Source organism: Octopus bimaculoides, chromosome 22 (assembly GCF_046866305.1).
Source record: "Octopus bimaculoides isolate indiv1 chromosome 22, ASM4686630v1, whole genome shotgun sequence".
Lineage (NCBI taxonomy): Eukaryota > Metazoa > Mollusca > Cephalopoda > Octopoda > Octopodidae > Octopus > Octopus bimaculoides.
Genome location: NC_142949.1, coordinates 22,212,787 through 22,284,875, shown reverse-complemented (window position 1 = coordinate 22,284,875; position 72,089 = coordinate 22,212,787). Strand labels below are relative to the sequence as shown.

Below are 72,089 nucleotides of genomic sequence, written 5' to 3'. Positions count from 1 at the left end.
TAAGCCTGAGGTCATCCGCTACCGGTGTCGTGAAACGGGGCATATAGCCAGCGAATGTCTGCAGGGAAACGGTCTAAGGGAGACTACTGCGCCAGCAGTCTCCCTTTCAGATCAATAAAGGCGCCATTTTTTCTACCCGTTGTTGATGTGCTAGTGGATGGGAAGATGTCGCGTGCCCTTGTGGACACAGGCTGTACAACGACCCTGATGACTCCGGGAGTGGTAGAGACGTGGAGTGGAGAAAGCAGTGTGAGGGCAGTCGACGGAAGAGAGGTACGCTGTGAAGGCATTACTGACGTGCAAATTGAGGTGCAGGGAGCAAAGCTAACGCTGCAAGCAATTGTAGTTGGCCACTTGGTGAATGAGATTGACGTAGTGTTGGGGATGGACGCCATCAACCGTCTTGGTGGCGTTAGGATTGCAGGAGATGAGGTCACGTTCGGAAGCGTGGGGGCATCGTGCGCCGTGAGTCGAGACCGCCAGGGAGAGCAGAGCCCCGTCGAGGACAGCGCCGCTTACACCATCGAAGACAAAGATTTTCAGGCGGCGTTTGATGGCCAGAGGTGGACGATAGAGTGGCGATGGAAGGACGAGCCCCCACTACTAAAGAACAGGGTGAGTTGCTACCAGCATACGTTGAAAGGTCACGCCGGCGTCGAGTTCGACGAGGAGGTAGAGAGATGGATCAGGGAAGGAGTCCTTGTCCCATGGAAAGAGGAGGTGGTGAGTGGAGTGCTGCCTCTGATGGCGGTGGTGCAGCCAACGAAAGGAAAAGTCAGACCGGTGCTGGACTTTAGGGAGCTGAACAACCATATATCGTGCCACACGGGAGGCGAGGCAACGGACGTTTGCGGTGAGACGTTCCGTGTGTGGAGACAGTCGACCAAGGCAGCGACGATCGTCGACTTGAAGTCGGCTTATTTGCAGCTCCGTGTGAGTGACAAGCTGTGGCGATACCAGCTGGTGCGGTACAAAGGCCGGACGAACTGTTTAACCAGGCTGGGTTTCGGGCTGAATTCCGCTCCGAAAATTATGGCGATGGTGCTCAAGTCCGTCCTAGGGAAAGAGGAGAGGATAAGGAAGGCCACCAGTTCCTACATCGACGACATTTTGGTTGACGAGACTGTAGTGCCAGCCACCGAGGTAGTGAGACACCTGGAGAGGTTCGGGCTGATTGCGAAGCTGCCTGAGTCGATGGTGGGGGGAGTTGTGCTGGGGCTGAAGCTACAAAAAGACAGATCGGGCGAGCTGGTGTTCCGGAGAGGAAACAAGATCCCTGAACTGGGCACCAGCGGGAACTGTTCTCGGTGTGCGGGAAGCTGGTGGGACATTACCCGGTTGCAGGATGGCTTCGGACAGCATGTAGCTTCAAGAGACGAGCTGAAGGAGCAAAGTGGAATGACAGAGTTGGGGAGAAAACGACCGACATGATGCAGGAAGTCTTGGTCAGAGTGAGAGCAGAGGATCCAGTGAGGGGCAGTTGGTATGTTCCCAAATCAAAGAGTGGGATCGTTTGGTGTGACGCCGGTAGCATCGCAATAGGGGTCATCTTGGAAATGGGAGGCACCGTGGTGGAAGATGCAGCCTGGCTCAGGAAGATGGATGACTGCAACCATATCAACGTGGCGGAGTTGGATGCCGTGCTGAAGGGGGTGAACCTGGCCTTGAAGTGGGGGCTGTGCACCATCGAGATTAGAACCGATTCGGCCACTGTGCTTGGTTGGGTGATGACAGTCCTCACCGATGAGCGGAGGGTGCGAACCAAAGGGGCTGCGGAGATGCTGGTAAAGCGCCGATTGGGAATATTGCGGGAGCTAACCGCTGAGTTTGATCTGGAGCTGAGCGTAATCTTTGTGCCTTCTGAAAAGAACAGGGCAGACGTCCTAACCAGGGTAAAGCGAGCTTGGTTGCAGGTGCCAGAGGATGTGGAGCGGGCTGTGGCTGCAGTATGCTGTCTGAGTGACTCGGAGTTGAGGAGACTGCATACCATGCATCACATGGGAGTGGACAGGACGTTGTTCCTCGCCAGGAAAGTTGACTCAGAGGTAACGAGGCGGAGCGTGCAGAGAGAGTGGTTAGCAGCTGTGACAGGTGCCAGTCTATTGACCCTGCTCCGGGCGTACATGAGGCGGGAAGTATTCCAGTGGCCCACAACTGGAAACAACTGGCAGTGGACGTACCTCTCAATGGTTGACTGCGGACCGGGGCGGATGGCCTTATGGAGGGAGATGAAGACAGAGACTGCAGAGGAAATCGCAGGAGTGTTAAATGGGATATTCCTGGAATGAGGCCCCATGGATGAGCTGCTGCTGGATAATGGCACTGCATTTCGCTCGGAGGTGCTGAAAGAAATGCTTGACGGGTGGCAGGTCAGCCGCTTCTTCAGGGCGGCATACCGGCCAAGTGGAAATGGAGTGGTGGAAAGGCATCATCGTACCATCAAGACCATGGCAGAGAGGGGCCACATTTCGCCAATCGAGGCCGTATTTTGGTACAATATGTCGCCCAGGTCAGGACAGGCTGAGGAGTCGGTGCCACACAGGGCAATATTCAGGTACGAGTGGAGGCACCCGTGTATTGCATCAATGCGACTCCGGAGAGAAGAAGAGCACACCTTCGTGCAGATCGGGGAAGAAGTTTGGGTAAAACCCCCAAATGCACGGTGCACATCACAATGGGGGAAAGGAACTATAACCTCCATCAATTCAAAGAACAACGTCTCAGGCGATGGTATGCCACGCCATGTTTTGGATGTGCGGAAGATTGTCAGTGCTTCAGAGGATGGAACCAGCTGCAGTGGGCAGGATGATGAAGACAGCAGCAGTAGGCAAGATGATGAAGGCAGCGCGCCAGGAACTCAGGCCAGTCCCGGGGTCACACAGCGACCACAGAGGGAGCGGTACCCTCCTCCCTGGTTGGCTGATTATGAAACCAATTAAGGTAGTTCAGGAGCGAGGAGTGAGTGGGAGAGCCGGTTGAATGATCTATAGATCAGGGGGGGGCGTGTGGTGTTATGGGCTGTGACGAGCTATGTGTTGTGGTGGAGAGGGGTGAGGCAAACAGAGGTGAAGCCAGACCAGAAGGGTCAAATCGGAAGTCGGCGACACACGGTCGAAGGCTAGCACGTGGGGCCAGTCAGAAAACAGCGAGGTTACGAGAAAGACGTGTTCTGATCAGGAGCGATCGTGTACTCCGCTGCGGTCGACAAGGTAAGGTCCAACGTTTCATTCTGTCCTTTTGCTTCTTGTTGTCTTCTTCCTCCATCTCACCACACCAAATTTGCATTTTGGCAAATTGACGGTTAACCCAGCAGCCTTCAATCTAGGTAAAATTTCCCTCAAATTTCTACAATGACTTTCCCAATCCATGTCATATAGGCATAAGTCATCAAGATGACATGTGCAATTGCTTATTCCTTCTGTTACTAAGGTCGTGAGTCTATGGAAAGTCGTGGGGGTATTCTGTAACCTGAAGGGCATGACCTTGAACTGAAATAGGTCAAACAGCATAACACAAGCCATGAGAGATTTAGTATGCTTGGTTAAAGAAACTTGATAATAGCCTTTTCTCAAATCTAATTTGGTTAAGTAGATGGAGTTGCTAACTAAATCCACTAAATCCATCAATCCGTGGAATAGGGAACGAATCCAGTTTATTAACAGAATTAACTTTCCGACAGTCAATACAAACACGTTGGCTACCATCTGGTTTTGGAATCACGACCACTGGAGAGCTATAATCACTCTTACCAGATTCTATTAAGCCTAATTCCAACATCTCCTTGACTTCCTGGTCAAGAATTTTCAGTTTGGTTGGGTGCATTCTGTAAGGCTGTTCTTTAATCAGCTTTCTGTCAGTCAACTCAATATCCTGCATCACAACAGTAGTGCACCCTGGGCTGTCATTGTCTGAAAATATTTCATCAAAGTCACTAAACAAATCAGTCAACTCCTCACTCTGCTCTAGAAGTGAACCTGTTACTATCGGTTCAGTAGAAGAAGTGTCTTCTTTGTAATCTGAATTAATGGACGAAGTTCACTGTCTTCCTGATTTTCCACAACTAATTTGTCCTTGACCGGCATAACAACATTAATGGACTTGGATTCAACATCTCTTTCATGGAATGGTTTTAACATGTTGACATGACAAACTTGTTGCCTCTTTCTACGATCCAGAGTTTCAGTCACATAATCCAAATTGTTAAGTTGTTTAACAATTTTGTAGGGTCCAGAAAATCTAGCCTTCAAGGGACTACCTGGTACCTTACTATCATATGTCTGTTTCATTTGTTTCTGAGATGTTGACATGTGCAGTGTTAACTTCAGAACACAATCTCTCCTTTGGGGCTACAATTTGCTCCCTAACTTGCCAACAATCAGATGCTGAGACATCATGTGGCCTCCAGTTCCTCATTAAAACACCATCATGAAGATAAAAACATATTGGCAACTTCTCTGCTTCTTTCTCTGAGAAAGCTCTAGTATAAAGCTTGCTTAAACTGCAATCCTCTTTCTGCTTAAGGATTAAAGTTTTCTTGTCTGCTTTGAATTCAACTTCGCAAGGATAAATAGGCTCCTCACTACCAGAATTCAGATCCACAAGGAAAGTATTAGACAAAGCTATGTTACCATCATTAACTGAACTAATATTAGATTCCTCCTTATTGCTACTAACACTAGCCTCACTATTCATAGCCTTGGTCTGGGACTGAGTCATTGCACATTCAGGAAATATTCCTGGATACAAGCTCTCTAACTTTTCTGTCTCTTGATCAGTCCTAGGTTTAGACTGCACAATAGGAACTGCATAAACTTTATCACCTGTGATGTCATTGCCTAACAAAAGATCCACACCATCAATAGGTAACGTAGTAACTAATCCAACAGTAACTGGACCTACTACATATTTACAATCTAAGTGAACTTGATACAAAGGAATGGAATCATATCCTGCAGTAACACCTTTAATCAATACTTCCTTTCCTAAAGGTGTCAGCATGCTAATAGGTATGGCATCATGCTTCAAGAGACTTTGTTCTGCACCAGTATCTCTAAAAAGTGTAACAGACTTAGGAGTAGCATCAATACTAGAACTATCCACAACTGAAGTCATAAAAACTAAATCTGCATCAGCAGCATCAGAAACACCGACATCTGGGTCCAACTTAATCTTAGACAAAACCCCTGTGTCCGAAAAACACTTAAAACCTGATGACACACCTACCTCTACAGAACCTACAACATTTGACAAATCACAACACTTAAAAGCTGCTTCAGGAACAGCTCGATCCCTGGACTGACCTGCTTGAGGTGCCTTCTTAGCCTTTAACTTTCTACAATCAGCAATTAAGTGTCCGGGAGTCTTACAGTAATGGCAGGATTTAGAAGAAGCACTATACAGAGCCTTCTGCTGCCTCTGACCTACTTTTGTTTTCCGAGTAACACCATCTGACTTGATAAACTGTTTGTTATTTTCATTCTTTGGTTGACGCTTGCTTTTGAATCAATGCATACTCATTGGCAAGTTCTGCTGCTTCAGCTAAAGTATTAACCTACCTTTCAGTTACAAAAACTCTCACGTCATAGGGAGACTTATTCAAGAACTCTTCGATCAACATCAACTCTTCCAACTGACCGAAAGTATCAACTTTTTTTAGACCTAAGCCACTTACCCCACATGACTTTTTTTCCTAGCGAATTCTATGTAAGAATCAGAGGAATTTTTCCAGTTTGCCTAAACTTTTGCCGGTACACTTCAGCTACTTGTTCATGACAATCTAATATCTTCTGTTTCAGTAAGTCATAATATGTGCAATCAGCTACACTCATAGCAGAATAGACCTCTAAACTTTCCCCAGTAAGTTTTAGGCCATTTCAATAACTCAGCTGTTTTCTCAAAAGCTAAGAAATAATTATCCAAATCACTATCGTGGAATCTAGGAACGAAGTTACTAGCACTAACAATGTTAAAGCGTTTAGATGAAGTAGTAACATCAGCCTCCTCAGACTCAATTTGATTCGCTTTTAATTTTATTTCTAACACTTGAAGTTCATGCGCCTGCTTCTCTCTACCGGCGGCACGCTTTTCTTGCAGTCTTAACTTTTCAAGTTCATAAGCCATCATTCTTTCACTAGCTGATAATTGAGGGGCGGCTGAATCAGAGTTTGTCTCATCACCGATGGCAAACATTTTACTCTCAACAGTTAGGGCCTGTTTCACATGCGAAAAAAATTACACTTTTAAGATGACTTACAGATACCTCTAAACCAAGTTTAGCACCCACCTCTAAAAGCGCATCTTTGCTTAATTGATACAGTTCCCTCAAAGTGATGGCATCTTTCTGCAGTAAGGCTTCCGAAATGGTGCATTCCATGACTACCGTAGTTTACAATATGGTAAGACACCAGTTAAAACAGGTTTACAAATAATATCACAATGAAATAAAGACAATATTGGTGTGTACAACTGTTCGTTTCCCGGACAAGCCCCCCAATTTGTTACGACCTGGTGGCCATAACCCGAATTTACAGAATCAACAAGGATAGGGTGAACCCAAAACAACAACACACCATGAAATTTTTTGTAAAATATTAATAATACTTAGCTTAAATACAAAACAAATATATACACGAACAAAAAGCAAATGCCATACGAGACATGCAGTCAAAATATTTACAAAAGTAACATATATACAGTTCAGAAATTCGGACTCCGAATCCCGGTTTTTGGTTTCATCAAAATTGACCTCACAAATTTGGTTTTTCAAAAATATGCATTCCAAAAATTTGGATTTCATAAAATCTAGATTTCTATTTTAGTACAAATTCGGTTTTCGAACCTTGGACCTAAACATAAATAAATCTAATGTCAAAACAACCACTTAAACTAAAAGTTCATGACACAAAACGGCTGCCAGACTACATCAATAATTATAGTTAAACAATTAAATAGTCAAAAAGTTAGTTTGTTTTAAATTCACACAAAACTGCTTCATACAAGCATGCTGAGTAACCATTAGACAAAATTTACAATTAGTTGTCTAATACAAAAAAATTGGTTACATGAAAAAATTAAATTCATACACCCTTTAGCTATTTATACAAATTTTAACATTTATCTTAACAGAAAATAGCTAGCAAAATTACTACACAACCTGCCACAAATGCAGGGTTCAAAATTCACATCAATATTATAACATAACTTAAGAGTTTTTTTTTGTACTTACCCCAGATGTGACACAAATTATTTTAAATCTGACAAAAGTTCTGACGAATTCTTGGAGCATAAAATAAATCCATAAATGCTTAACACAAAGTACAAAGTGCATAAACTAAACAAGCAATCATTGCTCCCAGAATCCAATTGAACAACTTTGTCTCACAGAAAAAACTGGAGTGTACCATTATCTTTGGTTATAAAGATTTGCCAAGGTCTAGCCGATTGGTTATAGTTTCACAGTTTTGGCTAATAACACCTGGCTCCCCCCATTTTGACAATGGACTTCATCCTGACCTTACAGTGCAGCATGAAAAACTATTCACCTGTTTAACATTATAATTTATAATTTCCTAGCATGGTTAATGTAGGTGATGGCTACTGGGCCGAAAGGTGGCGAGCTGGCAGAATCGTTAACAAACCGGGCGAAATGCTTAGTTGTATTTCATCTGGCGTTACGTTCTGAGTTCAAATTCCGCCAAGGTCGACTTTACCTTTTATCCTTTCTGGATCGATTAAATAAGTACCAGTTACGCACTAGGGTCGATGTAATCGACTTAACCTCTTTGTCTGTCCTTGTTTGTCCCCTCTATGTTTGGCCTCCTGTGAGCAATAAAGAAATAGATGGCTAATAGGACGAAGAAACTGGATCCCATGGGGAAACCTGTTGTCTGTTTGTATATGTGATCATGGAAAGAGAAATAGGTGTTGTCCACGATGATGGACATTAGTTGCTGTATATCAGTTGCGGTGAGTCCGAAGCAGTGGATGTTGGACGCTTCTATGCAGTCAGTCAATAGGCTGACCACCGAGTGTGCTGGTACCATTGTGTACATTGAGACAACGTCAAGACGAAAAGCATATCTGTTTTGCCTGAGTTGGTCTGGGGACAGTTGGCGCAGTCTTGACATGTCCAAGAAAGGCAGAGAGTAAGGGTTTCAGGATGTGAGAAAGTAGCCAGGATATTTTATATAGAGGTCCTTCTACGCTGGAGATGATGGGTCTAATCTGGATCGTGTTGCTATCCGTATGTTTTAATGAGGTGATAGAATCTGGGTAATCTACTGTTCTTTGTGATGAAGTTGTTCTTGTATTTGCTATGTAGTTGTCTCCGTCTACAAATGTCAGTCCATGCAGTGTTAATTCGGTCCTCAATCCTGGTCGCGGTTGTATCTGTCATTGCTTAAATGTCCTAGTGCCAGTCTATCAATAAACCTCACAAGAAATCACGCAGATTTCTTTCCCTTTGTCTGATGGTAATTAGATGAGGTTTTCGCTTTTTAGTTTTGTCAATGTTTTATGTTGCGCCTTGGTTAAGTTTGGAAATTATTTTTTTTTTATTCCTTCCTTAAGATGTTGGAGATATCCGACTATTTCAGTCTGGATAGTTTGTGGTTGAGTTCTCGGTTAGTTGGGGGTGGCTGGATTGGGTGGTCTAGTTGGTACATGGGAAATTTGCCGAGTGTGTTGTTGTTGTTCTTTACCGATAGCCATTTGCGTTGGTAGGCTGTTCGACAAAAGTTGGCTTCCAGGTCGAATAAGATTTTCTCGTTCGACTATTGGCTCAAGATAAATTTAGAGCCCAGTCTGAGAAGTTCTAGTTCTTCATGGGAGAGTGACCCACTCAAGTCTGTGACAAGTGATTTCATTGTTGATGGTGTGCTGGCGTCCTCGATGTTAGTGTTATCTTGTTCGGTGGACGTGTCCTGTTCATCTGTGTCGGTGTATTAGGCCGAGTTGTGGCGGTATTTGGTACAGAGCCACAGGAATTTAAGTTTAAGGCGTTGCGTCTCTTGGTCAACGCAGTGGTGGTAACATCGGTCAATAGCTGCAGTTGTTCTTCAGTATGTAGGTTCAGTGGTTGACCTGATGCTGGATATTATTTCAGAGAATTTGCCTATGTGCTCATGCAGTTGGTGGTGTAGATAGTGTATGATTTTCCTAATGACGAACGTATGTATTTCAGTGATTGTTGAAAGGTAAGGTTCCAGAAGCACGTGGGTAGATGTATGTCCCTCTGTGTGTGTGTGTGTGTGTTTGTCCTCTCATCACTACTTGACAACCAGTGCTGGTGTGCTTACATCCTTGTAACTTAGTGGTTCAGCAAAAGAGACTGATAGGATAAGCACTAGGCTTAAGATGTATGTCCTCTTCAGGGCAGTGCTCTCGCATGGTTGCAGTCAAATGACTGAAACAAGTAAAAGAATAAAGGAATATGTATTTTGAGTTTATGCGAATATTTTATTGCTTTACGTGCATTTTTTTGTTTATTAGTTTGATCTGGAGAAACAAGATGAATCTATGGTCTTTGCAGACCCTCTGAGAAGAGTGACATTGATGTAGTTAATGTTTGTTCTTCTTTAAGAGATGCTTCAGGAAAAATGTGCAGAGAAGATTTCTAGAGAACCAGTGTTCTGTGGAGGAAGAACTAGGAATGGTAGATAGTGCAGAGCAAAGTGGAGGAATGGATTCTTATTGTAACAACTGTTTGTACAGCTACCAGCATTTCCCACTGCTAACCATTTAACTGTGGTTAATAGAATCTTTTTTCGTTCGTTCAAGTAAAATGGTGGGTGGAGAGTTATGTGCCCATGATCAAGGGCTATAACTCTCTAGACATGTATGTATATACATACGTGCTAAGCAGGTCCCAAAATAGGACAACCAGAAAATTTCATTAAATATTTCAGTTTTAAACACTTTCCACAGATTAACTTTTTAGGAATCCTTTTACGACTTACTATTTATTTTTCTCATATAATTATAGAATGACAACTCAATTCTATGTACTAATGGGAAAGATAACTCGAGTAGTGCATTTTCTGTGCCACCAGCACGGGAGCCAGTCAGGTGGCACTGGCATCGGCCATGACTATGATTTCACTTAAGTCTGCAGGTATTCTCAAGCACAGCATATTGCCTGACGATTGAAGGGTACTTTTAAATGGGTCAATTATGCAACACTGGCATTGGCCACGGCTACGATCTCACTTGGCTTGCCAGGACTTCTCAAGCACAGCATATCTCCAAAAGTTTCGGCCGCTTGTCATTGCTTCTATGAGGGCCAACATTCGAAGGTCGTGCTTCACCACCTCATCCCATGTCTTCCTCTTCCACAAATTCCTTCTACTGTTAGGGTGGGACCCTCCTTCACACAGCTGTCCTTATCTGTGTGAACAAGTGTCACACCCTAGCATACACACACATATATATATATATATATATACACACACACACATACAGAGCTTCATTCAGTGCAGCATCCGGGTATCTTCCATAGTTTACACGATGGGGAAGGGGGCATGGAATTGGTTCCTGAAATGAGGATTAGTCATTAGAAATTTTAGACTTCAGGCTAGAAGGATTCCAAGAAGCAAACCAGCCTGAAAAAAAAGGATTTGGAAGCTCAAGGATCCTTTAAATGATCAGAGATTTAGGGACACCCTCATTGAGAAATTTTATGAGGAAGAGGGGGAGGGGAGGAGGAAGAGGAACTACAGACTTATAACATAGGGGGCAATTGGCAGTTCCTATGGACAGCCTGCTGAGTGCCACAGACCAAATTTCTGGCTGGTGCAAAGTTCCAACCAGACCTAGAGTGACGTGGTGGTAAAACTATGTTGTAGACAAGGCCATTAGAACGATGAGACAGGCCTGGAAGAATGTAGAAAAAGTGTCGGGAGTAAGTCCATACAGTGTACCCAGTGCAAGCTATGGACACATAGTCTTATCTGCTCTTTAATCTGTCTTTCATTCAGAATGTCTATCTTTAACCCTTTTGATATCAACATGCTGGAGACCATCCCTGTACCACCTCTGATACAAACTTCCTGTGTTAAAGTAGTCAAATATCTTTCCTTCATCTTTGACTTGTCTCAGTCATTAGACTGTCACCATGCTGGGGCACTGCCTTCAAGAAGTTTTAGTCGAATAAATTGACCCCAGTGCTTTTTCTTTTAAGCCTGGTGCTTAATCTATCAGTTCTCTTTTGCCAAACTGTTAAGTTACAGAGATGTAAACACACCAACACCAGTTGTCAAGCAGTGGTGGGAGACAGACAAACACATACATTTAACAGACTTCTTTCAGTTTCTGTGTACCAAATCCACTCACAAAGCTTTGGCCAACCCAAGATTACAATAGAAGACACTTGGCCTAGGCGCCACACAGAGGGACTAAACCTGGAATCATAAGGATGGGAAGAAAGCCTCTTACCACACAGCCACGCCTGTATTCATATTCCAAATACCAGCTCAACGACAAGTTATTTTACTAAATTTGGCTATTAACTTTTCCCTAAACTGACACACAAAATGATGGTAAGCTTGTCACCTAATTATATCATCTAAATCCAGCCTTTTCCATTGTTACAGTCTCTTTCTTTATTACATTATTTGATCACTATCTAATCAAGATGAAACTCTGATTCTCATTAACAAATATGTTTAACATCTAATGTTACTAAGTAGCTGATAAATATTGTCCTCCTAGGTGTGTGTGTGTGTGTTTGTGTCTCACAGAATTAGAGCTCCTCCTCTCATTGTCTCCTGTTTACCCACAAACAATACTTGAAAGACAACCCATTTGTCCACTGCATTGTCTGCAAGATCCTCTGCATCCAGTTTTAGTTCCATGCCATGCAGAATCCTCCTCAACCAAGATGACTGTAAAAAAAAAAGCATTCATACAGATAAAAATACGACATTAGGCATCTGTTCTGATTCCATCTACTTCACACTCTTGCCAACAACTCTAATATTTCTTATCTCCCAAAATGATAATTTACGAGAGGATACTGAAAAGTTCCTGGCTTTAAGGGTATCGCAAAAGGCCTAGTTGGAGGCGTAACCTTCCAAGTTCTTTTACAGGGCTTAGAAAAACTGAAGGACCATTGCAATAAGTGTGCAAATCTGAGAGGGGAATATGTTGAATAAAATTATAATTAACTGATCTGAAAGCCTGAAGCCAGGAGCTTTTCAGCACCCCTCATAGTCTCAATAACAAATATATATACCAAGGAAACATTTTCCTTCCTCAACATTAACACACAGTTAAAACCAATCATTGTTGCTACAAATACTTAGTGATCAATCTCTCATGGTCTTTCACATGCATCCCACATGGTCTGTGTTGGTATTGCAGTCTAGCAAGATACACCACATCTACAATGCCTGTATATCTCATGTCCTGCATCCTCAATACACACATTAAATTCATTTTGATCAAACTATACATCACCTACATTCATCTGGAAGGACCTTGCAAACTTATTATTTATTCCTCTTTTTTAAAAGTAGCTTAAATACCAACTTAAAAGCCACATTCCATGCGGACTTTTAAGCTAGCTCCTGTAGAGGGCTAACTGGACCTGTGGCCCAAAACTAATGAGAGCAATAATAATAAAGCATGTATTGCTACCCTACCAATATGGAATTACTTTAAACTCCGTTTAAATGAAAAATTTGTAAGTTCACAAATTTTGGGAGTTCTTTTAAAATTTTAATGCTGGATGTTCAAGAACCAAATGAAGGGCAAATTTTCAACCCCGGGATCATCCTGATTCCAAAAATATGTCTATGTAGAGGAAATGTAGACTAATATAAAGGGTCTCATATGGATGGACAGAATTTTGCATTTATTATTATATAAATACATGGATGCATATATCACATTTGAAACAGTCCTTAACGAAATTACCATTTATTGTCATAATTATTTATAAAAAGATCAAAGAAAGATCAAGACAGAAAAACACTGAAGACAATCGAGTTTAATAAATCACACTTTATGTACACAACAACATAAAGGAAGCAGTTTGAACTAGTAACCTTCTTCACTGCCCTAACTATTAATAATAATTAGCAATGATTTGGAAGTTCATGTAGAAAGATGACGGTGGTCAGTGTTTTGTATACCTAGTTCTGTCTTCTTTTATTCTTGGCAAGACTTGAGACAATAAGGTTTATATATAATCATTTTCTTACATTATTTGCTTAAAAGGTTGCATGGCTTAGAGTTAAGAGCCTTGCTCAAGGGCCAACAGCACAGTGACTGGAGTCCAACATGTAAAGAGTGAAAGATGTTTGATATATCTCAGCCATAAGCTACTATCACATAAATAACAAACAAAACACTGAGATCTTGGCTCAGTGATTTTCATACAGAAATTAGCCTTGTCAATGTATTTAATATTCAATGGGGGTGGGTCAGAAAGTTTTTCTTTCTTTTTTGTCTTTCTTGCATTAAATAAAACCTTATTGCTCAAAAACAGGCAGTCTTGTGCCAAGGTCTTTTTCCCCCTTGTTTCCTAGACAAAAGAGCAAATCCTGTCTTATTGATAAGAAGATAAATGTAATTTCCTATAGACCTACAATATAGAAAGCTAGCCCCTGAATTTTCAGCTAAATCCTGCCTAGAAGGGGGTGGGGTGGAATACATTATTATATAAGCAAAGGAAACTAGTACATACTGCTAAATTAAGATTATCACTTTAACATTAAGAAAACATTCAGAGAGAAAACATAGTGCAAGCATTAACAAAATGGAGTGATTGACAATTACAAGTTAAAGAAAAAAACCCAAAATTGCAGAATAATTGAAATGTTTACCAAACAATAAATTTACAGCAAGCAAGTTTTACACAAGCAGTTGCAATGTGTCAGTGACCAGGTTATAAAAAAAAAAAAAAGGAGAAAAAAAAAAAAAGAAACAAAAAAACTTTTTTTTGTTAGTTAATAAATTGACTAATTAATGCTATTTAAATTTTTACTGGTCTGCAAACCACAGACAAAGGAATAGATAAAAGGGAGAAGTAGGAAATAGAAAAAAGAATAGGGGGGGAAAAAAACTAAAATTTGGGCCCCAGCTTTATGATACATCTTTAACTAAACAGAATAAAAGATTAATCTGAAAAAGACAAAAAAGACCCATATATCTAAACTGAACAATGAAAGGATAAAGGTATGGTAATAGCTACAGGTGAAAAATTAACTAATTACTCTTGAAATAAAGAAATGGAACATAAATATTAAAAAAAAAAATATAAACTATTCCATAGTGAAGGGTGTCCTCCTCCCCTTATTCCTTATGCAGTGTTTGCAGAAGATATTTAAAAAATACACAAAGGGCAAGAAGCAATTATGCATGATCAATGAACGGTGTAACAGCAGTGAAAGCTGTGCTCAAGAACTGGTCCCCCAATCATATTACCAGCATAGGGGAGTGTGTAGGGATTATAGGGATCATGGGATTAGTCTCTGCAAGAAGAACAATGTCAAGACGGTCCTCATTGAGTGGGGTGGGGTCGGGAAGGGTAGCGGAAGAGTTCAATTTCTTTTTATATATATTTCTGTTTAGTTTGTTTACACTGTTTTAATCTAATACTGGTATTCAGCCCCCGTTTTATTTTGTTAGTTTGTTTTCTTTTTTTCGTTTCGTTTTGTTTACTAGTGAAGAGACGAACAACTAGATTATTGTTCTGAACTCATTGAGAGCAGTGAATTAATCACTGCATTTTTGTTGCCTCGTTGCGCAATGAAAACTGACTGAATGACATTGGTTTCAATTCCTGGGAACATATCCTTCATTTGTTGAACATCAGATTCTGTGTATGCTGGAGCTTGTTGTACAGGGGCTGGAGGCAGCTGGGTCGTTTGATACACTGGAGTGCCACCAACTGCAATAGAGACAGGAAAAGTTAGTAAAACAACCAATTACCTACAAATTAATTTAAAAAACAAAAACGCTATCTCACTGTGTACCAAGAAATAAGGAAGAGGGTGTGTGTGTGTGTGCATGCAAGAATGAACAGGCCTGATTATTAAAATCAAACTTCTAATCAGTACAGATGCAGATAGATACTCAGGCATCATGGCTCATGTGTACTGATGTCACTTTTTATGGTTTTCTTACACTTAATCACATAACATGTGCAATAATATCTATAATTTACAGGATGCACTGAAACAGCTGTAAAGATTCATATCTTGTAATATTATGTTACCTAAGGTAGTGAGCAGGCAGAATTATTAGCACACCAGGTAAAATGCTTAGCAGCATTTTGTCCAAATACTAGTAACAATTGACTTAACCCTGTCCCAAAATTGCTGGCCTGGTACCAAAATTTGAAACCAATTTTCTAACAACTTATGTAAATATATTTGTATACCAATAACTGTCCAAATGTATAGATAACTAGACAGATCAGAATCTTCCCTAACTGTTTTGTTTTCTGCTGAATATCCCTTTCACTTCCACTTTTCCCCAATACACCCTCTCAATAGCAGCTCCCACTATTTCCACCTCAATATACCACTGACCTCCCCCTAGGCACAGTGCATCTCTTGCACACTGTCTACTATCCACATCACCTGTACTGCCTCCTATTGCCTCCACCTGCATTTACCTCTACCTCCATCTCTATCCATCTGCTGTCCTCCATTTACACTCTTGAGAACTTACCTGCCCCTTTACCCTGTCCAATCCCTGGACCACTTATGTTCACCTTCCTGTAACTTGAGAGTATGCCCTGACACCTCTTCACCATCTCTCCTTTTCAAGCTGGGGTAGTCACTACAAGACATCTATTTGTGTCCCTCTATCATATGTTAACATCTCCTCAGCTGAGGGGTCTTGTCTTACAAGTTACTTGCTAACCTCACAAGTGATAGAGTCATGTAAAAAGCACCCACTAAGTGGTTGATGATAGGAAGAGTATCCAGTGATAGAAACCATGCTACAGTAGACAATAGTCCTTGATGTAGCCCTCTGACTTGTCAGATCCTGCCAAATCGTCTAACCCATGCCAGCATGAAAAACAGGTGTTGAACAATAGGAGAGACAGATGACTGTAAATACTAACTTCTCTGATGGAAAATGTACGATCCAATATAGGCTGCAGGTTAGTGCCTTCAGAATAAGAGGAAGACAGAATGAGAGACAAAGAAGGTGAGGAAAATGAAACATTCATATCCTTCTGCTAAATATTTGTTCAGGGCTATTCTAGATGATGTATACAATAAGAAAGAAAAGAACAGAAACCAATAACACTTATCAAATTGGTAGTTTTTACAATAGTACACAGGATCTGTGGCTGGAGCAAGGTGCAAGCCACAAGGTGTTACAGTAGTGAAATAGTACCTTTAGAGAGAACACTAACAGTTAAAAGATAAGCATGGAAGAACTGGAAGGGAACATCAAAGAACACCGTCATGTAGCTGAGAGGGAAGCTAGCTGGTTCACAGAGAGCAGAAATTTTGTTAGTGTTCTGCAATAAGAGGATCAGAAGTTCTGGATTATAAAGCAAGAGTCTTGTGGGTGAATCAAAATGTCAATGGGGTAAAGTGTGCGCAGGAATGACAGTGGTGTACTTACCTTCATTGGCAATAAGAGGAGACAAGACAGAGAAATATGTGCGAGAGGAAGAGGAGTTACACCAAATATACACAATAGAGTAACCAATTATTCAAGTGGACAGTTAAATATGGATATAGTTGAAATGGCCATTAAACATCTAAAGTTGGGGAAAGTGACAGATGAATCAAGTATAGTTGCTATGATGCTGAAAATATCTGAAGTTAAGGGGTTAGGCTAGCCATTCACATAATCAATCAAGTAATGCCCAGACTGGTGGGGCAGTATAATTGTGGACTGCTATAAGGGTGTTAACAAATTTACTCCTACAGTAACAACAATAATTCATTCTATTATATTAAAATATACAAGTTCATTCAATAAAAACTCCACCCTTTTCCCTCAGTCAAAACTAATTTTATCATAAACAAATGCCCAAAACCTAGAAGTTAGGTAACAAGGTTGTCAAAGACAACAGATATAAAGTCAGACTGTTAAAACTGTCAGTTTGTTCCCCATCCCATCCCCTCCACCATTATGTCTGTCATTTTCTTTGTTGTCTATTTCAGTACAAGGTATAATGTCAAAATATTGTGACATGTTCTCCGGCTGCAAAACCGGAGTATTGCCACCTGTAACACAGAGGAGAGGAAGATAAACAAATACAGGAGCCTGACCAGCCGTTATCAATCAGTGTCAAGACCTCAGATGTTCTTGGACACCCGCATTGCTGATTTCCTCTGCAAATTCAGAGTAACTGTGGCCTGTGAAGTGGGGTGGCTGCTGCAGCGAGTGTCACAAACCATTCTTTGCGGCAATGCCTTTGCCATCATGTCTGCGAAGCACAGCTAAACATGTCATTTGTTCTGGGGTGTACAACCCATTACTCCCTCACCCCACCATCTTCTGTTGCTTAATTCCCCTCTTCTTTTTCTTTGTTTCCTTGGTGAGGTACTTATTCTTTAATACTTTTACACATTTCAGTCATCTGACTGCGGTCATGCTGGAGCACCACCTTTAAGGGTTTTTTAGTTGAAGAAATCGACCCCAGGACTTATTCTCTGCAAGCCTAGTACTTATTCTATCATTCTTTTTAGCCAAACCACTAAGTTACAGGAACATAAACACACCACCATTGATTGTCAAGCAAAAGTGGGGGACAAACACATATACATGTGTATATATATATATATATATATATATATATATTTGTATTTATAGATCTATACCAAAATTTGGTAAAAATATTGTATTTGTTATCAACGTAGCAAAATTCTCACATGTAAGTTTTTGTATGTATATCAATTTAAATAAAAGTCTTTACAATGGATCATCTTTTAGCTCTTATTTAAATTGATATATATATATATATATATATATATATATATATATATATATATATATATATATATATATATATATATATATATATGTATATATACGAGTTGTGGAATGGAGTAGGAAAGATCTAAGCTACATATGTTTCATAGCAAGTGGAACCTCAGAAGTAGTAAAATCCAAGTGAGGTGTATACCACTGGCTACTCTTCAGGCCAAGGAAAGTTTGATCAGATTAAAGGTTACATTGTCACGAGGGAAAGAAAATGGAGAAAAAGTGGATGTATGAATAATTTATTTGTATGATATAAAAATGCTGAAAAGTTTTTTAAAAACAAGCAATACGAATAAATTAATTATAAGTTGTAAAGCTAAAAAAAATGCGAAAAAACCTACATACATGTTTCAGTACTATCTCCTAGCTGAAAAGGAATTCTAAGCATGTAACATTGTTTAATGCTTAGAATTCTTTTTCAACTAGGAGATAATCCTGAAACAATATATGTAGATTTTTTCGCATTTTTTTTTAGCTTTGCAACTTATAATTAATTTATTTGCATTGTTATGTTTTTTGAAAAATCTTTTCAACATTTTTATATCATACAAATAAATTATTCATACACCCACTGTTTCTCCATTTCCTTTCCTTCATCATCGTTTAACGTCCGCTTTCCATGCTAGCATGGGTTGGACGATTTGACTGAGGACTGGTGAAACCAGATGGCTACACCAGGCTCCAATCTGATTTGGCAGAGTTTCTACAGCTGGATGCCCTTCCTAACACCAGGTGGTACTGGCATTACTACAATAACATATAACAGTGACTTTTATATTATATGATAGTGATTAACTAGTGGAATCTTTGGGATTATATAATCCCTAATGTGGATCTAACTTCCTCAAATTGACTCTCTCTCTCTCGTTCGTGTATGTATATATATATATATATATATATATATATATATATATATATACACACACACACAACAGTCTTCTTTCGGTTTCCATCTACCAAACCACTCACAAGGCTTTGGTCGGCCCAAGGCTATAGTAGAAGAGACTTGCCCAAGGTGCCACACAGTGGGACTGAACCCAGAACCATGTGATTAAGAAGGAAGCTTCTTACCACACAACCACCAGACCACTTCTGCTGGTTCTACAATACGAAATTTTGTTTTCAGGAGTTGACAAAATACAAAGTTGACCATAATAAAATTTGAACTGGGAATATAAGGATCAGGCCAAATACCACAAGGCATTTTGTCTGATGCCCTAATCATTCTACCAATCAATTATCCTTCACACCAGCTTAATAACTGCTTCAGATTTTGACATAAGATCAGTAATTTTAGAGGAAGGAGTTTAGTTAATTATACCGATACCAGTATTCCAGTGGTTCTTATTTTATCAACCCTGGGAAAATGAAAGGTAAATGTTAACCTTGGCAATATTTGAACTCAGCATAAAGAGTCAGAAGAAATGCCATGAAGTGGTTTGCTCCATAAGCTAATGATTCTGCCAGCACACTGCCTTAATAATCCTTTTTACTATAGGCACAAGGCCTGAAATTTGGGGGAGGGGACTAGTCGACTACATCAACCCCAGTGTTCCACTGGTACTTATTTCATCAACCCCAAAAGGAAGAAAAGCAAAGTTGATCTTGGCAGGATTTGAACTCGGAACATACTGCTAAACATTGTGCCCGGTGTGCTAATGATTCTGCCAGCTCACCATCTTACACTACCTCAATAATAATAATAATGCAATAGCTTTGAAATATTTGTTTTAAATCCTTCAAAATTGTTGGGTTTTTTTCCAAAATTAATTGAAGCATATCATATATTTCATTTGAGATATGACCTGGGAAAGGGTTAAATGTATTTACGCTTTTTCTGCCATCATCACAGGAATTCTCTCCAGAGCATCATCTCAGTCTATACATCACATGTACTACCCATCACCATACATATAAATTTTTTACCTCAAACCATATTCTACTATGGGTAGATCTCACTCTAGAAAGTTCTATATAAGAAGCTTCTAATATCTTTTATCTTTCACTTGTTTCAGTCATTAGACTGTGGTCATGCTGGGGCACCACCTTGAATTTATTTTAGTTGAATGAATCAATCCCAGTACTTATTTCCTTTTAAGCCTGGTACTGGGATTGATTCATTCTCTATTGGTCTTTTTGGTTGAACTGCTAAGTCACAGGGACATAAACACACCAACACTAGTTGTCAAGCAGTGGTGGAAGACAAACACAGATACAAAGACACTCTCTTTGTCTCATATATATATATATATATATATATATATATATATATATATATATATATATATATATATATATATATATATATATGTATATATATCATCATCATTGTTTAACATCTGCCTTCCATACTGGTATGTGTTGGACGGTTTGACAGGAGCTGGCCAGGTAGAAGTCACCAAGTAACTTACAAGACAAGGAACTTTTGAGAGGTGGTGGTGGTGGGGCATTGGCGGAGGTGGTCTTGTGTCAGGTGATGAAAGGTTATAGTGAGACAGAAACAAGTGTCTTGCTAGAGAGGAGGTACGTAGTTGCCTAATGGTTATAATAGAAGACGCTTCCCAAGATGCCATGTAGTGGGACTGAACTCGGAACTATGTAGTTGGGGAGCAAGTTTCTTACCACACAGCCACACCTGCATCTATCTGTTTATTTTTGAGTTACAATTACTACAGATTCTAGTACAAAGCTCTCTAAAAAAACTCAAAAGTTTCTCTGCTATAATATACAGAGTAATATGTGGTTGTTTAATAGCATGTAATACTGTAATTAATTTTCTAGTGAAATAACAGATCATTATTTAATTAGTGCCAAGAGGGAAAAACTGATACCCAAAACAGGACTAACTTCTTAAGCTCCAATATCTAAAGTGCAACTTATGTCCTTAATTGTAGAACATGAATGAATACATCAGCCTATAAAGGGGTATGTCATTATCTCCTAACTAAAACTGATAGGGTAAAACTACATTTGAAATTAGTACCTGGAATATAATTAAATTTCACGTTTTTTTCATTTTTTTTCTGCCAGTGTTATCTCCCTACAAATTCAAAGTAGTGTTGTGATGGTGAGAATTTAGATGTTTAATCAACTGAATTACCTACCATTGTAAGTAAGATCTGGCATGATACAGTACAGGAAAAGGCTGTACCATTTTAATTACAGCTACAATACTCCCAATCGGTTTCTGCACAGTTTCTAACAGTGGATGTATCAACCCAAGGCTATAGAAAATGACAATTTGCCTAAGATATCATGCCTCCCAAACCATCTGCTTCTAGTATGGCTAGATTTACTTATCCATCTGGCTAGTTTATGTCATGATCCAAGGTGGAGCACACAACATATACACTCAAACTGCTAAAAAATAACAGCTAAATCTCTCTCAAATAACATCTCCTGTCTTACAAACAAGGAAGAACACAGTTGTATAATGTAGACCTATACCTGACGGAAAACCAAAATGTTGAGCAGGATAAGGAATTTGATAGTAGGTCTGCTCGATCGGAGACACTGACCTAGGTTTTAAACAACAAAAACTAGTCAATCTTTTCTTGAGAGAGGTGGTGCCATGACTACGACCTTGTATAAATTGTTTCCTGCCTGGAACACGAAATAAAAACAGAAGCAAACTGAGGGTTAGTCCAGAAACATATTTGTTACAACACACTCACACAATCACAGAACTGAAGTGAGTGTACATGGTCAGTGAAGCAGATATGACACTGTATTTAAAATAATAATGAGCTTATTTTACACAGTGCTCAACTGCACTACAACTTACTGCAAAAGGGTGGAAAAGGGGACAGAAAACAGCCATAGGATAAAGAAAGATAGCAGAAAAGGAGTTAGAAGTAATTCCATTCACTGCACCCAGTGTAAGCTACGGACATATAAGAGGCATAATAGAATCACAGGTAGATTAACAGATAAAGTCGTCTTTGTATGTGACAGATGTGCAGGAACAATAAGCACTAAGGACACACATGAGCTAGACTCTTTCAAATACCCAGGAGGCTCTCTTGAGGTCGTGGATAGTTTCTGTTACTTAGGTGACCAAATTAGCTCCCGTGTGTCTAACTTTACCTGCCACTTGGGCTCCCGAGCAAAAAAATAAACAGTTGCATATACAGCTCAAGAGTAATAATCAGAATTGGCTGCATCTTCTTTTTCTATGTGTCTTGTTCATTTCTGCTTAATCAGGAATCCAGCAGAGATGAGACTTCAGTTATTCCTGCTATAGTGGGAACATGGTATTGAAGGGTTAACAGAAAGAAGGGCAGTGGTATGGTAACAAAAGATATGGTACAAATATATGATAACAAAAGGGTTTTATAGTCATGTGCTACACATGTTGGTTTGTTAGTCTTTCATCCTTGCTCATAGTTAGGCAACTACCAACCAATCACATATTTTGAAATTAATATGGGTGAAGACTTATGACATCCTATAAAGATGAACAATATAGGATGGTTAGAGTTGGAATACTTCCTGTCATAAATAGGCCTGCTCAATCAAAGGCAACTGTGGGCTAAATAATAATAATAAAGAGAACATTAAATTGAGAAATTTGGTTTCTCTAATGCCAAAGAGAATCTCTTCTGGTATCTAGAATTGAAGATAAGTAGAAAAAGAGGGACTCTATAAATCTTTGCTCATATCATTAATATCAGTGCAAAGGTGTAAACTCGGTTAATGAAATTTGAATAAGTCACACATAAGACACAGAACAAACATTTTGATCCCCGTAGTACTTATTTACAATATGAAGGATATTTAGTTTGTGAAACAGACAGAAAGTAAAACAGAGTGAGAGTGAAGATACCTTGAAAAATAAGGGAGAGTAGAGTAAGAATGAATATGACAATGGAGAAAGGTAGCAATGGAGAGAAAGTGAGAAAGAAAGAGAGAAAATGGAAGAGTGCAAAGGGGAAAAGCAGGAGTTAGTGATGGAAAGTTAATGTAAGGGAAAGAGGCAAAGGGGAGGATGAGAGGAAAGGAGAAAGAAGCAGAAGCTAGATGGAGAGAGATAAAGGAAGAACTAAACTTGAAAAACTACTGCTAGAGTACTAGGGCTAAAATTGTAGAAGAATTGTGTAGGTTAGTGTGTAGAGAGACAAAAATGTAGAGAGATGGAATGCTAAAATAGAAGAACAGTTCAAGAGTAACAATTGCAGGCAATGAATAGACTCTACTACTACTGCTTCTGTACTTACCTACAGGCTGCATGGGAGCGTAAAACATTCCAGGGCTGACAACTTGTGGGATTACCATAGTTTGTTGGGGACAAATAAAGCTTCCCATTGTAAGGTTTTGGACAGGCTGTGAATGGAAGAAGAAATTAGAAGAGATTTATCAATGGTGTTCACACATAGTCACTGTCTGTGTCAAGGAGGAGGAAGTGTATAATTCTTTATATTCTTTCATAGGAGTTGATGCTACTGCAGGGCAGCAGATACAACAACTCAGTGGAACAACATATCAATTGAATTTATTCTACCATCTTTCATCATTTATATTTCGATCTAAACACACACATATACATACAAACATACATACAAACCTATATATATCTTCAGTGGATCACATATAAGTAACAGAAGCACATTCTAAAGGATAGAGCAGTAATGTATTTACATGCAATTAAATATATATCCAGTCATAGAGTGACCAATCATCTCACATCCCCAAAGCGATTAGTTTTATAGACAATTTGCCAGACTCTAATGCAGTCTCTCTGGAGGCTTTTCCTATACTTTTCCAGGTTTATAATCTTAAGAATATTACTTTCCATGCTTGCATTTCTCCATGTAATCCATGATTTTTCCAGACATTGCTGTTATAAGATAATTAATAATGCATCAATTAATAATTTAGGATTTTACCTTATAAAATACTGGGTAGGGGGATACATTGGCTGCTATTTTTAGCATGTCAAACGACAAGGTAGAGGCTCTTTCATTGGTTTGATTGCGTGATGAGATTTTTTTACACATATATCCATATATATATATATATATATAAAAGGCAAGATGTGTGTGTGTGTACGAGAATGTAATTTATGCACGTCCACAAATTAGCACACATATTGCTCCAATTTTAGGAGGACATTTGTCATGAACCTACTTGCATTTTCATCAACTTTTTCTCTCAGAGGCACCCGCGTATAGCTGTAAAAATCAATTTTCAAACATAACTTTTAACAATTTTCAAGTCGGAGAAATCAACCATTGTTTACAACAGGAGTTATGTCCCCTTCTAGTGATGAGCAAGTTTTAAGACAGTTGTTTTTTTTTTCCATCGAGGAAAAAAGTGTTTTGTAGATATATGGGCAACACACACACACACACACACACATACATACGAACATGTATGCGTACAAAAAGTATGCAATTGGTGTACATACGTGCGTGTGTGTTGCCCATATATATATATATATATATATATATATATATATATATACTTAAGACTTAATTGTGATCTTAATTGTGATCCGCTTCTGACACAGAGAATCGGGAGCCCTTTTGAGCATTCTATTTTCCTTGTTGGAAGGGATCCCAACCCATGAGCAAAGAGGGGTTAGATGATGGCAGTAGTGTTTTCAAAGGGCTGGCATGTGTAACCTGATCACCTCTGCCGATCAAACTCCCAACCTATGCGCTCCTATCACGACACTGATTCTGCTCAAATTTGATGTCGATGTTACTTAGTTTGGTTTGAAATAAAGAACTTGATTAGTTTAATAATCCCAACTTAATCCAGGGCAAAGCCGAGCTATACTGCTAGTGTATAATATGCAAATATATCATCAGCAGAAGCTAGAGAGTAAGTCAAAACATGAGAGTTTCGTGTATTGGCACTTATCAAACATGAATTTGTCCATTGTCACTCTGTAACTTGTGACGAAATAACTTCTAAAATACAAAATTTTGTCAAAAACGTTAAGAGTAAACCCTGTTGTATGTGACACATTGTACCAGTATCGGAAGTTTGAAAGTGTTTAGTTAAAAAAAATTAATTAAATAATCTGTACATCAAATTGAATAGATCCGAAATGGATAAAAAGCAAAGTCAACCTCAGCGGAATTTGAACTCAAAACATAAACACAGGCGAAATACCGCTAAGCATTTCACCCGGCACGCTAACGTTTCTGCCAGCTTGCTGCCTTAGAACATAAACATTCATTTTAGCAATAAATTCTTTATTCTTATTGCTAAGCTTTACTCCCTTACACAAAATTTCATGGTATTTCATCCCATAACTTTTCTTCTACTAATTTTTGTTCAATGCGACTAACGACTCTGAATTCCTCATACATTTTTCTATCATTTAAGCCAAAAGTATACTTTTATTTTAAAATTAAAAAGTTTATGTTAATTGAAGGTGAATAGGTGCCTTACTGTCCCCCTTCTTGAGGTCACGGATATTTTGATGTCACTTTTTTTCTACTGAACTAAATCTCAAACTATTTATGTCAAAGTGTAGCTGAGGAGGTGTCCTCTTTAAAACTGTTAACAGTTTGCAATTTAGTTGAGAACTGAATTAGTGGTGAAGCTTGGAAGCTGTTGCGATTGACGAAATGGTGGACTTAAGAATATATTCAACCATTGCCATAGTCAAATGATTACATAACATAGAGTGAAATTAAATGAGAAACAGAAAATATGTAAACAGTTGCCGAGCTTGGCGGAGGTAAAGATCATGGACTGCACCCCCTTTGAGATTTTTTTCTTTTCTTTTTTACAGGAACACACTGTATCGAGGGTGGAGATTCCGAATCTGCAAAAAAAATCTGCATTTCAAAATTTAAATCACCCACCTAAATTTCTTAAATTTTCACTATTTTTTAAAGATTTTTTTTTGGCGAAATACACAGAAAAATACGGAGATAATGATTCTGATAAAAAAAAAAAAATTCTGTAAAATTTCAATTTTTCAAAAACAAACAAAAAAAAACAACCCCTGTCCCCCTCCGTCTTATGACAAGAAGTGAAATTAAAGTGTTTTCTTTGCTAATGTTTCATGACGAACATGTGGTTAAGGGCCTTTTGGAATTAAGAGAAGTATGTAAAAATTAAATTTTTTGAACACACACACACACAACAAAATGACATAAAAATTTTTTTTTTCTCTTTTGGTAATTCGTATTCAGAAAGTTGATCCCTGGTTTGGCTGTTGTTTCTAGCTTGTTGGGGCGGGTTTAAATTTTGAAATTTTTTTCTTCTTTGGTAACTCGTATTAAAATTTTTGAAAACGCGCTTCTAACATGTCAGGTTTTCAGTGTAGATACTTTTTGCATCTGCTATTCTATAATTCTATGCATGCGTGAAACATTGGTAGAGAAAACATTTTAATTTCACTTCTTGTCATAGGGCGGACGGGAAGGGGTGTTTATTTATTTTATTTTTTTCTGAAAACTTGAAATTTTACAATTTTTTTTTTTCAGAATCATAATCTCCGTATTTTTCTAAGTATTTTGCCTAGAAAGCTTTTTTTCTTTAAAGTGAAAATTTAAGAAATTTAGGTGGGGATTTAAATTTTGAAATGCAGATTTTTTTTTTTTTTTGCAGATTCGGAATCTCCGCCCTCGATACAGTGTGTTCCTGTAAAAATGAAAGCAAAAAAAAAAATTCCCATGATCTTTACCTCCGCCCCGAGTTTTTCGATTTACAAACAGACAACAAAATAATACAAACTAGACGGAAGTTCGTTGACAATGACTAAGAGTCATCGATAAAATGAAACTCGCAATTTTATGTTAATATAGTAGTTCAGTTCGGTGAAAAAGTCTACCGAGGTCAACTCTGCCTTTCATTCTTTCGGTATCAATAAAACAAGTACCAGTTCGACCACACAACCTTCCCTCACAACATGGATAAAGAGGGTGAATTGACATCTCAAACCGACACTCTTCCCAAGGCCGTGTGCCTACTGTAGAAAAGTAGTAAAGTGGGTCGATCAACAAAGATTATCAGCGGGCGCAGGCACACCATTTGACTCATAAATCAACTTTCCTGTCGAAGTACCAATAAAAAAATAAACAATCACAAACTGTTTCCGTTTATGAATTAAAAAATAAATTAAAAGAAATCAAACTCATTTAGCAAAAAAAAAAAAAATCCCATTTAAATTTCCTTTTCTTGCATCAGATACTTTCCACTTTGATTTTATCCTAGATGATATCACTTACACTTCCTTGTTATCCGTCATTCTATGTTTATATATCAAAGGATTAGGTCGTCTTTCGTTTTGATTTGCAGAAGTCATTTGGATCAACTGGTTGTTGTTAGCCGATGATTATTTACTATCATTGTTTTGTTTTTTGGGGCTGTGGAAACGACACCAAGAGGACCTTTCAACAAGTTTCCAAAACGAGTAGGAAATCATAATGTTCATGAGTGAATTCCGCTAAAGGAACCCAGGGACCAGGTGCTGGTGTTAAACAGAGTGCCAGATTAAGTCGACCGCACCCAAAATAGGAAAGGCCCTTTCGACAGGCTTCCACACAGTTTCCGTCTACCAAATTTCACACACGAAGTGATGGTCGACTCAAACATTGCCCAACACTGGGATCGAATTCCAAACCTAGTTGCACAAGTGAACGCGTTAATGCCTGCCACCTTGACTGTAAATGCGTGCGTGAGCGAGAAAGGGAAGGGATAAAGACATTTTTTTAGTTTTTATTTCTTTTTTGGTCAGGGGAAAAAGCAGTGCCCATGACATGTTGCCAGGCCTGGGGCAGGAGGGAGGAAGGCAGGTAAAAGGTTACCTTCAAACCAAAGATCTGATCCAAATGTTTGCTAAAGGTAGCCAAGGTGAGGTGTTAAACAGGGAGGCCACGACGGGAACCAAGAAGGCAAAGAGCCGGAACAAATACCACGAACTTGTCGGATAAGTTCAAAGCCATAAAAAAAAAGAGTCTGTTAAACATGCAAGAAACTCAGCAGTTAACGATGTTATTTGACGATTAAAGAAATCTACCACCACCCACCACCCTCTTCTCTTCTACTTTATCGCCATGTTGACAAACTAATAACAAACGAAAAACAATACCTGATTTGGGACATAGTGGTAGACCCCTGGTGGGGTAATCACCTGGCCGTTACTGGTTTGGACTGTATATACTGAAGTAGTGTTCGGATAGGATATGTAGGTCCTCATGATTAAACTATCCGGAGCTGGTCAATTGGGTCAATAACGACGATGACACGAGAGAAAATGAAGTCAGACTAAGATTAAATAAAAAATAACAAACGCAACAAACCTACAGAAAAGGAGTGTTACTAAGTGGAGAGGGGGGGAGATATATATAAATAGAGAGAGAGAAATAAAGAGGATGAAAGGGAGAGGAGAGAATATATCAAGTGACTGACAAAAATAAACAGGATTTAGTCAGGTGGACATAGGTGGTGGTGGCAGTAGAGAACTGATAGGACACGTACACACAGCCATGCCAGAGACGAGTGACGATATAAACGAGCAAGAAAACTATTGTATAACTTGACAACTGTTTGTCAGCTTAAACTGACGGACTGCCCCCTCACCCATCTCCACAAATCACTCAAGTGTATCCCCTACTCCCTAATTTATTAAATATTTATTTGCTGCTCAGGTACATTTAGTCCTTCCGTAACAGATGTGAAACTTCTCAAAGCAGACAAACAGGAAGTGAGTGTGTGTGTGCGCCATCGGTAAATCATTAATCCGAAAAAGAAGCAGACTCTAAGTTACAGAGCAGTATAGTCTCTCTCTCTCTCTCTCTCTCTCTCTCTCTCTCTCTCTATATATATATATATATATATATATATATATATATATATATATATTAAAAAATAGGGTGAAAATTCATATATTAATTAATATCGATTAATTACCAGGTCTTAATAGACACAAGATGTGATCTATTTCTAGCACATTGAATGTCCACGTTAGTGGTCAACGTTATATATATATATATATATATATATACATACATACACACACACACAGTGAGTGGACAAATGAAACATTTAATATGAGTTACATGTATGATTTAAAAGAATTTGATTCGGTTTCGTGCAACTTCAAGTTTTCTATGCTGGTATGGGTTGGATAGGTTAACAGGAGCTACGTCAGGCTCTTTAGTCTGTTTTGGTATGATTTCTACAGTTGGATGCTCTTCTTTAAAACCAACCACTAAACAGTGTACTGGGTGCTTTTTATGTGGCATCATCACCAGCACTTTTCACATGCCACTAATATTAACAGGGTCACCAAGCACCTTGTAATACACAAACCCCTAAACTTGGAGAGAGAGCAGAAAGTATTAAGTGGGTGTGGTTTTGTGCCAGTTGAGGGATTAAATATATAGAGAGACAGATTCTGGTGTCTTATTGAAGAGTAAATACAAGCATACCCCTGTTGGAAAACAAAGGAGAGTGCATGATGATGGCAAAGATGTATCAGGACATGCCACTAAGGAACATTGGGGGTAGTGAGAATAGGTGAGGTGATATAGAGGCTTGGATTGGGTGAGTGGGCAGAATGAGGTCACTGCAGTAAATGATGCTGAGAAATATAGAAGCTTGGGTGAGGGTCACAGTAGATATGTGAGGGCACTGACGATGACAAATGTTTTAAGATGGAAAACAACACAAGGAGAGGAGAGAAGGTACAAAAAGGAGGTGATTGGTGGAAACAGTAGGTAGGGGAAGACAGTAGGAAATGCAAGTGGTTTGAGGTGGGAGGAAGGTAACTGAAAAAGCCAGGGGAGAGGGATAGTATGTGCCTATTCTGCTCTCAGGTGAAAAAGGAAGTGATGGGTATAGGGGATGAGATGCAGGAGGAGAAGATTGACGAGGCTGAGAGGAAGTGGGGCAGAGCAACTGGTGAACAAGCATTACCAAGGCAGTTTTAGGATATCAATTCTGCTATGGTGGATGGGTCTTCTTGAGTACAGCAAAGTGCTAGATATCTCAGTCTTTTGCCATCTCCTTTGTAAGGTTCAGTATCTTGAGATTGGCCTGCAATACTTCGTCCCATGTCTTCCTGGGTCTCCTTCTTCCACACGTTCCATCCACTTCAAGTTTCTGGTACTTCTTTATGCAACTGTCTAACACATGACCAAACCAGTGCACTCTTTTCCCTTGTATACTGCATCTAATTCCTCACATAACTTTTCACTCTATACACTAACACTCCATTGCACATGTATACTAACGCTGCACATCCAGTAGACCATACTAGCTTCATTCCTCTCTAGTCTTTGCATGTCTTCTGCATTCAAGGCCCACATCTCACTATCATGTAGCATTACTGTTTGTACACATGCATCATACAATCTTCCTTTTAGTCAAAGGGAGACCTTTGGTCACCAACAGAAGTAAAAGTTCTCTCAACTTTCACTATCCTAGTCTTATTCTAGCAATTACACTTTCGGTACATCCTCCTCCACTGCTAATTAGGTTATCTGTATATTTTAAAGCTATTTTAAATGAGCTATTTATATTTCTACAAGATAAACGATCTGCTGACATAGTAAGACAAGTTAAACTACTTGTAGATATTCATATATATATATACATTACAATATCCAATATACTTACATTAATTGACAAATTCCCTTGGAGGTAAAGAGTGCACAGTTTAAAAAACAAATAAAATATATACAATAAAAAATTAAGTAATAGGTAATAGAAATGATTTTAAAATCTTCAGCGGGATTGACAGGTATTCTGTAGTGTAAGCAGCAACACTGATTCCTGGCAAGTGATAGGTTCAAGGTTTGGATCATGTCAATGAGCCAGTCTCATGTTACTCTCCCAAATTCATTATGATGTTTAATACTATAAAATAATGTTACACAGTGTCTATCTGTTAGTTTAATCTTCAATATATACAAAATTATTTCATTTGTTTTTACAGGTTTTTCCATGATAGCTTGAGTAGGACTTATGCAGTATCGGATTTTTTAGTTTGGTGCTTAGCTTTAGTTTATCATTGTTTCACTCAGAAATCCAATCACATTCAAATAACTGAGTATCACTCCACTCATTAAAAACAGTTCTTATGAAGGTTTAGTTAGAGGAAGAACACGAATGCTTGATTTAATAAGCCCTCCACAAGGTGCATTGAAGTCAAAAGTCATCTTGTCACTGCAGCAGTTTAGAAAACTATGTTTCTTTCACTTCCCTAATTAGTTTGTATCTGTATTCTGTCATCAACACTGACAAAGAACAGACATGCCGAAATTGCAACATCTTCAGAAACCATCATCAGAGAAAGAGAGAACATCTATCAAATATTCAAACATGTTTGAAGGAAAATCCTCGGAGGAAAGAAATCAATCAAAATAAATAAATATATATATAAAGCTTCCTAAATTCATGCTACGTTATATTCTAATCACCCAGAATTCATTGATCTTTTAAAAATTACGATTTATGCATTGTTGTCTCTCAAATATTTAAAATCTACAATTAAGAGCCCTATCTACTCGCTGGCGGTAACCCGCCCTCCCACCCCCTCCACCGGAAGTTCATTCCTGTCATCCCACCCCCTCCACCGGAAGTTCATTCCTCTGTCATCCCACCCCCTCCACCGGAAGTTCATTCCTCTGTCATCCCACCCCCTCCACCGGAAGTTCATTCCTCTGTCATCCCACCCCCTCCACCGGAAGTTCATTCCTCTGTCATCCCACCCCCTCCACCGGAAGTTCATTCCTCTGTCATCCCACCCCCTCCACCGGAAGTTCATTTCTCTGTCATCCCACCCCCTCCACCGGAAGTTCATTTCTCTGTCATCCCACCCCATCCACCGGAAGTTCATTCCTCTGTCATCCCGCCCCCTCCACCGGAAGTTCATTCCTCTGTCATCCTGTCAACCTCGGCTGTCTCCCGGAACCCATCTAGTGGCCTTGGCCATCCTCTCCCCTACCTTTGGGTAGCGCATTAAGGTTGAGAAATGTTTGCAGGTTGTAGGTACTGTTTTGCTTATGAATTCTTCCAATTGCAAGTTTTCTTTTCAGGTACACGACACTGCTTTTCCCCTTCCCAGGCTACAGGCCCACACCCCCAACACCCATACTGTTAGGATTGGCACTCTCAACGTCGGCACGCTGAAAGGTAGATCTGGTGAAATTGTTGAGATGCTTGAACGGAGATGCGTAGATATGTGCTGCATCCAGGAAGTAAGATGGAGAGGAGGTTCTGCAAGGTTCCTCACAGGCAAAGAACACAGGTACAAGATTTTCTGGGCAGGGAACACTGACGGGGTCGGGGGCGTAGGAATACTTCTAGCGGAGAAATGGGTGGATAAGGTAATCGAGGTCGTTAGAGTAAGTGACAGAGTACTTAAGATCAGACTAGTGCTTCATCATAGATTAGCTACTGTCATCTCAGCCTATGCACCTCAACCTGGGCTACCAGATGGTCTGAAAGACCAATTCTATGACACCCTCTTGCAAACTACCTCGTCGACGAGTGACAGGGACCTTCTCTTTGTGGCTGGAGACTTCAACGGTCATGTCGGACGTCGTGCTGGGGGCTTCCATGGCATACATGGAGGCTATGGCTTCGGTTCCCGCAACGAGGAGGGAACCAGACTGCTGGAGTTCTGTGATGCAACCAATCTTATGGTCTGCAATACCAACTTCAGGAAACCTGCCAGTCACCTAGTCACCTACCGCTCCGGCAGACACTCTAGCCAAATCGACTACATCCTCGCCAGAAATAGGGAAAGAGGGCGGCTTATAAATGCCAAAACCTACCCTGGCGAAGAATGTACCCCACAACATAGATTAGTAGTTAGCGACTTTGGGATCAAGGCAAAATGGGTGCCCAGAATTAGACAGGCTTGGAGAAGAAGGGTGTGGAAGCTTAAAGACCCTGCAAACGGACAGAGACTTAGAGACAAGTTACTTGAAGCATTTAACGAAATAGAAGGGGATATAGCATCATACAACGTGGAAGACAATTGGAGATTTCTGCGGGACAACCTGTTGAAAGCCACCGACCAGATTTGTGGGTGGTGTAAGGTCCCCTCCCAACCCAGAGTAACGTGGTGGTGGAACAAGGAGGTAGACAGGGCTATTAGACAAAAGAAACAGGCTTGGAAGGACTGGAAGAACGGTGGTAGCAGGGAATTGTACCAATGTGCCAGAAGGGAGGCTAGGCGACAGGTTTATTTAGCCAGAGGGGAAGCAGATAAGGAAAGATTTGCCAATGTTCTGCGCCGTGAGGACCAAAGACTCGAGGTATTTCGTGTTGCAAGACAGTGTAGGAGAGAGAATAGTGATGTTGTAGGAGAGAAATGTGTTCGCATGGATGATGGTACGCTTGCATTAAATGAGGATGCAAAGAAAGAGGTCTGGAGATGCCACTACGATAGATTGCTTAATAAAGAGAATGAATGGGAGAAAGAGAGCCTGCCTTATGTCGACCCAATAGAGGGACCAGCTATCCGAGTTGATAGTACCAGGGTAGATAAAGCAATTAAGAGTATGAAGACCGGGAAAGCCCCCGGCCCATCAGGAATCACTGCAGAGATGCTCAAAATATCTGGCAGTGTTGGCTATAGCCTAGTCACCCGTATTACGAACCAGGTGATACACGAAGGAGTCATACCCTATGACTGGTGTAGCAGCATCATAGTCAACTGCTACAAAGGTAAAGGGGACGCTTTAGATACAAATAATTACAGAGGCATCAAGCTGTTAGATCAGGTTATGAAAGTTACAGAGAGGGTCATAGCCCAACTAATTAGGGAGCGAATCAATTTAGATGAGATGCAGTTTGGGTTCGTGCCAGGTAAAAGCACTACTGATGCCTTATTTCTAGTGAGACAGTTGCAAGAGAAATACCTAGCTAAGGATAAACCTCTGTACCTGGCTTTCGTTGACATGGAGAAAGCCTTTGACAGGGTCCCCCGATCCCTTATCTGGTGGTCAATGAGGAAACTTGGGATAGAAGAATGGTTAGTGAGAGCTGTGCGAGCCATGTACAGAGATGCTGCCAGTAAGGTGAGGGTTGGAAATGAGTACAGCAATGAATTCCGGGTAGAGGTAGGGGTCCACCAAGGTTCCGTCCTCAGCCCCTTATTATTTACCATAGTCCTCCAGGCAATCACAGAGGAGTTCAAGACAGGTTGCCCCTGGGAGCTCCTCTATGCTGATGACCTTGCCCTAATTGCGGAGTCACTATCAGAACTAGAGGAGAAGTTTCAGGTGTGGAAGCAAGGTCTAGAATTGAAGGGCCTTAGAGTCAACCTAGCTAAAACCAAAATCCTAATAAGTAGGAAGGTAGATAAAACACAAACCCCTTCAGGTAGATGGCCCTGCTCAGTATGTAGAAAAGGAGTAGGTAGTAACTCTATAAGATGTACCCGGTGCAAGCTATGGACACATAAGAGGTGCAGCAACATCAAAGGCAGGTTAACTAGCAAGTTAGTTTTTGTTTGTGGCAGATGTTCAGGTGCAATAAAGACTGCAAACAAACAGGAAACAACTTCTATCTCATTCCAGGGTGAAAAACTAGAGGTAGTCGATAGCTTCCGCTATCTGGGCGACCAAGTTAGTAGTGGGGGTGGGTGCGCTGAAAGTGTAGCTGCTAGAATAAGAATAGCCTGGGCAAAGTTTAGAGAGCTCTTACCCCTGCTGGCGACAAAGGGACTCTCACTCAGAGTAAAAGGCAGACTGTATGACGCATGCGTACGAACAACCATGCTACATGGCAGTGAAACATGGGCTGTAACTGCTGAGGACATATGTAAGCTCGCAAGGAATGAAGCCAGTATGCTCCGTTGGATGTGTAATGTCAACGTGAATACCCGTCAGAGTGTAAGTATCTTGAGAGAAAAGCTGAACATTAGAAGCATCAGTTGTGGCGTGCAAGAGAGACGATTGCGCTGGTATGGACATGTGGTGAGAATGGAGGAGGATAGCTGCGTGAAAAAGTGCCACACCCTAACAGTTGAGGGAACCCGTGGAAGAGGTAGGCCCAGGAAGACCTGGGCTGAGGTGGTGAGGCAAGACCTTCGTACATTGGGCCTCACCGAGGCGATGACTACGGACCGAGACCTTTGGAAATGGGCTGTGCGTGAGAAGACCCGGCAAGCCAAGTAAGATCGTTGCCAGTGCCCCTGGACTGGTTCTTGTGCGGGTGGCACATGAGATGCACCATTTTGAGCGTGGCCGTTGCCAGTACCGCCTGACTGGCTCCTGTAGGATTTTCGAGCGAGATCGTTGCCAGTGCCCCTGGACTGGCTTGTGCGGGTGGCACATAAAAGACACCATTTCGAGCGTGGCCGTTTTCGTGCGGGTGACACGTAAAAGCACCCACTACACTCTCTGAGTGGTTGGCGTTAGGAAGGGCATCCAGCTGTAGAAACTCTGCCAAATCAGACTGGAGCCTGGTGTTGCCATCCGGTTTCACCAGTCCTCAGTCAAATCGTCCAACCCATGCTAGCATGGAAAGCGGACGTTAAACGATGATGATGATGATGATGATATATATATATACAAACACACACATATAGAATCACACTAATAGCTGAGGAGTGAAATTTAGAATTTGTCGGTTTTCTGTGAGTTGATTTTGATAAAACTTTTCTCACCTGGTTTGCACACTATGGCAACACTATTGTTATGTTTTCATTATTCTGTGTAACATCCTCTCTTTTTTTAATTTCAGATTCTTCAGTTTTGGGATGAACCACACTAATAGCTTCTGAATGAAAATAGGCCATCTAGACAGTTTTCCTTCAGAAAATGAAGTGTAATGATGCATATTAAGCATACATTGAGTATATATTTAACAGAAAACCATAATAACATTATAACATTTATTGACATAATGAATCATTTAGCCACATGAGCAGCATTTCGACAAATAACTTCAAAAGCCCAATTTCTTAATAGTAGCATGTTGGACTGTCTCCACTGCAGCTTGGATGGTTGCCCATAAGATATCTTTTGATGTAAATTGGTGACCATCAGCATAAACATCTTGTTTAATGATGGACCAAAGATTTTCAATAGGGTTGAGATCCAGAGGTGCTGGCAGCCACACCATCAACCTTTCACTTTGTATGCTGCAAGACTCTAGGAATATTTGTGTGGTCCCAGCAGAGTGGGAGGGAGTATTGTCATGCATGAATACAAGATTCCTTAAAAGTCTGTCCGCAATGATACCAGCCCACAACATGACTCCTCCACCCTGTTGTTGATGTTGTACATTTTGGTGACACTCATCTCCAAAATAGACCCAACCATTTATCCAACCGTCAGGTTCGTCAAGGGTCACCCTGGTTTTGTCAGTGAACAGAACACAATTCATGTCTAACATCATGTACTTTTGGGCCCTCCTGTGAGGAGGCAGTTTAATGGGTTCCCGCACAGAAGCCATTGCCCTGGGGATGCAATTTCTGGTGGTTTTCAGTACATGAGGAAGTCTGGAGGTGGTGAAAATGGCTTTGCTTGTTTGTCCAGGTTTTCCACATAACTTGTGGCCAATATTCCTGAAACCCCTAGGTGTCACAACCTTGGAGGTCACACAATCAGATTGTTTCTTCCTTGGCGCTCTTGTGGCTAAATAATTCATTATGTCAATAAATGTTATAATATTATTATGATTTTCTGTTAAATATATACTCAATGTACACTTAATATGTATCACTACTCTTCATTTAATGGAAAAAACTGTCTACATGGGCTATTTTCATTCAAAAGAAATTAGCATGGTTCATCCAAAAACTGAAGAATCTGAAATAAAAAAGGACATTACACAGAATAATGAAAACATAACAATGGTGTTGCAATCGTGTGCAAACCAGCTGAGAAAAGTTTTATCAAAATCAATTCACAGAAAACTAAGAAATCCTAAATTTCAGTCTTAGCGAGGTTCTCTCTCTCTCTCTCTCACTGTGTGTGTGTGTGTGTGTGTGTGTGCATGTGTGTGTGTGTGTGTGTGTGTGTGTGCGCATGTGTGTATATTTCTAGCAATAATTGTACTTCGTGTACATTTGCTTTATTTATTTTTTGTGCGTGAGAAGACCCGGCAAGCCAAGTGAGACCTAAATCCAAGGCCTCTGCCAGGGGTGTAGCCAGCCCACTTATGCGTACCTTTCCTTCATTGGACACTAAACTCCGCTTGCGAAGACTTTTTGAGGCAAGTGAAATCGAAATCAAACTAAATTCGACGACTGGCACCCATGCCAACGTCGTCTCCTTCATTGGACACGAAACTCAGCTTGCGAAGACTTATTGGGGCAAGCAAAATCGGGATGGCACCTGTGCCCAGCGTCGCCTTTCTGGCACTTGTGCCTGTGGCATGTGTAAGGATTTTCGAGCGAGATCGTTGCCAGTGCCTCTGGACTGGCTCTTCTGCGGGTGGCACATAAAATGCACCATTTTGAGCGTGGCCATTGCCAGCACCGCCTGACTGGCCTTCGTGCGGGTGACACGTAAAAGCACCCACTACACTCTCAGAGTGGTTGGCGTTAGGAAGGGCATCCAGCTGTAGAAACTCTGCCAAATCAGATTGGAGCCTGGTGTAGCCATCTGGTTCACCAGTCCTCAGTCAAATCGTCCAACCCATGCTAGCATGGAAAGCAGACGTTAAATGATGATGATGATGATATATATATATATATATATACTACACTCTCTGAGTGGTTGGCGTTAGGAAGGGCATCCAGCTGTAGAAACTCTGCCAAATTAGATTGGAGCCTGGTGTTGCCATCCGGTTTCACCAGTCCTCAGTCAAATCGTCCAACCCATGCTAGCATGGAAAGCGGACGTTAAACGATGATGATGATGATGATATATATATAGATAAATGAACATATATACTCACTGTGAAAGATAAAACAAGATTAATCATGCCTTCCTTTTCTTCGCCTTGCCTTCCACTAAGAGGGTACCAGTCATCAACGACATCACCATTCAAGACAGACTGGGGTATTGTGACGTGACACCATGCTATCCTATCATCAACAGTAAAAGATCTCTGAAATAGATGCAAAAAATAAAGAAATAAATAAATGCAAAGTCTTCATTGTTGAGATTCACATGCTACAAGCATGCTAATTATTGTTCTCAGTAAAACAGATTATCATTTTGACATTGAGTTTAAGCCATTTCACGCCAACCCACCCAAGACTACCTCAAGTTCTATGATATGTAACTGCTTCTTTAAAAATATTCATATTTAAATTATAATTGTCTCTCATAAATTTATTGAAATTATGTTCTACAAATCAAAATTGATAATTTTTTTTGACAAAGGTTCTAGGCTAGAAGCCATGTGTGAAGGCACGTGGTTCAGTGGTTAGAGCATTGAGCTAACTACATTGAGGTAGTGAGTTTGATCCCTGGACTGGGCTTGTGTTGTGTTCTAAAGCAAGGTACTTCATTTTCACATTGTTCCAGTTCACTTAGCTGTATTTTGATTCTGCTGCAACTGTCATGTGCCCATAGTTTGCACTGACCACACTGTATGGAATTTCTATCTACACCTTGTCTACATATGGAACAGGGCTGTTCATTTGAAGGGATTAGCGTTCTGTCTGTTCTTCTGCTAATTAGAATTTTAGTCTTTGCCGAGTTAACTTTAAGACCCTTGGAATTTTAATTCTAATTCTCCTCCACTTTCAGTTATAATAACAAGGTCATTAGCATAGAGGAGTTCTTATTGATAACCAGTCTTAAATTCCAATGTTATGGCCTGGAGGACTATGATAAAATAAAAGGGGACTCATAACCAAACCCTTATGGACTCCTACCTGCACACTAAATTCACTCTTGTACTTGTTAACTCTCACTTTGCTAAAGGTACCCCTGTACCTGGCTTGAATGGCTCTCACTAGCCAGTCATCTATTCCTAGCTTTAACATCAACCACCAGATGAGGGATCGAAGTTTCCAAATGATGTATGTGGAGAACTGGAAACAAATAGCACTGTACATAAAAGTCTCATTCGGACAATAGGTCATACAACATGGTAAGATGCATCAAGAAGCCCAGAATATAGATGTGTGTATGTAAATGTGTGTGAAAAAATATGTTAAACTTCCAAAAGGTAAGAACCTGAACAAATGTGTACAACTAATTATGCTAACACACTTATTTAGTATAAGAGAAAACAGGCCATCTAAAACTCACCTCATCGAAGATTTCAAGATACATACTGTCCACGCCAACTGGAAGGTAACTGGAACAGAGTAAAAGAAAAATAATCTCAGATGTTTGATTGTTTCTAATTAATTATCATTAGATCAAGATCACACTTTAATTAATAAATAAAAATATTAATGAAAAAGCTATTGTGTAGACATTTTGGTTTCCACAACAATAATTTCATTATCTTCATAATGGATACAGTAATACTTTAAGCCCTAAATCTTACAGGAGTAATGCATATAAAAATAGAAACGAAAAAAAAAAAAGAGAGAGAGCAAGAGAGATGGCTGACCACTGTCAAAACAGCAAATGAATGATTATAAAATCATATTTTAGAAGGCAAACTTTAAAAGTGCCCAGTCGCATCCAGAATGGTTATGGCTTCACTCTAAGTAACAAGAATATTGTTGGCTAATACCACTTTAGCTCAGCAACTCCTGATATACAGGTAGTTGGCCAGACAACTAGGTCTGGCCCACAGAACTATTGTTCCAGATACACCAAGCTTCTGACAAGCAGAGGACAATATTGCACACATTCCAATATCCTGAGTAAGTGTGGACATGTTGTCCTCTCTCTTCTGTCCAGTCTATTTCTGGAATACCTATAGATTCTGGTGGGGACCACAGCAGATGTGGGTATGGTTGGATGTTAAAGTATGACAAATACATATTCTTCTAATGTTGGGGAAAAAAATGTATTTTAAAGGATTGTGGAATTCCGAACAGTCACAGCTGAAAGAAAGCCATTAATTCAGCAAAGTAAGAGAAAAGAACATTGGGGGCATTCATCTCCACTCATTTTCCTGTCTTCTGGTTTTCTCTGCTTATTATTGTAGCTATGAACTTAGAAGTGTCATGGCCAAGTATTAGACTGATCTGCACATAGGTCTTTAATTCAAATCTATTGCAAACATTTTGTGTTCTTGTGCTAATCATTACTGTCATGATCATCCAATACCTGCCTTCTGTGCTTGCACTGGGTAAATGATTTATCCCTTTAGTATTCAGATTACTTTGTCAAGTTTAATGCTTATTTTAATCATGCATCATCTTCTAGCTTCAAAATTTCAATGATGTGATCATATTTTTGTAGAATGACATTGTTGGTTAGATGTGAGAGGCCAGATCTGGTCTGGATATGGCCAGTTTAAATACTAAAAGGTTGAGAGAATTTGATGAACCAAGAAACCTGTGTCAAGCTCCAATGTCTATTCTGGCATGGTCTTTAAGTCTGGATGCTCTCCCTAACACCAGTCACTCAACAGAGTGTCATAGGTGCTTTTTTCTTGGCACTGGCCCTAGTGAGATTGCTAAGTGGCTTGCAAGATAAGACACCCACTGCAACTGAGTTGGGGTGCAGTATTGAAAGAGCTGGCTTTGTGCTAGGTGTTGAAGTATAACAGAGGGACAGGAACAAGTGCTTTGTTGTAGAAGAGATACAGGATTACTCCAGCTGGAAAGGTAGGACACATTATTTAAATTACCATAATCTAACTAGTTGTTAGAAATAGGTACCAGACTGTTATCTGTGATAGACTAGTGGTGTTTTACCACAGAAGCATTTATTTCTCATCCACTAAACACCATAAGACTAGGAACAATCCAGTGGCCTTTGAAAAGCTGCCACACCTTAGGAGTTTATGTTTTCTATTAGATTATGGCTGCATGGTTAAGAAGTTCACTCTGGAACCATACAGCTTAAATTTTATTTCCACTGCATGAACACCATCTGTGTAAAAGTGGTTGGCATTAGAAAGGGAAAGAGAGGAAGAGGGAGAAGAATGAGGAAGACTTTAAAACAAGGTCATATTTACCACTGAACACATTTATTCCAGGAAGGAAGTTTTGCTCCATTATACGAAGTTGGAGTCTCAAACACCGCATGTCCTACTCGGATGCGACAATAAGGGTCCATCTTCATAATGCCATAGTTTTTGGTTAATTGAGCCTGATCAGAAATTAAAAGACATGCAAATTATAACTGGTATATTTAGAAACAGGAAAGTGGTGCTAGAAACAAGCAACACGAAAGATAAGTTATCAAGAGGACGAAGTTTTAAGTCATGGCTAAATTGCTACACTTTGCACACAATGACAGTATACACAGGAAAAGCATGCTCAAGTTAATAATGGAAACAATTCATTAAGAGATAACGCCGGTTACAGCATATGACCAAAATAACCGCTGCAAACATGCTCATTCAAGGAGCATACTCAGTTGTATATTGTGACAGGAAGGAATTGCTGTTTAGTGGCTGAAAATGCCATAAAGGGCAACCAAATCTTCATATCACATGCCTTAGTATCTTTAAAAAACAGAAAGACAAAATGTTGTCCATGATATAAACAAGACGGTCTTAGCCGTAAACCCTTTTATCATGTGTCCACTTGATCAGAGTTGATCTGCAGCTAAGCAACTACAATTGAAGGAATTTCCACAAGGTCGATCAATCTGCTAGAAATAGCAGCCAAAGCTCAATCACATGACTCTGTACCTCCATCAAAAAGGAAGGATACATGAGAAAATGTGATCCTTGATATATGAAGTGATGAATGGTCATGGTTTGAAGGCTCTCATCATAAGTGTCTTCAGCTTGGGCTGGCCTGGGTCTAAACAACAACCATAACTATTTCCAGCCAATGAAGAATCCCCTACTTCAGTGATTTTCAACCCTGCCTCTGTTTTTTTAACTCCTTGACTTGATGTATTTTGCTGTTTAACTTCTTACTTCCTCACAAAAATAAGCACTAAATAATCACTATATATAAAAGCTCATGTCACTGCCAAAACATTATCTTTAAGGTAGCATGTTAGCACTAGAATCACTAAAAGTAGTAGTAGTTGTAATAATAATAATGTTTATAATTTTAGCACAAGTCTAGCCTTGTTGAGGGGAGGAGGCAAGTACTTGAGTGGTACTTATTGTAATGATGAAGCGTAAAGCTGATCTCAGCAGAATTTGAACTCAGAAAATAAAGAGTTGAAAATAGTAGTATTTCTTTCTAATTTTGGCACAGGGCCAACAATTCTGGAGGGTGGAAGAAAGTCAATTGCATCAACTCCAGTAGTGAGTTGACTGATACTTTATTTTATCAACTCCGAAAGGATTAAAAACAAGGTTGATTTTGGCAGGATTTGAACTCAGAATGTAAAGAACTAGAAGAAATGCCACAAAGCATTTTGACCGACACACTAATGATTCTGCTAGCTTTCTGCCCAATGATAATTATAAGGGTTTCAAATTTTGGTACAAGGCTAGCAATTTCGGTGGAAGGGGTAAGCCAATTACAATGACCACTGGGGTCATTGTAATTGTACCAGTGTTCAACTGGTACTTATTCTATCGACTGGTACTTATTCTATCGACCAGCGAAAGGATGAAAAGCAAAGTCAACCTTGGTGGAATTTGAACTCAGAACGAATAAAGACAAAATGCTGATAAACATTTTGCCCAGTGTGCTAAGGATTCTGCCAACTCACGACCTCCACACGGCAATACTAAAAACAATAGTTTCTCATTTAGGCACAAAAAAAAGAGTAAGGGAAGGAGGAAGAGAGAGAGAGAGAGAAAGAGAGTGAGAGAGAAGGAGATAGTGGAATGGTTTTAAAGTATAAAAAGCTTGTTTACTGAATACTTACTGTAACTATTTTAATACTAAGTCGACCAGCAACACTGCCGGCCACAAAAGACATTCCGGCTTGGTGTTGTGCCTGAAGAATTTGGGCTACTCGCTCATCTGCTGCGATTTGTTGCTCGGTAGGGTTGGAGGAGACCCGCAAGAAATCATCTGGCAGCTCACCTACCATAACCTTCAATTAATAATAATAATAATAATAATAATAATAAAAAAAAGAAAAAAAATGCTTTCTAATTGATGTATCAATACCAGCAGATGACAACGTTTCCCTAAAAGAAATGGAAAAAACTTTCAAAATACAAAGACCTGGAAATAGAGGTAACTCGAATGTGGAATCTAAAACAGAAACAATTCCTATCATAGTAGGTGCCTTAGGTATAATAAAAATAAATACATAACAAAAATACCAGGACTTACAAATATATATAACATACAGAAAATTGCACTACTGGGCACTGCACACATCCTACGCAAAACACTTTCAATACAGTAACCATAAGAGCATCACAGCAAACCACAGCACATACCCAAGGCACACAGATCTGCGCTCGGTAGTGAAGTGAAAGCACGTTATAAAAATGAAACTACTGAATAATAATAATAATAATAATAATAATAATAATAATAATAATAATTGCTTCTACTATAGGCACAAAGCCTGAAATTTGTGGGGAGGGGGACCAGTCAATTATATCGACTCCAGTGTTTCACTTAATTTATCAACCCCCAAAAGGATGAAAAGCAAAGTCGACATCGGTAGAATTTGAACTCAGAATGTAGCGGCAGACAAAATTCCGCTAAGCATTTTGCCCGGCATGCTAACAGTTCTGCTGGCTTGCCGCCTTAAATAACAACAACAACAACAACAACAATAATAATAATAATTAATAATAATAATAATAATAATGAATGTTTTATTGGCCTGAAGGGCCCAAGACATCAAGGAACAGTACACATATAAATACAAAAACAAGGAGTGGGTGGATTTACATCAAGTAAAACAAAGGAATCAGCAATAACAATAAAGAACAATAATAGAATATAACAAATATTACTGGCGTTGAAACAAAAGAAAGAAATAGCAAAAATAATACAAAACAAACGATCCTCAAAAATGGAGGTCAACCTCAGAGGGTGATTCAGGAGATCCTACATAAAACCCCAGATTACACACCAAAGCACTATCTGCTAGAAATAGCAGCCAAATTTACCTGAAATCACACACACTACCATCTTCAAAAAGAGTGCATTAGATCAGGGTTTTTCAAACTGTGGTCCGTGCAGAGCCAAGCAAGTACATCCTTCTCACTAAGTATGTATTAAAAAAATCCTGTGTGTATAATTGACAATAAACCTATTTTGTTAAATACTGTTAAATAAATAAATGTAAAAATATGTTATTTTAAGCAAATATTTATGTATAAATTTCATAAGCGTTTATAAGGGGGTCCCTAAGGTAAAGCCTGAAATATAAAGGGGTCTGCAAGTCAAAAAGTTTGAAAACCCCTGCATTAGATAACTTAGTTGGAGATACACTCTGAAACAGATGGTCATATCTGGAATATTTTTGATGAGTTTACTCAATCAGGATTAATGTAGGCACAGAAATATCACAACAGCAAGCAAATCAGATTGGAATTGTGATGTGACAAGACTACAACTTCTGCTCCTTAATACTACCTTTTAAAGTAGGGGTCAATAAAGTTTCCATCTGCGCTCTCCTTAAGAACAGTACCAGAACTGAAGCACAGCAAGAAGGGAACACCATATGATAGGAGTATTAGATTTTAGAGGAAAAATTAGTCCCAAGATGAGGTGAGTTGAAATGAGGTTTAAATATAGTTAGTGTTTAGTATTCTTAATGGTCAGTAGTTGAGTGTGGAGGTGGGGACAAAAATAGAGAAGGTGCAAATCTAAAGAGGAGGGATTTTAGTAAAAAATAAATAAATAAATAAATGCAGGCATGGCTGTGTGGTAAGAAGCTTGCTTCCCAACTACATGGTTCCAGGTTCAGTCCCACTGCATGGCACCTTGGGCAAATGTCTTCTACTATAGCCTTGAGCCAACAAAAGCCTCGTAAGTGGATTTGGTAGATGAAACTGAAAGAAGCCTGTCATATATATATATCTATATATATAAAAATGAGAATGTGTGTGTGTGTATCTGTCTGTCTGTCTGTGTGTGTGTGTGTGTGTGTGTGTGTGTGTGTGTGTGTGTGTGTGTGTGTGTGAATCCCTAAAACTCGAGAACTACGCAACCAATTTCATTCAAATTTTACAGATGCCTTACTTAGGGTCCCAGTTGTATTTTAGTCAAAAATTTTTTTTAACTTCTTGCAGTGTTCGAGCCCACGGCAACATAATATCTCCTCCACTATTTAAGTATTACGTGTCAAAAGTGAAACAAAAACACTCATGTCAAATACTTTCACTTTAAAAATGAAACTATTCTACTAACTGAAACAATCACATTTCGATACTGTAATGACAGATACTTTCAGAGAGAGAGAAAGAGATAAAGAGTGAAAGAGAGAGAGAGATGTATATGTATACATATAGATGTATATGTACACGTATATGTATAGATATATATATAGATATAGATCTATATGCATACATGTATATGTATACATATGTGTAGATAAGGGAAATAACCCTGAAACCCGGGTCCGTTCGTGCTACGATATATATATATATATATATAGATAGATAGATGTACATGTAATATGTACACATATATATACATGCATACAGATATCTATACATATATACACCCATCACACACATACACATGCACACAAACACACACATTAGTCATTTGTTTTCTTATCCAAAACTACGTCCAAAGTACTGAATGGATCTTTATGAAATTTGGAAATTATATTCTATGCATAACGGCCATAACTCCCATGAAAATTCATATATTTTTGATGTCGATGAAATTTTAACCCGAACATAACGGATGAGCATTATTTGTAATTCAACGGTACAACAGTGTAAGACTACCCTTTCAGATATACTTACATTGTGATTTCTGCAATGTGGTGCATAAATTGTCAAGTAAATGAGACGCATCTTTGCCTCCACTGATTCACTTGCAAAGTGTTGAGTAAAATTATTTCGTTGCAGACCTCCTTTGGGTCTTTTTATTATCACTGCGACACACATAGTCCCCAGTTGGTAACATTGATTTCAAGGCCTTCCCAGATGAGAGACTGGTTGTTCTAAGACATTTATCGATTGTAAATTTTGTCTGCACAGTTACCTATCGGTATAGTGGTCATTTGCAAACTCCAGAGGCGACACTTTCATTTCCCTTTACTCCAAACGTCACACGTTGTTATTTCAATTGGGTCATGCCCTTCCAATTGCTATAGATCCGTAATGCATCTTACAGCTGTGCCTGTCACCTGTATGGTGAGGAATCCTACATGTATTGGGAATGTGTGTGTGTGTGTCTGTCTGTCTGTCTGTGTGAATCCCTAACCCGGGCAACGCCGGGTATTTCTGCTAGTATATATATATATATATATATATATGTATGTATGTATTTGTGTGTGTACACCTTTGTCTGTGTTTGTATCCCCACTATCGCTTGACTATGAATGTTGGTGTGCTTATGTCCCCATAACTTAGCAGTTTGGCAAAAGGGACTGAAAGAATAAGTAGTAGGCTTACAAAGAATAAGTCCTGGGGTTGATTTCTTCAACTAAAAAAACCCATAAGGCAGTGCTCCAGCATGGCTACAGTCAAATGACTGAGACAAGTAAAAGAATAAATGAATAAATAAAAAGGTGCAGGCATGGCTGTGTGGCAAGAACTTTACTTCTCAACCCCATGGTTCCAAGTTCAGTCCCACTGCATGGAACCTTGGGCTGACCAAAGCCTAATAACTGAAACAGATACAAGACTAAAGATTAAAAAAAAAAAAAAACATCTGTTCAATTATTCTGGATCTCTGTATTAAATTTACTTATCAAAAGGCAGTTTAGATTTCCAATGGGGGAAAATATAATCTGCATGCCTGTTTCTTTATATGAATAGCAACAAGGATTGCTGCTTGATTGCTGTCTATAGTAATACATAATAATAATGTACAAGAGAAAGGAATGATAAATAAGTTGAGAGAGAGAGAGAGAAAGAAAGAGCAATGAGACAGAGGGAGGAGTGCATGCATTAGCAGGCAAATACAACAGAGTTAGTGACCTAATAATGTTGGTTGGATATGAATGCGGCGGTGTACATGTTAGAGACGAGTGCAGTGGTGTACATACAGCTGAGACAGATGATTAATATCAACACGAAAACAATACAATGCACATGTTTACGTCAATGTCTTTCATTAAACAACAATATAACAATGTTGTTTATCATAAGAAAAGATTACTATTCTAATGGCATTTGAGTGGGTGCAGATGGTAGAGAGAAACAGATGAACTGATGTTAAGCTCAGATGAACAAGCAGACCTACAATCAAAGGCATTCCAACCATAGCCATCCAGCCTTCATTTCAGGTAGTGGTATATATAGGATTATAATACCAATATGTCCTTCCATTTCTTTTAAAGATGGTATGGTAAAATTTAAAGGAGATTCAGCTGTTATCTCTTGTAGATCAAGCAGCCATGTAGATATTTCCTTGTTGGTTCATCAGATTAAATGTTGTCTAGGATGATGAAATAGGAAGTTGTGACATTCACACTTTTCCCAAAAGCAGTTAACACAATGTCAACTGTTTATCTTAGTGAAGACAATAATGACAATAATTTTTAGAATTAGCATGACTGTGTGGTAAGAAGCTTGTTTCCTAACCATCTGGTTCTGGGTTCAGTCCTACAGTGTAGAACCTTGGACAATTGTCTTCTACTACAACCCCAGGTCAACAAAAGCCTAGTGAGTGGATTTGGAAGACAAAACCTGAAAGAAGCCTAGTGTGTGTGTGTGTGGGGGGGGGGGGGTGAGTATTTTCCCCACCACTGCTTGGCAGCTAGTGTTGGTGTGCTTACATCCCTGTAACTTAGCGGTTCAGTAAAAAAGACTGATAGAATAAGTATCAGGTTTAAGAAATAAAAAGTACTGAGGTCAATTCATTCAGCTAAAACTTCTTCAAAGCGGGTGCCCCAGCATGGCCACAGTCTAATGACTGAAACAAGTAAAAGATAAAGGATTGGTAAGTTCCACAAATGTGAGGAGGAAGAGGATAGAGTAAATTTTGAACCCCATTCCCACAGTACTTTTTTGACTGGTGCTTTATGTTATCAGTAACCCAGAAGGATCCAAGACTAAACTGATCTGAGCAGGACTGACTTTGCCATTGTTTTCATTTCAGGGTTTATTACCAATGCAGGATTCAGATGTAATCTAAAAAGGCTATGGCTAAAAGCATCACAAACTGCAGAGGCCTCAAATTAAATAAAAGGTGCGTGTTTACATCATCATCAACAAGATTCTTTCTAAGAAACTTCCATGAGAATATTCTGGAGTAGCTGCTCAGTTAGTAGGGTGTGTGGACTGCTCAAGGCAATATTTAAGGGTGGTGAAGAGAGAAGCATATGTTTAATCCTTTAGCATTCAAACCAGCCATAGCTGGCCTAAACAGTCAACCAGTTTAATATAAAACTGGCCAGATCTTATCTTTCACACCTATCCTACAATGTCTTTCTAAAATTAAGCAATCACGTCATGAAAATGTCTTAGTTACAAGGTAATGCATGATTAATTCAAAACAATGTGAATAAATAAGCATTACATTTGAGAGAGTAATCTGAATGCTAAAGGGTTAAGACATGTTACATATAAGGAACAGAGTGGCCAAAACCCATGCCACTGTATTCGGTCACCACAAATTCACACAATGCTGGGTTGTATCAAACCAAATTACAATGTTGTATATACTTGTCAAAACATTTGACAGTGAAAATATGAACAACGAAAAACGAAAAAGTAATAAGCAAAAATATAAATGAAAGAGAGAAAGAGAGAGGAGAAAAAAAATCTGATAACTTCAGTAGAAATATTTACTAACTTTATCTAAGACATGACATAACATTTTTTTTCTCATTAGATAACAAAAGTGACATCCCAAAATGTCAAACATCCTATCACTGCTGTTGTTTATTATTCCTGTCTGTATAATGTTACAATGGATGCCTTCAAGCTTTTTACATTCTAAGTCCAAATCCTACTGAGGTTAGCTCTGCCATTCATCCTTCCCAAGTTCATAAAATAAAGTACCAGTCAAGTACTGAGGTAAATGGTAACAACTAACCCCACATCCCCTCAAAATTATTGCTCATGTACAGCAATCATAAACCATTGATCATGTCTATATTTTTAACTGATGTTTTTGTTTAGCTCCATGTCTGAGTTGATTACGAGGCCCCATGATCAAAGGTACTCAATACAAGGCCATCTTGTCTCATTTTTCTTTTTTTAGTCATTATATCTAGTACTGAACTCTGCAATGCATCTTTCTCCCTCTGCTTTGTTTAGTCAATAACTAGAGCATGATAAAAAAAGATTTGGTTACTATTTCTGGCAAATCATGCAATCACAGAGGATCACATGTTCTCTCGTGATAACCTATATAAGGAAATGATGAAATCTATAACAACAGATATGAAAGGTCAATGTTATTTGTTGAATTATTATTATAATTATCATTAAGACAGTGAGCTGGCAGAACCATTGGCATACAAGGCAAAATGCTTAGCAGCATTTTGCTCATTTTTACGTTTTGAATTCAAATCCCACCAAAGGTTACTTTGCCTTTCATCCTTTCGGGGTCGATGAAATAAGCACCAGTTACACACTGGGGTTGATGTAATAGACGAGACCCCCTCCTCAAAATTTCATGCCTTGTGCCTATTGTAGAAAGGATTATTTATTTAATAAGGATTATTTAATATTAAGGATTATTTTAATAACAATTATTAAGCTGGTGACCTAGCAGAATCGTTAGCATGCCAAGCAAAACACTTAGTGGTATTTTGTCCATTTTTACATTCTAAGTTCAAATTCCGCCAAGGTTAACTTTGCCTTTCATCCTTTTGGAGTTGATAAAATAAGTACCAGTGGAGCACCAGGGTTGATGTGATCAGCTTAACCCCTCAATTGAATTTACTGGCCTTGTGCCAAAAATTTGAAACCATTTTATAATAACTCTGCTTGTTCCTCGTTTCATGTGATCAGTTGAAGGGAAAGGCAAAGAGTGAAAGAAAAAGGAGAGAAAAAAAGAGGGTAAGGCAAAGAGTGAGAGAGAGAGAGAGGGAGACTGCTGTGTATTATGTCTATGAAATTGTGCATAATGTATATAAAGTGTATATATAAAGTGCATTAAGTAATCATTGTATTCCAATTTCCTTCACTTTTCAATGATTAGTAGATGAGCGACTATCTTTTGATACAGACACAACACAGGCCATGCTTTCAGGAGTTTTCAGAAATAACCCAATTAGTTTACTATTAATGCCATGAAATATTCATGGGTCCCACTAGTTATTCTAATTATTACAAGGGATGGCAGATTGGCAGAACTGAGAGAGCATCAGACAAAAATGTTGTGCTGTATTTAGTCCCAGTGCTTTGTTCTGATTTCAACTTCACTTTTCCTCTTTTCAAGGTTCGATAAAACATGGTATGGAGGTCAGAGTAAATGCAAGGCTTTGTACAGGGTGGGGCAGAGAGGATGGACGTTTTTGAAATGGCTACTAGTCAGCCCCAGGGGGAGGGACATATGTCCGACAAGTACTATTCGGTCCATGGTGTCTTAGCATTTTTTTTCTTTTCAGGTGAAGCCATGGTGCTGTGGATGATAGAGCATTGCATGTTTGCCTATGACAGTTACATGAAGAATAACAAGTCTGTCATAGCAGTTCGGCATGAGTTTCAGAGTCACTTCAACATTCACCAAAACCAGACTGTTCCCACCCATAACACAATCTTATGTTGGGTGAATGCACCACAAATGGTACGGACTCCAGAAAATGTGGAATACGTCAGACGAGCTTTGATATGGAGTCTGAATCAATCTGCTTGGAAGCATTCCACTGAACTTAGCATTGGTAATCGATCAGTAAGGCGTATTTTGCATGACGAACTGCATTTCCACCTGTAGAAATCGGTCAATGGGCAACAGTTGAAACCATGGGACTATGTACAGTAGCTTAACTTCACACGTCAGATGGAAGCAATTTTTGAGGCAAATGACAACCTCATTTTGTTAACGAGTGATGAAGCTCATTTTCATGTTATTAGCCTCTTGAAAATCCAAGAAAACTGCACAGCCCAAAAGTGATGGTCTGGTGTGCTGTTGGAAGTGCTGCTGTCATTGGTCCTTACTTTTTTTAAGACAATAGTGGAAATGCTGCTACTGTAAACTCCGAGCGTTACATCGAGATAATAAACTTCTTTGTGCCTGAATTACAACAAAAACGTATACCTATTTGACGTGTGTGGTATCAGTAGAATGGGGTGACGGCTCACACAGCCAGAGCATCAAATGGATGTTCATCGCCCCCTCTTCGGTCAATGCCTCATTTCCAGGTTTGGTGACATTCCTTGGCCCCACTCAGTCTCTTGATTTGTTCATGTGTGATTATTTCTTGTGGGGAAACCTCAAGGCATGTGTGTATGTACACAAGCCCTGTACATTGATGATTTTAAAGAAGCTATTCACGTGGAAGTCGCCCAAATCAAGAGATCAATGCTGGAGAAAGTGGAGGCCAACTTCCAAGAACGCCTTCAGAAATGCATCAATGAAAATGGACACCACATGATGGAGGTTGTTTTCCACACTTGATTTTGACGAATGCTAATTCAATATGAACACATTGATGTCAATAAAGTTTGTTTGCAGCTAAAATTAATGATTTTGTGAATTTTTCAAAAACATCTGTCCTCTCTGCCTGTACATATGAGGCTTTGTACATATGTAAGAAATCATTAAAATTATTATAATCAGTGGTTAAATCTTGTGACATCAAAAGAGAGAAAAACTGGAATTCTGGCATTCTTTCAGAAGTTTCCTCCTCCCTCAAGGGTATGACAATGTATAGGTATTATATAGGGCCAACTAAACATTTCAAAAACAGATTTACAGCACATGAATATGATATTAGAAACAAACAAAAAAAAAATAATGCATTCAATGTTGTCAGCCCCAGCATGAGATCTAAGTAGTAACTATATTGCATAGTAGAATCTATTTGCTAACGTAAGGTGGCAGTCCTGTGTAGGACTACATTACTACCTTTTAACTCCAGGAAAACATCTTTTCCAGCTGGTCATTGACAAACAATCTAGCTGTATTACTCATTATAAGATCAGTGACTGTTTGTCACTTCTATATTTATATACTGTGAGTAGGGTCAAATAAGCTGCTATCTCTCGCCGGCAGTTGTCCAGCACCGAGGACAGGAAATTACCCAGAAAGAATTAGTCTCTTGGTATTGCTAGTGGCTAGGAGGGAGTAGTACACTCCCTTACAGTATATTTCAGAGACAGATCATGTATCGATATTAAGATAGTATGGGCTGTGGTTGGAGGTGGAGTTGAAGCAATCATGCCACTTATAAATCACTTGTATTGGTGCCATATAAGAAGCACCTTGCTGATGTCATGTAAAAAACACCCATGTTGGTGCCATGTATGAAACACCCATGCTGGTGTCACGTATAAAGTACTGGAACTGGTGCCACATAAAAAGTACCCAGTACACACGGTAAGGATGTTGGTGTTAGGATGGGCATCCAGTCATAGAAACTATTCCAAAACAGACGACTGGGGTCTGATGCCGCCCTCCAGCTTGCCTGCTCCTGTCAAACCATCCAACCCATGCCAGCATGGAAAATGGACATTAAATGATGATAATGATGGTGAAAGGTGAAGTCAAAGACAACCAGTTCTAAAGGGAAGTAACCAAGATAAATCAAAATACCATAAGGTATTTTCATTTGACATACCGATACATACATCTAAAAGCCTTACATATAGTTCCCATCTACTATATTTCACTTAAAAGACTAATCCAACTCTATGGTAAAAACAGCCACAGAATTTCGATCATATTTAGGATCACATAGTTGCAATGCAAATTTCATACCCCACTTTTAGAAGCACTGGTCTAGAACTAATACCAAAGTTCAGAATAACCATGATGGAAACTTCAAAGCTTTGGATATGTTTTTCTCACTTGAATAGAACTACCAATAATAATGGTAGTTTTGGAAACACCAACTCATCGCTCTCCTTACAATTGCAACAAGCAATTCTAAAAATGCCTATTCATTTGAATGATTACAAGTCTTAATGATAAACAATGGCTCTGTGTCTTTGTTATGCTTTGTGTTATTAAATACAAGGTTTTGTTTTACTTGTGAATTACTGCTCTTTCTTTTGTTGTGCAGTGAATACAACAGCATTAAACATTCTGTACTGTTTTATAGTGTTATGCTAATCGCAAAAAGTAGAATTATTAGATCACAAGAGTCTCATGCAACTCACATACTTGCTACTTATTTCAAAAGTGTATCTAAAATATGACACTATTCCCTGCGCCTCAATTTACATTGGAATCATCCACTAAAGATGGTAAATTCCTCATAAAATATTCGGTTTACCCTAATATTTTATTTTTATGGGAAACTAATTTTTCTGTCTTTTGTCATGAAATTACTCTGTTCTAAAGTAGCATTACATACAAACAACTAAGTTGTGTCACAACAGGGCACAGGGTAGTTAGCAGAATAACATAAGTGACAAACAATAAGGATCATCCTGGAAGCCCATGCAATACGCATCAGCATTTTCAGGATGCCATGGCAACAGTAACTCAATTCGGTGAATGCGATCTGTACCTGACTTACACATGCAACCCAAAATGTGCAGAAATTGTAAATAACAGCCAAAAAGAAACTTGAAAATTGCCCTGATTTAGTTACAAAATTCAACTCTCAGAACTTCTGACTGATTTCAGAAAAAGGCATGTTCTTGGCATCCCTGTAGCTCATGTATATATGTTAGAGAATTTCAAAAACAAGGCTTGCCACTTTGTCATATGCTTATAATTCTGAGAAATGAGTTCAAAATAGGAAACAGCGAAGATAATGAGAGGTTAGAGTCTGCAGAGATACCAGATGGGAATGAAAACAGAACTTTGCATGAGATTGTGAAGAAGTTTATGATACAAGGTCCAGGTGGCACTGAGAACCTCTCCTCTCCCTGCATGGGAAATGGAATATGCTCAAAGAAGTTACCCAAATCACTCCAGCAAGAAACAAAATGCAACATGCATGGCTATCCTGAATATCACAGGTGCAACAATATATTCATTTCAAGGTAAGAAATTATATGTCTCATTCACAACGATTGTGAGGCATTACTGGTTTCCTTCGATGTTATTAATCTTGTTGAGAAAAACTTGTGGTTAGAAAATGGGACTACGTCGGATTACTTATTTAGAAGTTTTGGCCCATAGGATTTAAGGATAAAGTATGATTCCCTTACACACAATTTATATTTATTCATATTAACACTAAAGTGGTGAGCTTTGGACAAGACCGACCATTCGAGATGGTAACTCACATTCTCCCTCTTCAAATTATGTATATGGGAGGCCAACATATATATATATATATATATATATATCATAAATATACAGGGATTAGCATTGAGTTGCTTCTCCAACATACTGAAAATTTAGAAATAGCAGTCAAAAAACTACTGATTCTAAACTACAAATTTTTCTCTAAATGGATGGCGATATTTATGAGAAAAATTTGTAGTTTAGAATCAGTAGTTTTTTGACTGCTATTTCTAAATTTTCAGTATGTTGGAGAAGCAACTCAATGCTAATCCCTGTATATTTACGATGATAAATGATTTTACCGATAAAGGTTTTTTTTCATACTGAACTACTTGGCAAAATTGTTAATTATTAATTCTATTACTAATTGACGATTCCCTGCCCTTATTCTTGTATATATATATATATATATATATCGTATCGTTGTTTAACGTCTGCTTTCCATGCTAGCATGGGTTGGACGATTTGACTGAGGACTGGTGGACCAGGAGGCGACACCAGGCTCCAATCTGATTTGGCAGAGTTTCTACAGCTGGATGCCCTTCCTAACGCCAACCACTCCGAGAGTGTGGGTGCAGAGATACCATGGTGGAGTTAAAATATCTGGCATTCAAGAATATGTATATAATATTCTATTCTTTTATTTGTTTCAGTCATTTGACCGTGGCCATGCTGGTGCACTGCCTTTAGTCAAACAAATCAATCCCAAGATTTGTTCTTTGTAAGCCTAGTACTTATTCTATCGATCTCTTTTGCCAAACCGCTAAGTTACAAAGATGTAAACACACCAACATCGGTTCTCAAGCGATGGTGAGGGGACAAACACAGACACACAAACATATACATATATATGATGGGCTTCTTTCAGTTTCCGTCTGGCAAATCCACTCACAAGGCTTTGGACAGTCTGAAGCTATAGTAGAAGACATTTGCCCAAGGTGCCACTCAGACAGCTCGAAACATCAATGAGGTGTTTGGTGAAGATGTGGCGAATGAGTGCAGTGTACGTCGCAGATTTGAAAAGTTCCAGTCTGGTGACTTTACTGTTGCAAGGTGGATAATGATGAGCTGGAAACTGTAATGGAAGCGGATACATCTCAAACTATGCGTGAGTTCCCAGCAAGGTTTGATGTTTCGATTCCAACTGTATTGGATCATCTGAAACAAACTGGCATGGTAAAGAAGCTGGACAAGTGGTTACCACATGAACTGAACGAGCGCCAAATGACACGTTGTCTTGAAACTTGCTGTTCTTTGCTGCCATAGCATAAAAGCGAACCATTTTTGCATCGTATTGTTACGTGATGAAAAATGGATTCTTTTCAGCAATAGCAAGCGTTCTGCACGGTGGTTGGATAGAGATGAAATGGTAAAACAATCTAAAAAAAGAATATTCACCAAAAAAAGCCAATGGTGTCTGTTTGGTGGTCCAATGCTTCATGAGAGCTGGTAAGTGAATTACAGCAGATATATACATCAGCAATTTGGATGAAATGATGAGTGAACTTGCAATTAAACAACCGCAATTGGTCAATAGATGCAGGCCAATTCTCTTGCAAGACAATGCTCAACCACATGTTGCACAAAGAACGCTACTCAAGTTACATATTGTGTGTGTGTGTGTGTGTGTGTGTGTGTGTGTGTGTATATACACATGCCCAAAGAGAGGCAGCTTAATGCTGGGACAATAGTAGAAGCCCATAATGGTTACGGTGGGACTGAATCGGAAACACATGGTTAGGAAGCAAACTTCTAAACCACGAAGCCACGCCAGCATCTATTCTGTCTATACTGTCATTGAAATGATATTCATCTTTTGATGATGAGGACACATGGCCTAGTGGTTAGGGTATTGCACTCATGATTGTGAGATCATGGTTTCAATTCCTAGGCTGGGTAGTGCATTGTATTCTTGAGCAAAACACTTCATCTCACGTTGCTTGGTGATCACTTTGACATTTGACGCATGATACACCTTGCACCTATTCAGGTAATGTCAAGAAGTGAATGGAGCAGAACAGATTTCTTGTTGTTGAGGGGCCATATGTCTACTCACATTTTAGAAGAGAGAGTATAGGTGGTAATTAGAGATAGAAGTAGCAGCAATGAAGTGTCTGTGTGGACCCTAAAGGTATGAGGTGAGTAAAAGTGAATGGGGGCTGAAGATCCAGGCATGTGGGTGGAGTTGCAAGAGTGTATAGGAGAGGGAGTGATAGGGAATGGGTAAGGCAGTGAATATTAGGAAAGAAGAACAAGTGTTGAGTTGACAAGTAAGGAAGAGGAGTAACAATTGTAGAGATTGGGTAGGGCTGAAGAGTTACCACAAATGGAAAATTCCTGAAAGCACTTTGAATGAGTAGCAACCGTAGATGAGCATAAAATGAATGTGTAGAAAGCAAATGTGACATGTAACAGTTATATGTGGTTGACAACCTGAAATGAAAAGATAATAGACAGATTTGTTATGATGAAGTGAAACTGTTACTAGTTCCAAATTTAAATGAATCTATCTTCACAGTTTGTGCAGGTAAGTTGTATTATAAAATACAAATAACAAAATATTTAGATCTAAGATCCTATGCCCTAGTTGGAGCATTTTAAGATGCACATATACAATCAATACAAAATCCAAAACAGTTCCAGTACCAAAACTTTCAGATAAAGGATTCTCAACTGTATTCCTGGTACCACAGAGCTGAAGAAATGGTACAGCCAGTACAATCTTAAGGTAGGTACTGTGGGTAATGCAACATCTGGGCCAGGTGGTCATGAGCACATGAATAATAAAATTTCCCCATATTTTTCATAAGGATGGGAATCATTTCAATTGTACAGCATCCAAGGCACTTTTTGAACACTGGTGCAGCTTAAACTGTTAGCAAAAGACTCACATGGCTTTGATCAGCTGAGATGATAGTAGAAGCCCATAATACCATAATGTGGAACTGAACACATGGTTAGAAAGCAAGCTTCTAAACCACACAGCCATGCCAGCATCTATTCTGCTTATACTGTCATTTAAATGATATTTATCTTTTGATGATGAGGATGCATGGCCTAGTGGTTAGGTTGTTGCACTCACGATCACGAGATTGTGGTTTCAATCCCTAGATCAGGTAGTGCATTGTGTTCTTGAGCAAAACACTTCATCTCACATTGTTCTGCAATCACTTTGACACCTGACATGTGGTACACTGTGCACCTGTTCAGGTAAAGCTGATTAGATGGAGGGAATGAGTAAATGTACAGCACATACATTTGATCACTAAAAACAAATTATTTGTGCAGGTCATTCAGCAAAAACTGGACACTCATACATCATCTTCTATGGGAGAGTCCATCATCTTTTGATGAACAAGCTTTATTGGTATATAAGATTCAATAGTTTTATAACTCAGTGCAAGAACTTCCTGCTGAGTTTAAGGGCAATGATTATTTCAAACATCTTAATAATTTCTAATATTGGTACATACGAGGTGGTATCAAAAAGTTCTCGGACTAATTCTGTAGCGCACCAACAGATGGCAGCACACAGTTGCATGTGCAGTGAGTGCTAGCAGTGACCTTCAGAAGCAGAAGACAATATGGAGCAAAAAGACATAAAAGCTTAAAGAACTTGTAGCAAAACATAGGTTTGGACAGATTCTACTTGATACATATGACAACTGGGAGTTCCTATGTGATAATATGCTCAGGGTTTTGGACTAGATATGTAATAAATACAAGGTTCCAGCCAGTTTGAAAATGATGTATTGGTAGAATGGTATGGTAGATAAAGCTGTAAAAGCTAAAAGACTGCTTTGAAAAGTCTGGAATGAAAATAGAAGTACAGAACATTACCAGGTAGCTTGAAGGGAAGCTAGGTATCAGGTATACTTAGTTAGGGGTGAAGCAGTCAGGAAGAACTTTGCATGGTCTACAACATGAGGATTTGAGGCTGGAGAGATTCAGGATCACAAGACAATATGACAGAGGGAGCCTAGATGTCATCAGGGAGAAGTGTATCTAAAATGTGAAGGCACAATTGCTAGGACTCTGTTAGTAAGAAAAAGGTATGAAAATGCTACTATGAGAGGTTGTTGAACAAGTAGAATGCTGATGTCAAACCTGGACTTGTTCATACAAGACTACGGCTCCCACTCTCTGGTTCTCAAAGGTGAACAACTCCCCATGACTGTGCACCCAACCATGTGGACCATAACCCTTTGGTCGACAACTTCACCTTCGAGATTCCATGTATATTGATCTCTGTATTGTGTCTGCTCTGTCCACAACAATTCTCAGGCCCTGCAGCTTGGGGCCTATTATACAGGCACAAGTGAAAGCCTGTCTATAGATGCAGTAAATGTGGTAGAGTGAGTGGTCACCCTCATTCAATAAGGTGCCACTCTAGTCAGTGTAGTGGCAACAGTGACTTCAGTGTAGTAGTATCATTGCAAATTGTTACAAAGACAAAAGAGATGCACCTGAGATGGAATCATAGAAGCTTTTGAAAAGGTGCCACTGAGAAAACTAGGTATAGCTGAATGGCTTGTAAGGGCTGTACAAGCTATGTAAAAAGGTGCAGTTAAATAAAAAGAGTTCAGTGGCCAAACAGTCCTAGTTTAAGAGTGTTCAGACAATAAACATTTTTTTTTCAGACCAATTTATCTAGGACTACATTATTCAAAGTGTTCTTTTCTTTATGAAAGTAGCATGTGACTTGAGAGAAATCTGATTAGCATCTCTAGCAGGTAGAGATACTGCATAGAAGCTCTCTTGTAAATCAGACCAATATGAAAGCAAGCAATAAAATGAATAAATGAAAATGTGTGTATTTCATATATATATATATAGTGGTTAAAATAGACTCATTAAGGGATAAAAATATCCAATGAATTACTGGTTCATTACCTATTATTTTTTTGTGAATAGTAATATTCATAAAATAATAGGTTTAAGAATAAATCTTGGTTTACAAATATTCAAATTAAAATTCAGAAAATGGAGATGTAGCATTAATATAATTAATCAACTGCAAAAATTCAACATATTCTCTTACAGGTGTTTCAATTTTGCCCAAAGAATTAAATTCCAGTAAATGAAAACATTTATATTGGACAAAATCTCATCAGAGGAGTAGAAAAGACATACTGTTAGGTTATTAAATGTTATATATATATATATATATATATATATATATATATATATATATATATATATGACGATGATGATATATATATATATATGACGATGATGATATATATATATATATATATATATATATATATATACTAAGCTAGGTTGTGAAGCTGCTGCTCATGCCACCAGGGCTTTCACCAACTTGTCCTCTGAGTCCCCAAAGGTCATCCTCAAACTTGACCTTAAGAATGCTTTTAACTCCATCGGTTGAGACGTCATCCTTTGCACAGTAAGGGAGAATTCCCCACCACTTTATCACTTTGCATGGCAAGTCTATCAAGAGTCCTCCTACTTATCGTTTGGTGACCACCTCATCCCATCTGCCTCTGGAGTCCAACAGGGTGATCCACTTGGTCCTGCCCTGTTTGCATTGGGTATTGATGATGTTACCAAGGTGGGAGCCGACCTAGACCTAAATGTCTAGTACCTCAATGATGCTTGTTTGGGAGACCCTCCTGACCAGGTGCTTGCAACTGTGAAGACAATGATCGAGGAACTTGGTCATAGAGGTCTTAGCATTAACAGCTCCAAATGCAAGCTCTGGCTCCTCAACCTCCCAGATTCGCATGAGCAGACTACTAAACTATTTGTTGACTCCCTTTCCTCAATCGTGATTCCTCCTTCATCAGTGTGGTGCTCCTTTGGAGCCCCAATCACTGACCTAGCTTTTGAATCCATCTTTATATCCAAAATGGCTAACCTCAAACAACTTTTAAAAAATCTTGAATTGAGCCCCACCAAGGTCTTTTTATATTAAGAAATTACTTGTCAATTCCTAAGCTGTTGTATTTTCTGAGAGTTAGTCCCTCTTACAGATTCCTGTTGTCCCTCCAATACTTTGACAACTTAATCTTCAGGAAACTCGAATGCTTGGTCAATGTCAAACTCTCCCTAGAGTCCCATGACCAAGCTGTTTTGCCCAATGAGTTTGGGGGGTCTAGGTCTGCAAAAGTGCTCGTCTTTATCTCTTCCCTGTTTTCTTTCCTCCATCCATGCTTGCTCTCCTTTGGTAGGCAACATCCACTCCTCTCCAACATGGACTAATTCCAACAGGGAAATGAATGAAGCTCTATCACAGTGGCGAGAGCTAGGTTTGTCAGTTCCAGTTACAGTGGAGGATAGACGGAAACAGAGAGTATAGGACAATCTGTGTTCAGATGCAACTTTCAACTCTCTCCTTGATCATTCTGATCAATTTTCAAGGTGTCACCTAATTTAAGCTAGTGCAAAATATTGACGAGACTGGATTGATGCCTGTGGCCAACATTGGAGGTTTATTCAGTCTATATCAACTCAACATCTCTATCACACTCAGAGTGGGAGCTGATATCTGTAGGAGACTGAGATGCCACTGTGGTAGATCCCTCAACCCCACAAGTCTTCACGGTCTGTCTTGCCACCTAAATGCTGGTCGCTTCACTCGTCATACCAAGCTAAACCAAATCATTAAGCAAGCCCTGGCTTGAATTAATATCCGTTAGTTCTGGAGCCATTGAGGTTAACTAGAAGTGATGGAAAGAGACCAGATAGTTTTACCCTCTGTTCCTGGCTTAGAGGTAGGTGCCTCATTCGGAATTCCACAGTCTGTGACTCCTTTGCTCCCTCCCACATCCTGGATGCTGCTGTTATTGGGAGGGTCACTGCTTCCATAACCGAACGGAAGAAAACCCTGAAGTATTGGGACCTGACAGTGAACTACCTCTTCCAACCTGTGGTATTTGAGATGTTCAGAGGGACTGAGCCACTAACTGCAAAGTTCTTGTCAACGTTTGCAGCTTGCCTCATTGAGGGCACTTGGCTTTCCCAATTCCTTAGCCTCACCGTTGCCCGTGGTAATGCTGCAAGTGTGCTGGCTTGCTTCAGTAAGTTCCATTAAACCTTGTGTTGTAGAACCTGTTGCTGTGATAAAAAAAAAATCCCCACAAATGGTCTCAATACAGTTTTAGCAGAGAGATTTGGAAGAATTAGATGAAAGTTCTCCGGTAATTTTCTTTCATGTAAATAAAAGTTATTAACTCTTCAGATTGAATTCTGTCTGTTGAATTGAACTAATATAATCTGTTACTGGTCTCAGTTTATGAACCAACTTGCTTCCAGAACAGTATGAAGAGTCTTCAACATTAAAAAAAAAAAAACATAAAGCAGTCATCAAAATTAAACCTAGTAAAGTGACGTTTTATTTAATGATGCACTTGAATCACAATTACTAACGATATCTTAATTAGGAAGTAGAGATGAATGTCAGTGAGCACAAGAATGGTGGACAACTGGAGCACTCGACCAGGAGGGAAGGAGTCCAAAAACCAACAGTTTATTCATTGGGCCACTGGCGCTCCTAACAGAGAATTACTCAGAGGCCTGAATGCATTATTTAACATTAGTCATTACATCTTTGTAGAGAAAGAAAAGCATTCTTGGACTGTCTGAGAGTGTTTACCGAGGAAATCTGCCAAAGAATACAGAAAACAAGGAAATACTAGAAAACTCTCCTTTCTTACTAAGAGATTATGTTGACGCCCGCATTGATTTTCTTTTTTTCTTTTTCGCTTTTCTGTCTTCTACGCAATCTCTGTTAACTGTTGTACTTTTGTCATCTTATACAAAAAAGCATTGAGTATCCCCTGCTTGAAAGTATCTCCATCGCTGCTACCATTAAAGAACACATTATTCTATCTTTGAAGCAAACATCAATATTATTGTCGCTTTCGATATATAATAACGAGGGCAGCGAAACAACAATGCTACTGAAGTAGTCTCTTACACGACCGCTTCACATGCTAGAAACAGAAACTAAATATCCCTTAACACTCCACCTCTTTTTAAAGAACGAACTGTACAATAAACAGATACCCCCCCCCCCCTAAACAGACGGATACATCACCGCAAGGAAATATCTAACTACAGACCTGACCAGAGGCTAAATAACAAACGATATTTCTTACATGGACACACAAGACGTTGGAAGAGAGACGAGGACAATGGGGGAGGAGGAAAGAAATTTGAGACGTTCATGTTTTAGCGGCATGAGAGAAATAATGATGGATTATAAACTGCGGAATTGGAACCAGATAGTCTTCCAAACACGGTTTCAAAGACTGAAACAATATTTTTGAACGGGAATTTATGAGAAACTAATTCCTGTATTATTTAGACAGATAACGAAAAGATGATCATATTAACGAATTGACAACAGAATGTTGCCGCTGCGATCGTTCGAGAATAATTAATAACGCGTTATTAGCATATTAAAGCTTAATCTAAAACGTTACGAACACGTATTAGTATCATCATATAGTTATCAATATTGCATATTACTACTACTTTTGTGGAAGAGACAATCCTTAGATTTGGGTTATAAATCCCTTCCGAAAAAATAGTATAGGGAAATATTTTACGCTGATAAACAAGTGGAAATGAATAATTGTTGATAAAAGAAAAAAAGAAAAACATTACTGACAACATTAAAATTATTTAATTTAATGAACTGCATTCGAACATAAGCTAATGATCACCACTTGGTTCAGTAATCGAAACTTATGCTCTGATACACACACATCGTAACATTCATATCTATTTTTTTGTCCATTTAAATAGTGTACTTATATTGTGTTGTAATGTGTATTTATTCATTCATTCTTCATCTGAGAAGGATGGCCTAATGACAATTAAGGAGATTTTCATTATTATTATTATTATCAATACTATTTTAATTCATTTTTAGCCTCAGGATACAACATCAGATCCCAGTAGTATCACAACTACCACCGATTATTTCAACCAAAACAACTCATTTTTAAAGAAAATAAACATACAAATATGGCCAGTGTTAAAAAAAAAATTGAATTTAAGGTTATTATTCTGGGGTAACGATGTGTTAAAAAACAAAGATATAATGATGATGATGGTTTCAAATTTTGCCACACGGGCAGCAATTTTGAGGGAGGTGATGAGTCGATTAGATCGACCCCCAGAGTTTCACTGGTACTTATTTTATCGACTCCGAAAGGATGAAAGGGAAAGTCGGCCTCGGCGGAATTTGAACTCGGAACGTAAAGACGGATGAAATGCCGCTAAGCATAATAATAATAAAATCTTGGCGGGAGTAACAAGTTGTCTGTTGTCCAGGAAATCAACAAGTAAATAGAATGGCTATCGTAGCTGCAGTCCTTTCAACACTGACTTTTCTTTTCGTTTTTTTTTTCCGTCAGAAAGGATGACAGTAAAATACATGCAAACAAGGAAATTTTTATGTGGTCATTTGATCTGCTAGAAATAACAGCCAAATCTCCCTAAAATCACACCCTACCGTCATGGGAGGGGGGGATATCATATAATGTAGTCCCTAGTTTTCACACCTCACGAAGTAACAGTAAAAGATACTAGTCCAACAGGAGCAATCAGAGCCTGTTTGTGCTTGGATAATCTGCTAGAAACACCAGCCAATTCTTCAAATCATACCCTACAGTCTTGGAACCAAAAAGGAAGGACACATCTTATAATGTAGTCCGTTGCTTGGTACCCCCTTCTTCACCTCTCCCCCTAAAAAACGAAATGATCGCAGTGAGAATGCTTTTGATCACAGCCTCTTTCTGTAGTCATTCGACCTGCTAAAAACAGCAGTCAAACATTCCTCAAATCACACCCCACGGACCGCAAACAAAATTTAAAAAAAAACAATACATTAGATATTGTAGTCTCTTATATGTTGTAACGCATATAATCTTCTCGGCCACGACTGACCTGGCTCTCAACAACAACAACAGTAACTACCAGTGGCAGATAAATTACATGATTTAGTTTCGTTTCTCCTTCTTCCTTGTTTGTTTGTTGTGAGCAGAAGATTCTTCCTGTTTAGCCTCGTCCAGCAGTCTCCATCACATCTTTGGTGAGGCTTTTGAATAGCCTCCACAACATCAAGACAATGAACTGCATGGGTTTTACCTTTATCTTTTTAAATTATTGCCGTGTTTTCATGCTACAGGAATTACAAATCTAAAACAATCCTTCCCACCCACCCGTCCCCATTTTTTTTTGTTTTTGTTTTTTACATTTTCGAACCCCACCCACTATCCGATTCCGTACCCTTTTTCTTCCCTACGAGGTAGCAGTGGCTATTCCGAAACACTGCCCTGTCTTTTTGTACATCTAGGACTACATTCCCCAATGTATCCCTTTCTTTATAAGAAAACAGGGTGTGGTCTGAGGGAGATTCAGCTGTTATTTCTTGCACATCAAATGGCCACATAGAGTTTCCCTCATGTTGTAGCTGTTCCAAAACTCCATCCCGTCCTTTTGTATATCTAGAGTAACATTCTTTCGTGTATCCTTTCTATGTTTTTGTTTTTGAGAAGGCAACGCGTAAGCTGAGAGATTTGGCTGCTATTTATAGCGGATCAAATAATCATATCGAAACTCCGCCACATCTTTTAGGCTAACTAGGACAAAACTGTATCCATTTTTTGTTTTTAATATTTTAATAAGGTAATCTGGGGGCGATTACAACCAAGTTGAAGAAACCACATACGTTTTCCTCCTTGGTGTAGTTCGGTTCTTCCTCAACTGCTAATTACATATCTAAAAGAAGTAACTGCACGCTCAAAACTGTAAACATAGCTGCAACTATTTAAAAAGCAATAAGGTGAGTGATTAAGTAATTAGAGAGAAAAAGAAGGTAGTTCCCGGTAAACCTGCTATGGAAAATTTGATTTCGATTTCCCTGTTTGATACGACTTCACTTTGGTGTTTATGAATAATATAAATAAAACCTGAATATCACAACTTCCTGTTTAAGATCAAAGTAGAAACATAATAATAATAATAATAATAATAAGTGACAGCGTATTACTCGTGCTATTTCTCAACGTACCTGACTTCGTCGATCAGTCGACATAGTGTCCGTCCTAAAACAAACCTCAAGTCAGCAGATTCGCAGGAGAAAAAAGAGAGATACAAGACGTCGTGTCCTGTCGTCTCTTTTTACGTTTTTTCTTTTTCTTTTTAATCTTCGGCAAGAGACTGGTCAACCTCAACGTTCTGAAGATGATTCTGTTGCCTCTGCCCAAAATGTGTGTTTGGCGGCAGTAGCTGGCGCTACAGCTGTTTATTTGATCGGCCCAAACCGAAGGACATGTTCCATTGGAAGTGACGTCACAACTCGCACGACAGCTGCTTTGGTCTCTGGCAGGGGAAGAGGGGGAGGAAGAAAAACAGAGAGAAATTCCGAAAGTAGCGTCCCCTAGCGGTGGCCTTACAAATAATAACCACTTCACGAGTTATCTACTCTTGATGTAGTTGTTGCATTTCGCCTTTTTATCACAGAGGCAAATTGAATTATGTCGGAGGACAATAATAATAATAACAATGATATTTATCTGTTCCGAAATACAGTAGAAACTATTATTTAACATCGTTAATCTTAATGGTTAACAAAGGCAATATTTAAGTGTAAAAAAGGTTTAAATGAGTTGGGCTTTATGAGTGTAGTCGGTGTTTACTTCGTATGATTGTGTGCGTGTTAGCAATGAAGCAAAATTCGGACTTCGTTGTTATTTTAGCGCACGGCTCGGCCCTGACTGAGTGAACCCTGTAGTCAAAGATGGTGTAGCAGTGACAAACCCGTCTTAAATATGGAATGCATTGTCCTAACGTGTCCTTCCTTTTAAGACAGTGCGGTGTGGATAGAAGGAGATTTAATTGCTATTTCTAGCAACGCGTTTGACTTTCTTGTTGATTCGTTGTTTCGTGGATGTAATAAACTTCACTTATTTACTGTTTATTATTTTTCATTTTGAGGCGGCGAGCTAGAGGAAATGTTATCAAGCCGGACGAAATGCTTAGCGGTATTTCGTGTCTTTACATTCTGAGTTCAAATTCTTTCGGGGTCGATAAATTAAGTATCAGTTGCGTACTGGAATCCATCTAATCGACTGGCCCCCTCCCCAAAAATTTCGGGCCTTGTGCCTAGAGTAGAAAACAATATTATTATTATGTGTGTGTTTCCGCCAAGGTTGACTTCGCCTTTCAACCTTAACTAGTTGATTAAATAAATACCAGTCAAATACTGGAGTTGATGCCAACCTTGTGCCAAAATTTGAATCCATAATGGTTGTTGTTATTTGGTCGCATGTCAGCCCGGATACAACAGACCTACTATCAAAGACGTTCCAACCGAAACCATTCTTTCCTTCCGTTTTTTCTTTTACATACATTCATGAATGTGACATTTTTAAAAGGTGGTAGGTTGCGATTTGAGGGAGGGAAACACGTCGTGGCTCCCTTTTGGGCTCAATTTTTTTCTGCCTTTCTCACCTCTAATTTGTAAGTTGGAGATATAGAATATTAAAAATGTATTGTGGTGGTTATTTTTAGTCCAATGCTGCAACTATAAATTTAACTCACCGAATTCTTCCTACCAGAGAACTCATCAAAATACTCTAAAGACTATTTGACACCTGTTGATATAAATACACACCTCTGTCTCCTTCAATCTGTGTTACACACCCAGTCAAAAACTATTTGTTGCTACGATACAGAGCAGAATCAACAGAGACAAATTAAATGCCTTACCATTTTACTCTTTTAATTCCATTCACATTTTGGATGCCTTATAGGAATATATCTGGCCGTTTGTGTGCACCTTGCGACCACCACCACCCAGTCAGATTCTCTTGTAAAAATCCTTTGCAGGAGAGTGGATTAGCGTTTAGTTGTGTTGTTATTTGGTACGCTGTTTAGCATGCTATTATAGTATGAATGTTTTGGACGTTGGTGTCTACTTCGCTCCTTTACACACGAGTTCTAGCAAAATTTCCAATGTTGTTCCAACTATTCAAGTATTATCCATCGTCTACAACCAGTGCACTCTACAAGATTTTATCCATGGTGATAAAGTCTTTAGCGGTGCCTCATTTTGAAGAATATGGTCCCTTTGACCGCCATTCTCACACTAATGTGTCCCTTTTATAGTTGTAATCATCTTAAAACTTATCTTTGTGCTGACAAGCTATATAATGGTTTTATTTTTCTTTTGGCCGTTCCACAAAGGGCTATCGTAATTTCACAATGGGTCAGATGAAATTTGTTGAAGCAAATTTTCTATGGCCAGATAGCTTACCTGTCGCCAATCCTCACTTGTTTCTAAAGCAGGTATTTCCTCCTTTGTTGTTCCATAGAATACTGGAAACAAGCAACACCATTTTTATGATAGTAATACCCTTTACGCCTAACGCACGGTATGAAAACAAGGAAATAAACGCGCGCTAAGACACACACACACACACATATATATTCTTTTACTTGTTTCAGTTATTTGACTGCAGCCATGCTGGAGCACTGCCTTTAGTCGAACAAATCGACTGCAGGACTTATTCTTTGTAAGTCTAGTACTTATTCTATCGGTCTCTTTTTGCCGAACCGCTAAGTTACGGGGGACTTAAACACAGCGACATCTGTTGTCAAGTGATGGTGGGGGAACAAACACAGACACACAAATACATATATATATACACACACACACATGTTATTTATTATTATTATTTAATTGAACGCCACACATCCATTTCCAAGTAAGTATATATATATATATATATATATATATATAGGCGCAGGAGTGGCTGTGTGGTAAGTAGCTTGCTTACCAACCACATGGTTCCAGGTTCAGTCTCACTGCGTGGCACCTTGGGCAAGTGTCTTCTACTATAGCCATCTCTTCTACTATATCCATCTCTTCAAATTCTGTCTGACCCATGCAAGCAAGATTGCACATATTCCTTGCAAGTGGTAAACCACCTAAAAAGCCAAGAGAAGGTATTATATGCCCTATCCATAAAGGCTAAAAACTACCGGCCCATGTCTTTGACTTCACACAGTCAAAAAGAAACTGATAATGTTCCTAGACAAAAATGACATTGAATGGTATTCAGCATAGCTTCCAACCAGGAAGAAGTTGCCTCACACAGTTGTTAAGGTACTATGAGTGAGTTTAGAAGCAGCTATTTGACCATTTAGATGTTGATATGATATAGCTCAGCTTCACAAAGGCTTTTGATCAGGTGAGTCATTACGTGATCCACCTTATCATAGTGGATGAACTCGGAGAGTGACTTCCTAAAAGATAGAAATCAGGCAGTTTCAGTCAGCAGTGCCCTCTCTAATGAAACAAACCCTGAATGCAGTCCCCCAGAGAACTGCTTGGGATCATTACTGTTTATGAGTGGCTCTCTTAGAAATACTATTGTCAATCAGACAGTCACTGTCACTAGGTACGCCAATGATACAAAATTATTACAGGCATTAACCTCGACAATGTTGAAGGATTACACCAGGACTTGAAAGCAATATAAAGAAAACTGAGGAAAACAACATGCAGTTTAATGCTGGAAAATGTCAAGTACTGTGCTACCAGCTCACAAATGATAAAATATACCATAATTTATTGGTAAATCTACATACGCTAAGACTAAATGAAACTAATAAAAATGAATTTGGTACTTTATTTAGCAAAATAAAATGGCACAAAAGCAATTGGAAGGTGAGAAAATAGATTTTACAAGGGTTCCATTCATTTTTAAGGTTCAGCACTTCAAAATTTCTTCTTTTTAGCTTGGAAACTATGCCTGGAACTCTTTTGCTTACGTGTATTCAGATGTGATATGTAGCAGAAGTCTTCCATCATATTGATACAAGGGTCAGCTAAAAAATTCACAGGTTGACCAAATATTCTCTCATGGAATGTCAGCAAATGAGGTTTATTTTTCAACATAAACACCCATGTGGTCCACATACGTCTTCCATCGGTGTTGCAGTGCTTCAATCCTGTTGGTAAAAACAAGTCATCGACAGCAGATATGACGTCATCATCACTGCATTATTGGTTCCCAACAAAGTGTTTTTTCATGGTGGGGAACAAATGATAGTCAGATGGGGGCCAAATCAGGAGAATAGGGAGGATAGTAAACCAGTTTAAAGTCACAGCCATGCACAGGAGCCATTGATGCCAAGGACTCGTGTACTGGAGCATTGTCCTGATGAAACAAGACCCCATTCATCAGTTTCTTGGGTATTTGGTCTTGATAGTCTTTCCTAACTGCCTCAGCACATTGACATAGTACTCTCCATTGATGGTGTGACCCTTTTGAAGACAGTCAATAAACTCAATGCCATTTGCATCCCAAAAAACTGAAGTCATCATCTTCCTTGTAGATGAAACGACCTTATCTTTCTTTGGAGCAGGTGAGGAGGGGTGTTTCTACTGCATGGATTATCTCTTTGTTTCTGGCTCAAAGTGATGAACCCAACACTCATCCTGGCTGAGGAAATGCCAAAGGAAACCAGCTGGATCTGCCTTAAACAATGTCAGATTTTTCTGTGATGTGATCTGCCTGGTGTGCTTTTGATCAGGTGTCAGAAACTTTTGTCATGCCAAGTACTTTGTGCAGAATATTCTCAACCTTGTCACGGGATATGCAAACAGCCTTGGCTATTGGATTTAGAGTCAATTGTCTGTCATGCATCAACATGTGGTAAACACGATCAATGTTTTCCTTCATGATGGCAGTTGCAGGACATCCACACATTGGGTCATCTTCAAGGCTCTCTCTTCCCCTCCTAATTTCAGCTGCCTACTTTTTCACTGTTCATAAAACTAGAGTATCATCCCCTAATGTAGCAACCAAGTCAGCATGAATGTCCTTGGGGACTAAACCTTTTTTCTGCAGGTACTTGATAACATCACAATGCCAAATTTTGTCCATTTTCAAGAGAAGTCACTACCAGTTACTTTTGAAGTCTTCTTTTAACAGTCAGATGTCAGTTTACCTGGACAGAAACAATGCAGTTATTTACAAGAAGGGTTGAAATTAATGCAAAATTTCACAACTCTAGCATTATTCCCTCATAGGCAGCCTATGAACCTTTCAGCATAAGCAAGAGTGATGAAAGAACTATTTACTACCCCCACCCAACACCATCATCATCATCAACAAGAAAGTTCTTTACTTATCAACAGAAAACCCCTATTGTTTAATGCCTGTATGAGAGATAGACAGATCGCTAAATAGAGATATGTCCATAATATCACAGAAGTAAAAAGAGAAAGAGATTGCACAACTAGAAAGCTCTCTATGAAAATTTCTGTGCATGGCTGTGTGTGTGTGTGTTTAAATATGTGTCTCCTTAATTTAACTTTGCACAATTGTAAATTATAAAACAAATACCAACATCAGAGAAAGTGATGCTGTTTACAAATTTTCTGTGAAAACAATGTCTGGCTATTTTGCTGCTTGTTTTTGGAGGTCTAGAGAAAGTATTTTGTTATTGTCTTTAGTCTCATTTAACAAACTGATTGATTATGTTTCAAAATAATCTTGACTGAACCCCATTGGCTAAAACCTAATTAAGATTATTACAAAATTGTTATCATCATCATCATCATTTAATGTCCCTTTTTCCATTCTAGCATGGGTTGGATGGTTTGGCAAGAACAGATTAGCTAGACGGTTCCTCCAAGTTCTATGTCTGCTTATGTGGGGTTTATACAGCTGGATGCACTTCTTAATGCCAACCACTCAACAGAGTGTAGTGGGTCCTTTTTACATGGCACTAGCACTGGTGAGGTCTCCAAGTACCCGCAAGATAAGACCAACTGAACTGGGTATAGGCTGGAGAAATAAACTATGACAGAGGGAGAGGGGCAGGTGCTCTGCTCACTTGTTAGTTTCTTACCAAAATCACCATGGTATCACTTCTGCACCCACCCTACTCGTCAGATTTAGCACCTGCAGACTTCCATGTCTTCCCCAAGATGAAAATGCAGTTCAAAGGTTGCCATTTTAGCACTGTTGTTGAGATCCAGAGCGAATCACAGAACGTACTCGACTCATTTACAGTAAACATCTTCTAGGCTGGATTCCAAAAGTGGCAGGAACGTTGGGACTGGTGTATTGCTGCTCAAGGTGACTATTTCAAAGAAGATTATGTTACAACTTAGGTAAGTAAGTTATTTTTTATTAAACATAATTAGTCCAGGAACTTCTTGATAATACCTTGTACATGCACACTATCATTGCACATCCATCATAGCATACTTGTTTCATTTCTTTCAAGTCTTCGCAAGTCCTCTGCATTCATAATCCAACTTTCACACCCATGTAGCATTGCTGTTCATATAAAGGCATCATACAATCTTTTTTTTTTTTTCTGAGAGAGAGAGGCCTTTTGTTATCAATGGAGGTAAAAGTTCTCCAAAATTTTTCCAGCCAGTTCATATTCTAGCAACTACACTTTCTGTGGTATGAGGGAACTGTAATACAGGGATTAAAATATGGTTCACCTACCTCTCGTTGTTAGCTGTCCAGCTGTTTCACCTAATGTTAGCAGCTGCTACTACCAATGCCGCTAGCTCGCTCCACTAATGTCTGTTCATCTCGACTGCCCCAGGCTGACCTCGGTCTTGTTTCTTTCACTTCCTCTCTCCTCCTTCCTGTTCTCGTGGGACCCCTTGACCATTGACATCACAGCCCTTTCCTTCCAGCTCATCTCATCCCAACACGTTCACAGCATCCTCCTCCACCTC

The 72,089-nt window shown here is 39.1% G+C and overlaps 1 protein-coding gene across 2 annotated transcripts; it reads right to left on the bottom strand.

The window, feature by feature from the left end:
* Positions 1-12,981: 12,981 nt before the first annotated feature.
* On the bottom strand, positions 12,982-67,758 carry LOC106874286 (toll-interacting protein). 2 transcript variants are annotated; one of them, XM_089339811.1, is made up of 7 exons: positions 67,085-67,758; positions 42,756-42,926; positions 40,930-41,063; positions 39,096-39,144; positions 37,789-37,941; positions 23,175-23,280; positions 12,982-14,890 (listed from the first exon to the last, which is right to left on the bottom strand). In XM_089339811.1, exons 1-7 carry the CDS (start codon positions 67,085-67,087, stop codon positions 14,685-14,687), a joined length of 822 nt encoding a protein of 273 aa, XP_089195937.1. In that variant the 5' UTR covers positions 67,088-67,758; the 3' UTR covers positions 12,982-14,684. The 2 variants fall into 2 exon arrangements, with proteins under 2 accessions (XP_089195937.1, XP_089195936.1); XM_089339810.1 differs by lacking the exon at positions 67,085-67,758 and adding an exon at positions 65,385-65,661.
* Between the last annotated feature and the right edge of the window lie 4,331 nt (positions 67,759-72,089).

Bases quoted from the DNA above. Each gene is read 5' to 3' on its own strand.
- LOC106874286 (XM_089339810.1), bottom strand. From the start codon at position 65,408: ATGTCGACTGATCGACGAAGTCAG. The intron at 41,064-42,755 runs GTAAGTATTCAG...ATTTCTGATCAG, and splicing joins TTAGTATTAAAATAGTTACA to GCTCAATTAACCAAAAACTA. The intron at 14,891-23,174 runs GTAAGTACAGAA...TCTCTATTGCAG, and splicing joins CGCTCCCATGCAGCCTGTAG to TTGGTGGCACTCCAGTGTAT.